Source organism: Psammomys obesus, unplaced genomic scaffold (genome assembly GCF_907164565.1).
Source record: "Psammomys obesus unplaced genomic scaffold, mPsaObe1.curated_primary_1811, whole genome shotgun sequence".
Lineage (NCBI taxonomy): Eukaryota > Metazoa > Chordata > Mammalia > Rodentia > Muridae > Psammomys > Psammomys obesus.
In genome coordinates, this window is record NW_026595981.1 from 11,778,338 (window position 1) to 11,849,723 (window position 71,386).

The 71,386-nt window shown below is 48.7% G+C and overlaps 1 protein-coding gene across 2 annotated transcripts; it reads right to left on the reverse strand.

The window, feature by feature from the left end:
* Nucleotides 1-18,839: 18,839 nt before the first annotated feature.
* On the reverse strand, nt 18,840-55,981 carry Ypel2 (yippee like 2). 2 transcript variants are annotated; one of them, XM_055620183.1, is made up of 4 exons: nt 55,706-55,981; nt 28,636-28,679; nt 27,419-27,527; nt 18,840-23,203 (listed from the first exon to the last, which is right to left on the reverse strand). In XM_055620183.1, the coding sequence occupies exons 1-4, from the start codon at nt 55,820-55,822 to the stop codon at nt 23,114-23,116; spliced, it is 360 nt and encodes a 119-aa protein (XP_055476158.1). In that variant the 5' UTR covers nt 55,823-55,981; the 3' UTR covers nt 18,840-23,113. The 2 variants fall into 2 exon arrangements, with proteins under 2 accessions (XP_055476158.1, XP_055476157.1); XM_055620182.1 differs by lacking the exon at nt 18,840-23,203 and adding an exon at nt 26,832-27,339 and having other exon boundaries at nt 55,706-55,909.
* Between the last annotated feature and the right edge of the window lie 15,405 nt (nt 55,982-71,386).

Consider the following 71,386-nt stretch of genomic DNA (forward strand, 5'->3'; position numbering starts at 1 on the left):
AGTTAACATTCATCCCCAGCCCCTGTCTTCCGGCAGTGTGTGGGGGTGGGATTTAACTCCGGGATTTCCGGCAGGCCAGTGGCTCTCCCGCCGAGTTACAAGCCCCCTGTGGCTACCTTTTGTTTAGCTGTTGCTGTTTGGTTCAGCAACCAAACAAAAAAAAAAAAAGTTCAGCTGTTGCTGAACTTTGGTTCAGGTTCCCTTACTGGCCTGGAACTTGTAATGCCACAGTAAGGGGGTGCCCGTAGAGGCCAGAAGAGGGCATCCGATCACCCGGAACTGGAATTCCAGGCTGTTGGGAGCTGCCTAACACGGGTGCTGGGAACCAAACCCCAGTCCTGAAGAGAAGCAAAGGCGTTTTAACTTAGAGGCATTTCTCCAGCTGCCGGGGTTGGCTTTTGAGACAGACTTGTTCTAGTCCAGACTGAAAGTCACCAGTTGGATTCTGGTGCCCAGTCCTGGGAGAGCCAGGCTAACAATGGAAATCTAGGGCACAGCAGGTTGAGACAACGTGTTCCCATCCTCGCTTCTCAAACGGAAGGCCATCTTCTCATCCGTCCCCTGCCCTGGTACCACCCAGAGGGCTTCAATGCCACCTTAGCTCTCAATAGTTGGCAGTGAGTTTTGTGATAAACAGCTACCACAATCGATCGAAACCACTTCCTCCAAAAGAGCTGCCTGGGGGGGGTTCCTCAGCTGCCTACCTGCACTCTACTTCTTTTTCTTGCCTCCTACAGAACCATCTACCGGAAGAATCTGAAACTGGAACTATTTCATCTAGATGAGCAGTTCTGGGTGTGCACTGGATGTTTGGGAAACGCTTCAGTTGCTGAGTGAAGGACGCCATGGCAGTACCAAGTGCTGGTGGTGCGTGCTGGGAATCCCAGCAGCTGGGAGGTGGAGACAGGAGGATGCAGAGGCTGAGGACCACTTCCAGAGTTCCAGTCAGTGTTGACGTATATTGGTAACAACAACAATAATATTCTAATTCTTTTTTTTTTTTTTTTTTTTTTTCCCTGAGACAGAGTTCCTCTGTGTAGCCTTGGCTGTCCTGAACTCACTTTGTAGACCAGGCTGGCCTCAAACTCAGAGATCCACCTGCCTCTGCCTCCTGGGGTGCAAGTTACAGTCATGCGCCACCGTGCCCGGCTTTCCAAAATAAATTTTAGCAGATGAAGGAATTGTTGCATTGTTCATAATGAGCAAGAGCGGGGGCTTTCCTGCTGACTCATAACCCCTTCCTTATTTTATCGGAAAAGCCTCAGGGGCAGCCTTGGGTAACAAACAGGGCTACAGGGAAAGCAACGGAAGCCCAATCACGCCCCAGAAGAGAAGAGTAGGGAGGTGCCAGCCGTGATGGGCCCATTTTCACCTTTGCTGGTTTATTTATTTCATGAACAAGATGCCCTCTGGGAGGCCGAACTGGCCTCTCACCCACTCCCATGGCAGACAGGAAACAAGGATGTTCGGTTAGCGCCTCATGCTCTCTGCCAACTGGAGACGTGGCAGGAGCTGGTCCTTCTCTGGCCCTCTTGTGGCACCAACACAGAAGGCTGTCGGCCTCCATCCTCTGAAGAACTAAGTGGATTTGGATTTCGGAGACCTTCGTCATTCAGAGTAAAACGCTTGCTCTCTGCAGCTCCCGACCTTGTGAGAGAAGCAACAACGGAGAAGGTGCTTGACTATGCAAAAGGGAGTGAGGGTCATGGCCTGAGCTCCGGGAACCTCAGAGTGCACGGGGGAGGGGGGTCAGCTGTGGGCCTGCCTTTCCCCTCGTGATTCTGCATCTTTAAATCATCCCCAGCACAGTGGCTGTCATGGGCCTGGTGTTTACGGCAGAGATAATGGAGCCATGGCGATGTGTCTGTGTTTGTACACTGACCCCATGGTCCAGGAATCATCACCTGAACTGAGGGTAAACTCTGTCCCATTTTAATCTGCACAAAATTCCAGGACCTGTCTCTGCCTCAAAGAGGTTGACCCTGTTGTCAGCTACAGGACACTGGCGGGGGTGGGAGGGGAGGAAGATTGCCGACTCAGGACATGTGGCCAGGGTTGCTGTTTACACCCCGAACTGTGAGCTGGGTAAAAATAGTGCTAGCGGCCTGGTCCAGCTTCAAACCCCCGCCTTCAAACTGCAGAAAGAGATTATTTTGGGAAGAGAAGATTTTTTTTTTCTCTCCACCCACAGACCTGAAAATGCTCACTTCTCCGGAAGAAGAGAGACAATCCCACACAAAGGTGAAACAGGCCCCTTTGAATGCCTCCCTAGGGGAGCACTCCAAGAACCAGTCTAGCCATGTCCTCCTCTGACAGCCAGCTCCATCCCCAGCACAGACCTGTGGGTGACCTAGTTCCAGGTACAGTGAGAACTAGTTAACTTTGACCACAGTGAGAGAAGGCAGTCGGCTGGGGCCTGATGCATGCCTCAGCTCTCCTGTCCACTGGCACTGTTCTGAGGCCATTTGCCTTTCAAAGCAAAGAGGGGAATCTGCCTTCCATTCCCCTTAGGCTCTTTGAAAGCGTGTTACCAGCTGCGAAGAGATGAACATGCTCCCGGAAGCCAGATCTGCTATCACCTGAGCGCGGTGGGCTGAAGACCCACGTACGTTGCCAGAGTCTGGGGCCTGTGTCCAGGGTCATCTCCTTCAGGCTGGGAAATGGACCCATATGACAGTCAATGGAAGGAAAGCCACACCTTTCTCCACCTGTGCTGGAAACTGTTTTAATTAATTTTATTATTTTTATGTGGATGAGTGTTTCCCTTGCATGCTTGTTTGTGTACCTTGTTTGTGCATGCCTGATTCTCCCCGAAGCCAGAAGGGGGCATCAGATCCTCCCTGGAACTGGACTTACTGGATTTACACGGCAGTGAGCAACAATTTCAGCCATGCTGGGTGCTGAGGATTGAACCAGGGTCCAGTGCTCCTAACCATTGTGCCATCTCCCCAGGCCCCTGGGCTGGGAATTTAACTTAGGTAAAAAAACAAACAAACAAAAAGTTATTCTACAAACACATCTAAGCACACAGTAATGACACCCAAGTGACTCTAGAGAGGCAGATACACATGGATATGTTTGCTTAAGACAGGGCCTCATGTAGCCCAGGCTGACTGTGTATCTGAGGATGACCTTGAACTTCTGACCCCCTGGCTCCCACCTCCCCAGTGCAAGGCTTAATGTGCTGTTGCTACCATGCCAGTAATTTACAAATCTTTCTTATCACAGGAGATCACATTAAGATGTGTTAGGAAACTGCAGAAAAAAAAAAAAAACCAAACACACACACACACATACACCAGACTAGCTGAAGCTGGGGGCAGGCCTGTGATATTAGCCACTGGCGAGGCTGAGATAGGGCGGCAAACCCAAGGCCTGCTTAGGCAACAGTGAGTCAAGGCCAGCCTGAGCAATTTAGGGAGAGTGGGTCAATGAATGAATGGATGGATGAATGAATGAATGAATGGGCAAGCAAGCAGAAAGAAAGCTGGGGATTTGCTTGGTGGCAGAGCACTCGCTGAACATGCACACAAATACTGCAAACGAATACCCACCACCAGACCAAAAGCATCATTAAATTGATCTATAAGCTGTAAGTCCCCAGGTTACCCAGAGCTGGAGTCCAGCGAATATTTATTTCATCAATATTTTAGGGAACAGGAAAAGACATTTTCCATGTCTCCATCTCCATTTTCCTTCAGTGACCCAGTTTTAGAAAACATACCTAGGGGCTGGAGAGATGGCTCAGAGGTTAAGAACACTGGCTGCTCTTCCAGAGGTCCTGAGTTCAAGTCCCAGCAACCACACAGTGGCTCATAGAAAACAAACCTAACCATTGAAAAGAGTTTCTTCTAGACATCTAAAGGAGTTCCCATAAAACACACACACACTCACGAAAGGCACGCTTGCACCTACACAGGCATCCATGACCTCAGGGTGAGTGTATACAGTAGCGACCAGTAAGACGGCAGCTGTCTGGGTGGGAGAATTGCCAAAGGCAGGGAGGGGTGTGCCTCAAGGACAGAGGCTGCTGGCTGTAGCCTGGTGTCGCATAGGCTTTGTCACCGAGTCACTTCACCATTGACCTCTCTGGGGAGGGGGTGTTGGTGAAAACATTCGCCGCCGCGCCCCCCCCCCCCCCCCCGAGGCAGCACTCAAGACTGCCAGTTGCGGTCTGAACAGTGACTGGAAAGCGGGAGTCCAGCTCCGAAAGCCGTTTCAAGTCTCCCATGATCCTCTGGGCATGATCTGAGGATCTCTCCCCCTTCCTGGGAGGTGCCGGATGATGTTAACACGGCCAGGACCCAGTGGAAGGGCAGGACGTTACACAAGTTACAAAGGACAACTCGTTCCCACACTTTAAGGTCCCTGGCAGGACCTTACCTTAAGGTCCTTCACCTTTCCACCTCCACCTGTCTCTAACAGCCACATCTCTGATGAGCCTTGTCACCAAGCCAGAAACAGAATCCTTCGGCTCAGATGTCTCGGCCTCTGGGGAGCTCTGGCCGGCTAAGGGGCTGGGTCAGCACTGTCTGCCTGGCCAAAAGAGGCCACAGAAATAGAGCCCGAGTGCCCCTTTCCAAGCCCCATCGACCCATGACACGGAGCGAAGAGTTACTGCTGAGTCACAGCTACGCCAGCTATTTGTGTACAGGGCTCTGAGACTCCCCAGGGAGAGACAACTAAAAGGCCCTTTGTTCGGGACCACTTCAGGTTTTGTATTTCCCAAACTGAGAAATCCAGATAACGCTGATGATTGCCCAGGAGGGAAATGAGCTCAAGTCTGTCCCATCCACTGACCTCTTGCAAAGGATTGTAGGCCAAGGTGGCCCAGCTCTGCTCCGCAGCCTAAGTCAGCTTCCTTCTGAGTCAGCTTTCTTCACCTCCCTATTAATAGCCACTGCTTTGGCTGACTCTACTCACAGTATGATTACAGCTTAATAATACATCTCAAGCAAAGAAGCAGAGCCCTTCCCAAGCTGGGTTGCCAGGGCCCTGCAGAGAACACAAGCTCCAGGCAGGAGGACAGAGGGAGGCTGGGGCTTGGCTCTCCCAGAGGAGGTAGTCTGGTAGTCTCATGAGGGGTTGGGAGACTGAAAGGACAAACCACCATGGCTAGGGAGCTGTTTCTGCCCTGCGAATCTGACCTTGGTTCGGAGAGGGGACAGGCCATATCGGCGGCGCGGCTTCCTCAGCTACCCCATGCCACACTGGAGTCAGTGTCTACCAAGGTCATCCTTCCTCAGCCTCTGCGGTAATAAGGTGACCTCTTGCAGGAGCTCTGATTGTCTGGACGGGATGGGGTGCTTTGATCGTACTGAACGCCACCAAAATATGTTTAATTTTTGTGTCTAACCCCTGTCTGGTTTCTTTGCAGTAAAACCAGATAGGATGAAAGCTGGAGATATGACCCAGTGTTTAAGGACACACACACACTCAGGCATGAGCACTCATGCACAGGCACACACAGAACAGGTAAGCTAAGGGCTTCCATTGATTCCACAACAGAGTGCTTCTCTATTTTCAAGGTTTTCCTTTGAAGAACCAGGTCAACCAGGCCTTGGGGAAACGTTCCTATCAGGAAGGCCAAAAGAGAAACAAACTATTACCACTATACTTTCAACCTAAGACACCCCAAACCCCCGCACCCCAAATCTGATTATTCCGTGACAAATAATGGTCTCTTTCACGCAGTACCGGTTGGCCCTTCTCATCAAACTCCCTCACCTCTGGGGGAGGGGGCCAGGAGCCTGCTTGCTCCAGCTCAGCTCATTTCCTTCTTGCTTGCCAAAAGCTGGCTTATGCTCCAGGGCCAGAGGTCTTGGCAGAGTGAAGTGGGGCAGGCCCCAGCATGACCTTCCCTCAACCCCTACGTGCAGCCTCTGGACTGGCACTGGCTGGGGCAAGTGAGGGAAAGGGGAGAACTGGTTCTGACTTGACTCAGGCTCCTTTCGGGAACAGCAACCCAGGCTGGGTAGGGTGGTCCCACCCTTTAAACCAAGCACTCAGAAGGCAGAGGCAGGCGGGGCTCTTTGAGTGGGAATCGGGCCCGGAGTATAGGACAAATTCTAGGCCAGCCAGGGGAAAGGGGAAGCTCAGAATTTCCCTCTCTACTTCATAGGCAGAAAGGCAGTGCCTGACACCTGTTGGAGAATGGTCCCTATTTCCTTCCTGTTGTCCTTCGTGTTAACTCTGGATCCACCTGCAGGCAAATGGTGAGGGGGAACACAGGCTCTATTTGCAGCCCTTGTAGAAGAACTAGCCACTCAAACTGTCGTTCAGCCATTCTTCTTGTTTGTTTTGTTTTTTCCACATAATTTATTTAATTTTATTTTATGTGCATTATAAGGGTGTGAGATCCCTTGGAACTGGAGTTACAGACAGTTGTGAGCTGCCATGTGGGTGCTGGGAATTGAACCTGGGTCCATCAGGAAGAGCAGACAGTGCTCTTAACCACTGAGCCATCTCTCCAGCACCCTTTAATCATGCTAACAAATCCTATTTTTGTTTTGTCTTGAGGCAGGGTCTCCTTATGTAACCCTGGCTGTCCTGGAACTCTTTGGGTAGATCAGGATGGCTTCAAACTCAAAGGGATCCGCCTGCCTCTGTCTCCTAAGTGCTGGGATTAAAGGCGTGGGTCACTGTGGCCAACACCTGTTCTAAGGTCCTCAACACTTAACACATGATAATGAATGTTAAAAACTAGGTTTGTGCCCTAGACCATGGAGATAATACAGCGACAGGGAGTAAGAGTGGTGGTACCGTGTCTGATTTAGAAGAGAAGGCAAGGGAAGGCCCAAGGGAACTCCTGACAAACGTGTCTAAGACCTTAGGGACTTCAGTAGCGATTGCACGTGAAGGTATCTTTTTACTACACAGTTAAAAGTCCCTGAGCTGAGCCTGTCATTATAGCTTCTCAACAAAAGCTCCATGATGAATGTAAGGGTGCCCCAGTCAAGGGTCCCTAGAAATGCATCTGGGAGATGGGAGAAGGCCAAGACAGCCTTTCTTCCACATCTCTGATGTGAAGCATCATTTATTTCTCTTCCCTTTCAGCCCCGGCATCCTGCTGCCCTCAGTGCCAGGGCCTTTCTAGTATGCTTACCCCGCTTGCCAGCTTCCTCTATTCTGACCCCCAGTATTTTCTTTCCTCTGTGAGGACACTACCTCCTTGGCCTACCCCAGAGAAGCTCTTTACGGTCTCACTATCTTCCAAAACTCCTTCATTCTGGGACCTCACAGTCCTGCCCTTGAGTGTCTAGAAGCCAAATTGCTCTGCGCTTCAGTAGATAAAACTCACCATTCCTGCTGGGCCAGCTAATTAGAGTTACTTTTCTATAACTCTTTATCTTGGGGTTGTTTTTTTAAATTAGCTTTAGCCCACTAATGGATATCAGGCATCTACCCCCTGAGTTAAGGATTTGGAGATTCAGTCTGCCATAAAAACAGTCCCAGCATCAGGACCAAACAGACCTCATCTCCCCTGACCACTGAACCTCCCCTCCCCTCTATCAGCTTTGCGGTCTTGGGCACAGCACATTTTGCATCTTCTTTGAGGATCAGGGTCTTTGCACTCAAGATGAGGAGGAAGATGGTTACCTGCTCTGCAGAGCCTTGTAAGAAGTGGCCGAGAAGCTTGAAAGGTGGACTGGACGGAAAGGCTAGACTGCTACTGGGAGTCTTGGTCATTCCGTCAAGGTGTAAGTGATCTGTGCACAAGCCAGGCACAGTGCCTCGTGTTTATAATCTCAGCATGTGGGAAACTAAAAGCAGGAGAATTGTGAGCTCGAGGACAGCCCGGGCTACGTAGATGTTCTGAGCCAGCCCAGGCTGCACAGAGAGACCCTGTCTCAGTAACAGAACCGTAGCTTTTAACTGCCAGACAGCCTTCATGGGTTACAGGCACCCTCAAGGGAAAAGCCTGTCCAACTTGGGCGCTGCCCTGTGGCTGTAACAGCCCCACAAGGCTGAAGTTGACATCTGACAGGGCAAAACAATAGATGTACAAACTGCTCAAGGAAAGCCCTCAGACGCCCTCAGAGACTGCTGTGACCCAGAAGAATTCACATGGTGTTGTGCAAGTACATTTGCGACTGGCAAAAAAATCTCGAGAATTTCCAAGCCCAAAGGACTTTGGCTCCCAACCTCCCTCCTTAGGTACGGCACCGCTTGGCTGTGAAGGCAGTTGCCTTCTGCATGCATCTTGAGAGGAACAGAAAGGGTGAGGATGCTAAACTCCATCGGATTCAGACAGAGAACTGAATTCACCGATTGGCTCCCTCACTGTGAGACTCTTGACAGTTGGCGGCGCACGCCTTTAGTCCAGACGCTAGGCAGACAGAGAGGCAGGCAGATCTCTGAGTTTGAGGCCAGCCTGGTCTACACTGAGTTCCAGGACCGTCAGAGCTGCAAAGAGAAACACAAATAAATAAATAAATAAATAAATAAATAAATAAATAAATAAATAAATAAATAAATAAATAAGTAAGTAAGTAAGTAAATGGATGACTCTTCCTCTTAGTATTCTCCCTGACCCCAGTTAGGAATGAGAGCATGTAGCCTCTGCCTCAGGAATACAAATTTGTCTCTTGTACTCCAAAAAAAAAAAAAAGGTGTAAACCGATAAAATCACTTCAAATAATAGTAATTTAGAAAAGTAACAAATGGATACTTGCCAGTTGTCAATTTCTTTCTTCTTTCCTTTCTTTCTTTCTTTCTTTCTTTCTTTCTTTCTTTCTTTCTTTCTTTCTTTTCTTTTCTTTCTTTCTTCTTCTTCTTTTTTTTTTTTTTACAGGGTTTCTCTGTGTAATAGCCCTGGCTATCCTGGACTCACTTTGTAGACCAGGCTGGCCTACAAATTCACAGAGATCAAGAGATCAGCCTGCCTCTGCCTCCCAGAGCACTAGGATTCAATCATCAATTTCTACAACCATTTAGCCACAGCTTTTAATTCCTAACGCTGTTAAGAACTAAGGGCTGACATGGTGATACAGGCCTTGAGTCCCAGCACTCAGGAGGCTGAGGCAGGCAGAGCTCTGTGGATTTGAGTTCTGCCCGATCTGCTTCCAGTTCTGGGCCAGGCTACACATGCCATCCCTTGACGGTGCTATTTAATGAGCTGGGACTTGGGGGAGACATCATCTCTGTCCGTCTTTCCCCCTAGGTAATCCGCAGCATTCACAAGTCGTCGGTTCTTGTGTGGCTCCAGCAAAATATCACAGAGGGAACTGTCTTTGGGTCTGTGGGTGAGACAGAGAATCAAGGCGGGGGGATGAGATGGATGAGAGAGACTCGTGATGTGCCTGGGAAGCAGGGACAGGGTGGCTCCAATGTGGCAATTAAGTTCCAGCACGTGAGTTTTTATTCTACACACACATAGAGTTAAGGCCCAGCACGGTGGCACTGGCCCATAACCCCAGCCTGTAAGGCTAACCTGGGCTATGTGAGATCCTGTTTGAAAATAAAATTGAAGGGACAAAGAAAGGCAGGATGGAAGGAGACTGTGTTAGCAGTGGGCCTACCTTCAGGGCCAGCGTGAAGACTAAGGAACAGGTTCTCATGGTGTGTGGCATCGGGCACAGAGCCTTGCACGTACTATTTCCTACAGTTCCATTTGGCCCTGTTGTGTCACCATCATTTTCGGAACCAAAATATCTAGTTCTCAAATGTGGGTGCTTTATTTCATCAGGCTTCACATTTGCTTTCGAGCTGGGTCACCCTAGGGCTTTGGAGAAAATGGACCCAAACAGAATCTGAAACTAGGAGGAGACTCTTGCTTATACGTTTTGATTTATTGCCCAGAAACCCGAGGTAAGCCCCGCCAACCAGTCAGCAGATCACCTGAGCTCTCCAACGCTTCTACCCTTAGGCCTTTGCTGTCCCTTGTTGTCCATTTTGCTTGGCTTGAAAAGAATGACGGGCTATAGCCGCCGCTTCAGAAAACAGCACGCACTTTCGGCTTGAAGGAGGAAAATGGGACAAAGACACTTATCTCGGGGTGGGTCGTGGGGTGCTTTGTCCCTGTGCGTGATGAGGCAGGTTGGGGTGGGTCTTGAATGCAGGGTCTTGAATGTGCTAGACAAGTACTCTATCAATGAACTGTCCCCCTGGGCCTGCTTTGCTATATCTGTTTAACATACTGTCTTACACACAGCTGGACGAAATCTTTAACTCTTTCTCTCCTCTGTCTCCTCTCTCTCTCCTTTTCCAGTTCTCCCTTCCTTCTCTCTTCCATTTTCTCTTTCTCTCTCTTTTGTTTTTGAGACAGGGTCTCTATTATGTATCCCTGGTGTCCTGGAACTCTCTATGTAGACCAGGCTGGCCTCACACTTCCAGAGATTTGCTGGGATGAAAGGCATGTGCCACCCACCCAAGGCTTCTCTCACTCATTCCTCTCTCTCTCCCCATCCCATCCCAGATATCTTTTCCTTCCACTATGAATTCTGGGGATCAAATTCAGGTCATAAGACTTGTTTAGCAAAGGGCTTTTATACTCTGAACCATCTCCCTGGCCCCATTTTCAATAACATAGAAATTCACCATTGAGTTTCCTCTTGGATTTGCACTTCATTTTATCTAGGACTTTTTGTACACTCAACCCAAGGAAGAAAAGCGGCGGTAAAAACCCTAGGTGGGTAGCTCGCACGGCTGTCACAGGGACTGAACTGACAAACGAGCGAGTGGGTGGTCCTCAGTGCTGACAAGGCTGTACAACCAAAAACTCTAATCTGAGGCAGAGTGCAAAAAGACACAATGGCCAGGAGAAAAGTATGGTAGTTCCTTATAAACTTAAACTTCCCCTTACCACAAGGTCCTGCAAGGTCAGATTCACCAAGGAGAACTGAAAACAAAATGTATATAAAAATAAATATATACATATATTTACACAAAAGAATCCACAAATGTTTACACAGCTTTTTCGTAACAATCGAAAACTGGAAGCCGCAGGAATGTCCATTCATGGCAGGCACACCGTGGTATATCCGTACAATGGATATCTGTACAATGTACATACACAGTGTACGGTACGTTCAGCAACAAAAAGGAAGTTATTGGTCCACGGACCTAGCAAGCATTATACTGGGTAAAAGCCAGCTGAGAAGACTACATAAGGAACCAGGGAAGGTGGCTCATGCCTAAGATCTCAGCATTCTGGAGGCTGGAGCAGGGAGATTGCCCGAGTCCAAGGTCAGGATGGGCTACACAGTGAGTTCCAGGCTAGCCTGGATGATAGTGCGGAACTGTGTCTAAAACAAAACAAATAAAGATGGTTACATTTGGGGCTGTGAGTATGGGTCAGTGGGAGAGCTCTGGTCTAGCATGCTTACAAAGCCCTGGGTTCAAACTCCTCTGTTCTGACGGCTTCAGGGGTGGGGTGGTACACGCTGTGTGAGAACACTGAGAACAGAAAACAGGGCTGTCGGGGGTTGGAGAGACCAGCCGAGAAAGAACCAGACAGTCATCCCCCATGCTTGGGGGGAGGCGCATTGTTTTTTATTGGATTCTATTTATTTGATTTTGAGGCAAGATCTTTCAGCAGTCTGGGGCTCAATGAGTCAGCTAAATTGATTGGTCAGAGAGAGCAGGACTCCCTGTATTTCCACGGCTCCTCTGCACTGGGACAGTCAGTGTGTACTCCAAACCGCCATTTTTTTTTCTTTTTTAATGTAGGCGCTAGGAATCAAACTCAGGTGTGCACCGCAAGCACTTCAGCCACTCTACCCAGGCTCAAGAGAACTGTTTTGCTGTTTGTGTGAAACAGGATCTCACGTGGCCCAGGCTGGCCTCCAATTCTAGGTAGCTGAGGATGACCACGAACTTCTGACGATCCTGCCCCCTCCTCCCCAGTGTTGGAATTCCAAGTACACAAAAGCATGTCCAATTTAGGCAGTTTTGGAGATTAAATTCTTGGGGAGGGAAAATCTGTGCTCCTGCTCCCTTCCGAGGGCCATACCAGAGACCTCAGGCAAGAGCGTCAGGGACTCAGTGGAAGAAGAGCTACAGAGCAAGATCCCAGGAAGCCTTTCTTAAAGTGTTCTCACTGTTTTGGGGGAGTGGGCTGAGGTAGAATCCAGGACCTTGCACTTTGGCAAATGCTCTAACAGTGAGTTCCGGCCTCGGCCGGCCTACAACCTATGCTTTCTAGTCCAAACAGTAATTGCTGTGGTAACACTGACCTTTTCTTCACTGGGCACGCATGCCCTCCCCTTGTTAAAGAAACATGTCCACAGGGAACTGAGAAAACTCCCTGAGGGCTGGGTCTTTGACTTCTTATCTTTGGTTGATGGTGGCTACAAACCTGTAATCCCGGCCTTGACAATACGACTACAGGCAAACGGGGCCGCATGAAAGTGTCTCAAGAACAAAAACCAACCAGCCAACCAACCAACCAAACGGACTAAAGAAACAAGGATGATATGAGTACTTGCCCAGAATGTACAAGGCCCTGAGTTCTATGCCCACCCAGTGTTATTGGGGAAACCAAGGTTCTTAGTCCTTATTTTTTTAGATTTATTTATTATATATACAGTGTTCTGCCTGCATGTGTACTGCAGGCCGGAAGACACCAGATCTCATTATAGATGGTTGTGAGCCACCACGTTGTTGCTGGGAATTGAACTCAGGACCTCTGCAAGAGTAGTCAGTGCTCTTAATCTCTGAGCCATCTCTCCAGTCCCCTTAGTCTCTCTTTAAAAAGAAAGAGAGAAATGCAGTATTTGTGTGTGTGTGTGTGTATGTGTGTTTGCTTGAATGAGTTTGTGTGGTTCTGAGCTGGCATAGCGAAGCCATGCGTGGACCAGAACGCAGGTCCTCTGCAGAAGCAATAAGTGTTCTTACCGCTAAGCCACCTCTCCATCCCCAGTTCTTAAATAAAATAAAATTAGAAGTGGACGCAGAAGGAAGCTCGAGGACAATTTTATTAGATTTTAAGAGAAAAATCTAGATTAGGTGAAAATTCCCAGTAACTGCTGTAATGCCAAAGATTAAGCTGTAAGCCCCACCTTCCCAGGAACCAGGCAACTTTCTGGAATGCTGGGAATTGTAGTTCTGGGACATAACAAAGCCTCAAAGGTGAATACGTTAGCCTAAAGATTTGTTTTTGTTTTGTCTGTTTTCCTTTGGTTTTTCAAGATAGGGTTTCTCTGTGTAGCCTTGGCTGTCCAGGACTTGCTTTGTAGAACAGGCAGGCCTCAAACTCACGGAGATCTGCCTGCCTCTGCCTCCCAGAGTGTTCGCATGGCTTATAAACCCCTGCAGCCTGTAGCTGGAAGCCATTCTCAGCTGGAAAATTCCAGGGAGTGTTCCTGACAAGTCCATCTCTTGGTCAGCATTTAATATTTAATAAAGCTTGCTTTGAATTTGGCCCACAATGGTAGCGGAGTTGGTTTTTCTGGCGAAACTCAGGAGTAATGCTACCGTGAGGAGAAAAAGCCTTTGAAGTTAAACACAGAATAGGAATAGAGATATTTACTAAGAAAGGGTAAAACACTGGCCGGCTAGGGGATTGAGGAAGCATCCAAAGCATCAAGCCAGGGTCTGGTCTCTCGTAGCCTCTTGGGTGGGCCTGTTCTTCTCTTTGCTTCCCACTAGATGACGGCAGGGAAAGGATGGGCCTCTAGGCCTCCGAAGACAGGCTTTTGGAACATGACACACTTTTTGTCCAGTTCCTACCCCTGTCACACCAGCCCCACCAAAAGAGAAAAAAATATTGAAGTGACAATCTTGTTTAGGAAGTGATACCTAAAGGGGAGGGGCAGGGAGGAGCGTTCTCCTCCATTCTATTAATGCCCCTCCTCTGCGCAGTTTGCACATTTGTTTCTCGGTTTTAACGAGCGTATAACCAGGCGTGACACTCACCGCTGCCTAAGCAGTCACAGACTATAGGTTTAGGTCCCAGATTTGCCTAGGCACCCGGTGTGCCTCCCTGCCTTGGTCTTCATGACTCTTAGTCAGTTGAACCTCAGGGGGTAACTGGCCCATCCATGCTCAGAACCTAGAAATCTGACTCCTGCCTTTTCACCCACAATAGTCCCAGGGTTCCAGCCCACAGGCAGGAAGGAGCGTCAACACAGCGCAGGTTCTCGACATACCCCTTTTTAAGGCAAGCCTCCCTCAAGCTAAACGTGGATTTCACCCATGCTCCAGACACTGGACTGTGCCAGTCATCTGGGACATAGGTCTTTCCAGGATGACTGCCCAAACCCTTTGTTAAACAGAAACTCCCTCATGGTCCTTCCTAAAAAGTCTCCAGGTCAGTGACCCTTCCTCCCTGAGGTCTTTGCTCTCAGAGGCCTGGCGTTCTCCTCGGTAAACAGTTTCTTTTATAATATCATTGAGATCTAAAACGAAATGAAATTGGAACATTGACTATGCCTCGTCGCCATGGAAACAACGTCAAGCCTGAGTGCCTCCAGGAGATGTGGGTGCTGGGAGCCCTCTCCCAGCTGCTAGGGAAGTGAAGGTTTGGGGACCAGACAAGGCTAAAACAAGGTTTTCTGTTAGATTAGCAGCAGTTTGGGCCGCGCTCACATCATGTTCAGCACAGAGCTCCACCAGCGGAAGTGTAATTCAGAGGATAACTTCAATGTCCGCAGGGGACTGGGTGGGTACAGAACACACCAGGCAAAGAGGAGGGACAGCTCATTCCACATTTGCAAAGTATGTTCTAAACTATCAAGGCCTTTCTATAGAAGCACTTTTTGCTTCTGTGAATGGGAAGCCAACATTTCCCCAAGAAACGGCTTTTATGAAGGCCATAAACAAAGCCCTTCTGATTTCTTAGCCCGGCTGCTTTGCTTGTATAGCTTCGCTCTGGAGAAGTGGCTCAGAAGCTCGGGGAGTCAGACGAGGCTGAGAGAGTTGTTTGACCGAAGACTCTCTTTTTCCAGCGTGGTGGTGCAAGGATAATGAGCCAGTTTCGATTTCCTAAAGACCACCAAAGGTAGTGCCCGTCAAAATCAAGGGTGGATTCAGGGATACCCACCCCCCAACCCCCATCTCTTTAAAAGTCAGCAATGGCCCCAACCCTCCTCTAGAAGCATGACTGGGTAGGTCTGAGCCTCATGCAGGCCCAGGATCCTGAATGATGTAACCTGTGGGTGTTAGCTCCCTGTAGAACTGAGGTTAGAGGAGTGAATGCTGTACCTACCTGCTAGCAGCACCCATCACAGTGAGTTGTAACCATGCCACACAAAGGTGCCGAAGCCTATTTGTGCCCAGTACTAACTACACAGTGTTACTGTGTTCTGTTCCTGACCTCCTTTTCTCCTTGTATCTTTTTCTTTTTCCAAGACAGAGTTTCTCTGTATAACTGCCCTGGCTGTCCTGGAACTTGCTCTGTAGACCAGGCTGGCCTCAAACTACCAGAGATCCACCTGCCTCTGCCTCCCACGTGCTGGGTTCAAAGGTGTGAGCCATCGCTGCCCGGCTTGTATTTGACCTCTTAATAACTTAGGTTGGTGCTGGCATCTGAGTCCGAGAGAGAAATCAGTTTGCACATTGCAGGGACTTTCTCAGAGATCAACATCTATGCAATCGGCAGAGATCTGTGCATGCTCCTCCTAATTCCGGAGCCAATGTTCCTACTTGACTCGGATGGTTTCCTTTGTGTATTTGGGGGTTTTTTGTGTGTTTGTGGCTTTAAATGTAGTCTAGGTTGTAATCCACAAAGCTGTGATGTAGCCCAGAGTGGCCTTTTACTCCCCCACCTGCTAGGATTACAGGCATCCACCACAACCCCCAGTTTAACCGAGTTCATGAACTCCAGATACATCATTAACACTATTTTAACCACCCCCCCAAAATCACTTACCTGTTCTGTCATGGATTAACTTGCTAAGTGCCTTCAGAATATCAGCTTTTCCAGCTGTTCTATTAAAATGATTCTCACATCACTTGGAAATTAGAAATCTCTTCATGTAACATATGACACTTAATTTTTTTTTAAGTAGTTCCCCCCCATACACACACACACAAAAATCTCTCAGTATATAGCCCAGGTTGCCCTTGAACACTCAGGCTTCTTGCCTCGGCCTTTCTCCTGGGATTACAGGGGCACACCTCAAGCCGAACATTTCCCGGGTAGACACAAACATCTACCCCCCACCAGTCCCCAAATACGGTTCCAAAGACAGACCAAAGTAACCACTATGCCAAGATCCAACTTTGGGAAGTAATGAGTTTGCCGGGCTTTCGTGCAGAAGCATGGGTGAGGGGTCACCCACAGGTGACCCCCAAACAGCCACATCACTGAAAAATCTCTCCAAGTGCTGCATAGGTGACATCATTCAGTTACCCTTTCACACTTTATCTCACCTTCCCAGACCTTGAGAACCCTTGTAGAGTTGGGCACAGTGCTGCAGGTCTGTAATCCCAGCAAGGCGGGCAGATTTAAGGCCAGCCTGGTCTACAAAGGCAGTCCAGGACAGCCAAGGCTACACAGAGAAACCCTGTCTCAAAAAAAAAAAAAAAAAAAAACTGAGAGAGAGAATACTGGTAGGTATCATAGATAACTGACAGGATAATTGACAGGATCACAGAATACTGGAAGGGAAGTGTGAAAAGGCATGACCTTCCCGAACCTGCTTCAGTGAGGGACTCCAATAGGCCCGATCCTAGAGGCACCTGCAGGCTACTCTGATAGAATGGACTGTCATTTCTCTCAGGTTCTCAGGCTTAATGGCAAATGCCATTTCACTGGGCCCTCTCTACCATATTCACTTTAAGGACAGGATTCATCATTGAAACTGGTCCTGGCCAGTTCAGACAGACTGGCTGGCCAAAAGGTGGGCCCCCTTTCTTTTTGCTTTTTCGAGCCCTGGCTGTCTAGGAACTCACCTATAGACCAGACTGGCCTGGAATTCAGATATGAACCTGCTTCAGCCATAAGTGGCTTCGTATTTTGAGTGTCTCACACTGCAGTCCAGGCAGGTCTCATCAAAATCCTCCCACTCCAGTCCCCCAGTGCCAAGATTACAGCAAGAGCCATCAGGCCTATCAAAATCGCAGCTTTGCCTTGGGGATTTCTTCTTATGGCCTCAGATCTTTGGTTTCCTCATCATTAAGTGGAAGAATTCTTGTGAAAGCAAAACGGTGAGGAGAGCAAAGAGCAGTCAAGGTGAGCTGACTAGCTTTTGCCACAAGAAGCCACAGCCAGCTTAATACGACTGAAGGGGAGAGGATAAAATTTGGAACCTGAGATGGACCTTTGGTCCCAGCACTAGGAGGGTAGATCCCTGAGATCTAGGCCATCCATGTCTATACAGTGAGACCCTGTCTAACAGGGGCTAGCAAGATGGCTCAATGGTTAAGAGCACTTGTTCTTGCTTGCAAAAGACCCGGGTTCAATTCCCAGTACCCACAGGGTGGCTGACAACCTCTCCCTAAACCCAGTCCCAAGCGTACAAGAGGCACAACTACGTGCACACAAGCACATGTTTATAAAGATTAATACATCTAAATAAAAATCACCAAAACCCACCCTGAGAGAGTAATATAGGGGAAAACCCATGAAATCAGATGTGCTGCTTGTAATTGCATTTCATCACTTGTAATGAAATGAGGACCCTCCCACAGGAGGGTGGGAACTCCTGGCGAATGTGAAAAGCCTTAGCTTAGGCTTGCTGCTCCAGGTTCTGCAAGCAAAACAAGAAGAGTCACGGGGCCGAGTGGCGATGACACCAGCCTATGATCCCAGCACTCCAGGAGGCACAGGCCTGCCTGGTCCAGGGAAGCCAAGGCTACACAGGGAAACCCCGTCTCAAGAAACCAAACAAACAACAAAAACCTGTCAGGTCAGGCAGGGGCCTAGGCGCTCCTTGCTCTCTCCTCCCGGCTTCAGACCCTAGACAGCCACCTTAGGCAGTAAGAGATTAGAACAAGGGCCTGGGATGACTCTCTGTCTGGTGCCCAGAGTCTCAACTCTGTCCAGAAAAGGCAAACACAAGTGAGATGATAACGGGAAAGTCTGCTGAAGCAAACCAGGTCACAGGAAGGAGATAATGTGCTCAATGACAAATAAAAGACAACTGCAGCCGGGCCCAGAAGATAAGTGAAAATGCCTGGGAAGCAAGCAGGGAGATTTGTATATATATATAGTCGTTTTGTTTTGAAAATAAAAAAAAAAAAAAACAACAAAAAAAACAGGGTTTCTCTGTGTAGCCTGAAACCCTTTGTAGACCAGGCTGGCCTCAAACACAAGAGTGCCGGGTGCTGTGCGTCACCATGCCCAGCCCTCTGAAGTAGTTGTGCAGGGTGGAGACCTAGCTCAGCAGAGTCCCTGCCCAGCCCAGAACGCCCTAAGCCTGGGGTTCAAAAATAGAGAAAAAGGGTTCTTTTTCAAAAAGCACCAGTACATATAAATGCACATAATTTTGCGTACAAGCAAATGGCTCTTCAAGAGTGTGTGCTGTGACTCACTACAGTGGCAGAATTGTCAGGGCTTTCCTCTCTAATACTTGAATAAGATTTGCTTTTTTTTCTTCACATATTGCTAACTGGCATTTCTCTCCCACTGTCAGCTCGCCCCCTTCTCACTGCCACCTTAGATCCAAAGACAATGATGTCATCAGCAGAGCTTTCAGACTCCTAGAGGGTGGGTCATGGCATAGATGACTGGGTAAAGGTCATTCTGCGCTCCTGACAGAAAGCCAGGGGAAACGTGCAGACAGAGACCTGAGATCCCTTCATCACTTGGCTTGCTGTGCTGAGGGGACTATGGTGTCAGCTGAAAGGTCTGTGACCAGGGTTAGAGAGCACCCAGCATAGGCTTCAACAGTATAAATGTTAAATGTCAGGATACATACACATTGTGTCAAAGAAAATAGATGTTCTCTCAAGAGTTGGTATTTGAAAACTTTATTTTCTCAAATGAGCACCAACACAGATTGGAAATGACAGAAACAAGCACTTCTTACTAATACTGAATCATTATGTACAAATACCGGAAGGAGGTGAAGACAGATTACTCAAAAAACAATCGCCTTGTTATTGAAGCAAAGTGACCTGGGGGGAAAAAAAACAAAAACAGAATACGACACAAAGACAATCCCAAACCAAACAAATGCAGTTTGTAAACACAGACAGACAAATTCATGGTACAGTTTGCAGGCTAGGAAAAGGGAGCCAACTCCTGCCTTCACCAAACCACTGTGAAATGCTGGGCAAATCTAACCCCACCTCGGCTTTCTCTTTCTCATACATTTCATGACTGTATGGTAATTTTATAAATCAATCACAATTTTAAAAACAATATTTTCCACTCATAGAACTACCATGTGTTTTCCATTGAGGCAGATTTTTTTTTTTAATATAAAAGTTGCGTTCAAGATTTGATTTGCCAGTCTATGCCTGAACCCAAAGCAATCTGACCTTTAAAAAAAAAAAATCTATTTTGTTATTAATGTCCTTTTAACCTGAACCAGTTAACATTTAATATGACAGGGCTTCCAGAACACCCGGAGCCCTGGGGTGTGAGACTGATCTGCTCCACCCCAGAAGAACAGACTTCTCTCAGCATTTTCTCTCCGACTTATCCTCACAGCTTTGCTTCATGGGCTGAGGAGGCTGAGCACACGGAGGAACCGGCCGGAGCTCCACACTCGGGGAGAGAAAATCCTGCTTCCTGCTGTTGGTCGCTCCAACATGGAAACCAGAGAGGGAAAACTATGTGCCCAAGGTATAAGCTGTAGTTCATAGTGTCCTCAGTAGGAAACACACACACACACACACACACACACACACACAGGGCGGGGATTCCAATTTCTTGGAAGTTCTCCCAACTAAGGTAATTACCCTTAAGTTGTTACTACTTGTTTCTCTTCTGGCCAATACTGGGCAAGAAAGTATCAGTTCACAACCTTGCAATTTACTAGTCTGTTCAACTGGGAAAAAAAAAAATGCAAACATAAAAAAAAAAGCAAAAATGTTTTAAAGCCTCAATCCATTTTAAAGTGACAGATCTAAGGAAAAAAAAAGTATATCAGTGATTACTCTTTCCCTTAAAATATACTTCAAGAAACACAGAGGAAGCTATAGAATTGAAAATAAAAGTGCTCTCAGGGGATCTGAGAATACAGCACCAAATATATTATTTAAAAAATTAAATATTATTTACAAAAGTATATTTCACAAACAACTGTGTGTGTGTATATATATGTGTGTATATATATATATATATACACACATATATATACACTGGAAATTTTATCATAAAGGGGATACCTCTTCTGTACACACTGATCCACCAGCAAAGATTTACTTCATCTACATGATCTGACTGCCATAGGAGTTGGGGTGGTTCAGTCGGCCAGGCCCAGCTGAGAGCTTGGCTGCACTTAACTCCTGTCCATTTAACCATCGGCGGCCTGGGAGAAACATGGAGGGCGGGGTAGCAGAGCACGGGTGTACTCTGGGGTAGCCATAGCCCATATCCCATGGCGGCACAGGAGACTTCAGCTAGACTTCAGTTCAGAATGAAGGCAGCTGGTGGCTGAGGTATAACACTGCAGGCCTTTCCCTTTCTCCTCTCCTCCCCTACCCCTGCCCGAGTTCACCAGGTCAGTCTGATTCCCTGAACCTACATGGGGTGAATGGATGAGGTCTTTGGTTATGCTGAGTTGGTAATTTGGTGAGGAAAATAAAGAAGAAACTGACTGAGGCCTCGCGCGTGAGTCTCCATTGCTCAGCTGTGGACCCTCTAATACTGCTATGGCTATGGCGGACAAGCCACGGGTGGAGCTGCGGAGCCGAAGGAGTTTTGGTCCGCCTCCAAACTTGCAGTTATGGGAAAACCAACACTCTCATCTTCTGCACCAAGTACGGTGCCAGGCACCCACTGGGTGTGCAATCCATAGCAGTTCCGGAAAAGCCAGAACCAGGGTCCTACTGGAGCTTGCCATGGTCCAAGATGATCAAGAACCCCACCTTGAGGAGAAATAGTGGCACACTGGTCTCCTTTCTCTGACCATTGAGAATTACAGGGTGTCCAGTTCCTCTATGTCAACAATGTTAGTTTTAAAGAAAAACAAAAAAAGCCCTAAACAACCCCCCATCTGCCTAGCTTCAACCCCTACCCCCTTATTTTTTTTTAAAGGGTATTCCCTGAGCAAAGGGTCTAATCCCATCCTTAACTGAAGGCCACATCCCTCGGGCAGAACTAGGGGGGGCCATGCATGACTTCTGAGCTGGCAAACCAGCTTAGGAATGTGAAAGCGGAAAAATGTGTGTCACTGAGAACTTGGGCCTGGGAGCCATGAGGTGGTTTTTCTGGAACCAAAGCTCAACACTTCTGAGCCTCAGCTGGCCTTGCAGTCCAGGGGGAGGGGATGCTGAGCTATCCAGGACTCAGGACAAGGAGACTTGAGGAACAAAATTCTGTTTCTAGGAACCCCTCTGCATCCCAGAAGAGAGGCAGTCCACTGTCAAACCAAGCTGGCCTGCTTCCTGTCGCCCGGCCACCATCACGGGCTGGGTGGGGCCAGGTCTCAATTCCTCCATTCCCACATCAGCATTTGAGGGACAAAGGACAAAGCCATGTCCACCACAGCTCTCTCCTCATTGGGAATTTGGCTCAGCTAACGAGGTGAACTGCAGTGTCCCCGGTGGGCTGCTTTAACCTTGGTTAACCAATTCTACAGCTTCTTATCTCCAAGGCCTCCCTCTTCTATTAGGCTTTATTCAGAGGTGAGTTTTTCCTGGAGGACCCAGCCTAGTTCAGAGAATCAGTTGTTGGGAATTACCTAATATGCACATATTTTAACATTATTTTCTGCCTAAGAAATGAAATTAATTCAAACAAGTTTCGGCCATGAGCCACACGATGGCTAACTGCTGCAAAATGCCCTTCACAAGTGTTGATTAAATAAGTTCCTTTTCGTTTCATGAGACTTACAGGGATTTTTCTGCCCACCCCAAGGAAGCTTGGGTTTGGTGGTGGTTGAGGGGGCAATATTGAATCTGTGATTCCTCCCCACTGCTGGAGGGCCCTGTCAAAAGATTTCTCCCCACGAGACATTCAGGTCTAAGAACAACAGAGGCATGAGGGATGGAAGCTTGGCTCTTTGCTCCCCAGGTTGTGGTGATGGAACTGGATGGGGAAAAAAATTAAAACCACCAAAACCCAGACACACCACGAACAAAGAACTGCTGATCCCACAGAAGCCACTGCCTAGCCGAGGAGGCCAGCCGGGCCACGCCTGCTGCTCCCCAGAACCTCTCCTCTGCTGCATTACTCCATGGAACTGTTGCCTAGTTCCCAATTTTGACTTTTCCTGCCTGCTTTCAGGAGCTCCAAGGCTGCAACCCCTCATGCTCCCCCGCTTCCTTCCACCACTGATTTTACTGTGTTGCTGGCTGAATGGGGCATTGGCATCTTTCCCTTCGCCTCCAGCAGCTAAGGAGACCAAGATGATGACCGCCCAGAGGGCAGAGTCACTAAAAACCCATTTGAACTTTACCTGTCCCCCAGTCACCCTAGCAGGACGAGCTCCAATTCGGGTCCAGAATGCCCGGGTCTTTCCCTGTCAGCCAGAACCAGGGCCACTTCTAGTGCCGATCAGCTGTCCTGGCACGTTTGATGTTAGGGCAGGAGTTTGTCAGAGAGAGAGCACAGCCATGAGGTATTTTTTCTTCCTCTTTGTCCTTTTGAAAGGGCCAATTATTTCAAGCCTTAAAGTTACCAGGTCTGCAAGAGCGGTACACTTTGTTCCTACATCTACCCTCCTGCCCCACCCCCCCAATTCCAGGACTCTCAGGTACCCCTTTGCTCTTCCTCATGCCCCATGTGCCACTGCTCCAGACAAGAGGCCATTAGGCAGCTCCCACGTGGGCTGGGGGCCCCTTTTCAAGGTGGGCTGCCGCTACGCGGCCGAGGATCTGTTCCATTATTTTGTTTTCAGCCAACACTAGAACAGAGAAGCCAAGATCAACTCACACACAGATACAAAGCAAAGAGACAGAGAGACAGTGATTAGAGGCCAGTCACCAAAAAAGATGGCGTCAGGGTGGGAGGATGCCCCCTGATGGCAAGGCCCCTGAATGGATGGAACCAAGTGTTCACTCTCTCACGCTTGGGTAGAATGTTCAGCTGGATGGCATTCACGCGGATGCTGTCGGGTCAGTCCCAGCCATTGTCCTTGATCATGTGTGCTAGCTCAATGATGTATTTGCCTTCTTTATACTTCTGACTGCTTTCAAAAGCATGCTCCTAGAAGAGAGGAAAAGACACCGAGTGAGCAAAGGCAAAGGTGACGGCTGGGACCTAGAAGCAGGGAGGTTGCTGACCGTAGGCACCAGGACAGCAAAGGTCAGCCGCACGAAACTTTCTAGCACGCAGCCATTCTGAGTTCCTGCAGTTAACAGCAGAGTACACCCAGGCTTCTTTGGTATCACAATAAGAAGTTATTTTGGATGATTCCTCTTTTAAACATTTGCTCAGATGTCACCATCTTGGTTAAGTTCTTTCCCAACTATTGAACCTGAAACCCTAATTCCACCTGAGGTGGCACCCTCTCTTCCCAATTCCTCTCCTTATTTCTATTTGCAGAACTCCCTACTACTGTCCACCCCCCCCACAAATGCCCATTTCTAGTCACTTGCTGCCGCCTGTAATGCAGGCAATACAAACTTTAAGCAGAACAGAGATGTTCATGGTCTGAGCACTGCCATATTCCTAGAAGACTAAGAGCCAGGCCAAAAAACAGGCCTTCAGTAAACAGATGAGCAGCTAGTGTATTTTGAAGGCAACTTGGGAGCACTGGAGGTGAGGACAACTTTGGTTTCATGTAAAGACTATCTTAAACACACACCAAAGCCTAGCAAGGTGGCACACACCTCTGAGACCAGTACTCAGGAGGCAGAGGCAGGTGGATCTCTGGGAATCTGAGGCTAGTCTATACAGCAAGTTCCAGGACAGCCCGAGCTACAGAATTGACAGACCCTGTCTCAAAATCTAAAGAAAGCAGAAAGCCAGCACACACCTTCAACCCCAGCACTCCGGAGGCGGAGGCAGGCAGGTCTCCGTGAGTGCCAGGCCAGCTAAGCCAGTGACCCCTGCCTTAAACTGACAGTCACTCACACATACACGTGAGCTCTCTAGGGAACCAGATTTCTGAACCAGCGCATCTGTATGGCCGGTCTATGCTCCCATGTTCTAGGAACACGGGCAAGCCTGGCTATAATCTTAAGGTGTGCTTGTTATGCCTCGGTAGGCTAGCAAGAGAAACCAGTACTGAGGCCAACCAGGTCTCATTTCCGTTTCTCCATGTTTCCACATCAGGGGAATCAAGTTTTTCTTTCACTGCTGTGCTCCATGCAGGCTGACAGGCGCTGCATACGCCCCAAGCCGTGGCACGTGCCCCACCCCCACTCCACCTACTTGGCAGGCTGCTTCCTAAAAACACCTCTGAGGAGCCTTCTCAGTGAACCTGAAGAAAGCCATCCTGCCCAGGTAAGGGAGAACAGACTCTCATGTGCAGAGACAAAACACAGAAGCATGTATGCATTATGTGAGAACACTGGTCCCCGGCGTCACTTGGGTAGTGATTGAGGCACACAAGAGGACAAATGGCTCCTCTGCATGAGCCTGAGACCAGTAAGAAACCAAATCCCACTGTCAGGTCGGTTCTGACGACTTTTTACTTTGTTTTCCAAGGCAGCATTTTTCGGTGTAGCCCTGGCTGTCCTGGGACTAGCTCTGAGGACCAGGCTGGCCTCAAACTCAAGAGATCCCCGGCTGCTTCTGCCTCCCCAGTTTTGGGATTAAGGCTGTGTGCCAGTACCACCCAGCTGGCACGCCTGGTGAACCGCTTCTATTTCGGAACCCTGGGGCTTTGTGTTTTAGAACAAGAGGTCAGACTTCAGTATCTTGTTGAGCAAGGAGGAAGAGGGGAGCCAGGAACACTGTGGATTCAGCAGGAATTTCCCTGACAATTCATCATTCCCTGGCTGTGTGTGTGTGTGTGTGTGTGTGTGTGTGTGTGTGTGTATGTGTGTATAAAAGCACTATGATCTGGGAATTGTGCTTGTGTTTAGGGCAGAAGTGGAGAACATTAGTGTGAGTTTTCCTCAGAGCCTGGGCTGGGGAAGGGGTAATGCATGTAATCCCAGAACCACTAACAGGCAGGAGGAAGGAGTGCAGCCTAGACGACACAGCAATTTCCCTATTAAGTAGAAGAAAAGAAAAGCAAATCCATCTGCCCACGGGCACCTGTGATGGCAGCAAGAGCGAATAATCTGGCTCATCCTCTAGGAACTGCTCACCTCGTCTGTATAGTATCTATCGCAATGATTCTCAACCTATGGGTTGCGACTCCCTTGGCAAACCTTGGATCTCCAAAAGCAATTACATTACCATTCATAACAGTAGCAAAACTACAGCTATAAAGTAGCAACGAAAATAACTTTATGGTTGGGGGAGGGTCACCACAACATGAGGAACTGTAGTGAAGGGTCGCAGGGTTAGAAAGGTTGAGAACTACAGCTCTGCAGGATTGTTCCTTAGGTCGGTAGAAATACCGATAAGCAAAGGAACAGCAGAGAGGCTGGTGACCAAGGTGATCAATGTGAGCCATCGGGTGCTACCCGTCATCTTGACAGGGAGCGGACTGCATTCTTGCTTCCCTCCCCTCATGCTGGGGCTGGAGCTCCAACTCAGGGCTGCGCACTGCCCGGTGAGGGTCCCACAGCCCGCATTCCCGGTAAGTGCCGAGTCAACAGCTTTTCATACAATTCTGTCGGATCACGGTACCCGAACCTCAAGCAGCAAGTGAAACCTGCCAACTTGGGGTTATCTCTCGCCTCTAATCCAACATCTCAACGAACAAAGCGGCCAAATGGTCACCAAACAGGAAGAGCAGATAATTCCTAGATAGTCAACGGTGACCTCATGGTGGAGTGCACGTGTACTTCCGGCTCATAGGAGGCTGAAGAGAAAGGACCCTAGTTTCAAGGCGGTCTGGTTCTTAGCAAGACCTAACACAGCCACCTCACAGCCCCATTGCTCTTAAACTTATCTCCCTGCAATAAACTTTGTTATTATTATTTTAAGAGTTTTTATTAGTTCTATGGCGAGGTTAGCTGGCTAAGAACCTTCCACCACCACCTCCCAAATACCAAAATTACAGCCTTGTATCGCCATGCGCAGCTGGCGCCATATTTGTTAGCAGTCAAAAAGCTGAGAATGGCATAGAGCCAACTAAGATGGAACTCAGTTTGAACCCCATTCTGCTGCTCAGATGGTGGGACCAGGTATGGTGGTGCACACTCCCTGTAGCACTTGGGAGTCAGAGGCAGGGTCATCACTGTGAGTTTGAGGCCAACTTGGTCTACAGAGGACAGCCAGGGCTACACAGAGAAAACCCTGTTTCAAAAACCAAAAAGGAAAAAACAAAAACAAAAAAACCATTGGCTGGTGACCGTGGAAGCACTGTGTACTTTTGTAGGGACCCAAGAACAGGCAGAACACCCGCTCAGCAGTGTGCTCTGTATTTTGACCCTCCAATTATTTTAGTCTATTAAGACAGGGTCTCATGCAGTCCACCAGATCTATGATCTATCTGCTTCTTTCAACCTCTTGAGGGCAGGGATTGTAAGTGTGTAGTACCATGTTTGAATAGCTAGTGCATTCGTTATCTTTTATTAAATGTACACGCCTGTTTGTGTGTACATGTGTTTTTATTTTTCATTTTCGGGTTTTTTTTTTTTAAACAGGGTTCTTCTGTGTAGCCTTGGCTGTCCTGGACTCGCTTTGTAGACCAGGTTGGACCTTGAATTTAGAGATCCACCTGCCTCTGCCTCCCCAAGTGCTGGGATTACAAGCAGGTGTCTGTGTGTGTGTGTGTGTGTGTGTGTGTGTGTGTGTGTGAGAGAGAGAGAGAGAGAGAGAGAGAAAGAGACAGAGAGCTAGAGAGAGAGAATATTAAGGTGTGTTAGCCATGTGAGCCAGAGATTACTATCAAGTATCTCTAAGTTGCTTTTGTGCACCGGGAGCTCACCAACCAGCTAGACTTGCCTGGCCCCAGGGATTCTCCTGGTCTATGTCTACCTGGCTCTGGGGCTGCAAACATCAGCTGCTGCACCCAGCTTTTTCCATGGGTGCTGCGGACCAGAACTCGAGTCCTTGTGTTTTCAGGCGAGCGCTCTGCTGAGGAGCCATTGTCCCAGCGCTGTTACATAATGTGCACTACACCACACTGCCGGCTGTCGGGAGATTGTATTGAGGTCCTGTTCTGAAGGTCCACGCACACACCCACGGGTGCGTTTCCAGGACAGGTGAAGGAGTGAGCGTGGAGGGGTCAGTTGCTGTCTTGGTCAAAGGCAAGAGTCCACGGGGCTGAGGGAAGGCTGGGGAAGAAACCATCCCTCAGACAGGAGGCCTCTGCTTCCCTCCCAGCCCCTCCCGCCCAGGCCCTCCTGTACTTACATATTTCCAGCCCAGGGTGGTCTTGCAGCTCTCACAGTAAATGTCCGCAACCGCATGGAGTCCTGTCAGCAACACCCGCTCCTCGGCAGGCCCGCAGCCCACATTCACTCTACGCCAGAGACAGGGAGAGCGGGTAGTCAGCCACACCGGTAAACCCCCGTTAGTCACTCAAGCTGAGCTTCTGGCAAAAACAGACTGGACGAGGCTACTCCCAGGGAAGCCAGCTAGGAGGAGGGACTGGCCTAAAACCCAGAGGGGAAAAGCGGCCCCTCAAAGGTAACCACATGGGAATGTCTCCGTGGGAATAAATTCCAGATCTGCAAGACCGAATTCTGTGGGCCCTACCAAAATAGCCCTGGGTGACAGTTTGCTTAGGATTTAAATTTTCTGACACAACTGAAACAGAAACTAAACTAAAAAAAGAAAAATTTCCTATTACATTTACTCGTTGCGGGGGGAGGGGGACACACGTATGCTGTCATGTATGTGTGGAGGCAAAGACAACTTTGGGAATGGGTTCTCTCCTCCTGTGGTAAGGATTTCTAGGGATCCAGCTCATGCTGCCAGGCTGGCAGCACTGCCTTATCTCCTCAGCCCAATCCTGCCAGCACTGAAAGGGACAAGGCGGCAACGACACGGTGAGGTTCACAGCCTTAACGCAGGCCCTCGAAGGTCACAGAGGACTGAATGACGCCTGAGATGGGCGAACGAGACTATGAGTTTTAGTTCTTATCAAGAGGGCACGTAAGCACGTAGCACACGGAACACCTGTTCTGAATGCGGTAGATGCCCTTTCTTGGTTCATCAGATGTCTACGAGCTTCGCCTCCCTAGCCCAGCCAGAGGCCGAGAGTCACGCATCCTCGGTGACGACGGGCTGTGTAGACGTGCTGTGCAGAAGGGATAAGGCTCTTCCGAAGCCTTCCTCCCACTGTGGGTCCATTTCACCCCAATCACAGATCTCAGGCCAGGCTGACCTCCATGCTGAAGGTCTGGGAGAGGCCCCTCCACTCCAGTGCCGGGGACAGTGCCTTACTTTTTAGTTGGAGATGCTGCAAATTTCCCCTAAGGGATCAGTTCATAATGGGAACGCCCCTAGGGATTTTACTGTTACTAACATCACCAAGGCAGAGGTCATGGCTGAGTCACGGAGGAGTGCTTTCCCCTCCCCTCAAGAACTGCACCCAATCAACAGATGCCCCATTCAGAGGTACTCACACGGAATTAAAGAGGTATGCTCGTCCTTGACTTCCCTGGAACGACTGAAATATGAGAAAACAAATCAATAGTTAGACATCCGTGTTACTTATTTGGGAAACGGACCCCAAACCACACAAACCTGACCTTCCACGCAGAAGGGAGCATGCATCCAGCGAGGAGTCTAGATAGCAGGTGGGGGTTGGGTGAAAGACAGAATAACCAGTTCAACAGCAACCAAGCCAGCCCGCAGACTACTTTTTACCAGCTCAGGTGAGATGAGGGACAAGACAGCAGCGAGGCTGGAGGAATGGTGCAGGGTGTAACAATAGCACTTGGAAAGCTACGGCTGCACAACCACAGGGCAACCTGGGATACACTGGGAAACACTATCTTTATTTAACAGCAGAACCCCAGGTAATTAAATACCCGTTCTGACATCGCCGGACAGTGAATCCACTTGAAGGAATTAATCCACACCACCTCTCCTGCCTGAACCTGACGCCGGCTATCTATGGTGGCCACTGCTCCGCACGGTGGCGGGGTGTGGAAAACCGGTGCCAACCACCTCTGCCTTCTCTTTACACAAACCCCAGCACAAGGGTCTGCCCTCATCACTTGCCTTGCTTCTGGTCAGTTCCGCCTCCCACAGCAGTTCCAGTCCTGAGGGGGATTGGAGAAGTCTCATTTCAACCTCTAGATAGGGACAGCATGACCAGGCTGGAGCAGAAAGGAGCCAGCGCTTGCCGTGCGATCTGGCATCTCGCTCAGGCCTTTCCCGTGTTCCCCTCCTCTAGTTTCACTGAGCTGTCTGGATGACATGAGCCAGCCATGCTCTGCATTGCTGCTTGCATTTTTAATGTGGTATGACAACCGTACCCCAATTTAACTTCCTAGCCGGGGGGGGGGGGGGGGGGGGGCTCGGGAAGACAAGGAAATGAGGAACTCTGAGGAAAACTGGGGTGTCCAGTTGACAGACGACCAGAAGGTAAGAGCACCAGATGGGTCTCAGATCACTGTGCCTAAGACAGCCATCTTGTCAGAGGTACAGGTCTTCTGGGTCACTGCCTCTGGCCAGAGAAAGGCAGACTTCCTGTGGAGAGGCTGATAAGGAACAGCTGGATTGCTGGATGCCTTCCTGCCCAGGTGCAGCTCAGGGAGCAAGCAGATGTTCTCCAGCTGCTGCCCGGTTCCTAACCAAGTTTCTTGTAACAGCCCAGGGAGTAAAAGACCTCCCAGGCACAACGAGGCTGCTCTGGGAATCACGGCTTCTACTACAGAACACCAGGGTCCCAATGACAAAGCCCAGAGTTTGCACAAAGTGCCCAGGAGAACAAAAGCTGCCCACCGAGGCGCCGCCTCTCTTGCCGCCTCGCCACCGTGCCCTTTGCTCTAGCCCAAGCCAGCCACACTCCGTAGCTAACTTGTCTAGCTTTGCCCTCCTTATTCCCTGACCTTCCCAGGGAGACACACAACCGACACCATTGTTCTGGGCTCTCCTTGTTCCTTGTTCCCTGTGTTGTCCTTTTTCTTTGCATCTGGATTTAATTTTTTTTTTCTTTTAATCAAACTCCTTCTGTATGCTGTGAGCTGCCGAAGGCATGGCTTACATCTTCAGTCTCCCTCCGCTGCTGCAGGACATAGCTTGTTTTGTTTTTGTAGAGTCTCACTCTGTAGCCCAGACTGGCCTTGAACTCCAAGTAATCCTCCTGCTTCGGCCTTCAGAGCTGATGGGATCACGGGTGTAAGCCATTCCATCCAGCTCCATCAGCATATATAGTACTAATTGTATTTTTTTTTTCTTTAAACACTATGGGGTGCATTGCTAAATGACCTCTGAGACCTGTATGCCAGAGAAGCCATCAGCACAATCAAGATTAAGGACAATTACCCAGGCCGGGTGGCACAGCTTTACACAACACTTCAGAAAACCTGTTGTTTTGTTTTGGGGTAGGATCTCAATATATACCCTAGCTCTGGTTGGCCTGAAACTCACTATGCAGACTGAAATGGCCCCTTGCCTGCCTGGAGTTAAAGGCAAGTAGCACCACCCTAGACTACAATGAAATTTTATGGAAAGTCACTGTTGTTAACTCCCCCATATCACTGCTCCTTTCTTCATGTACCCTAGAAATACAAAGTTCACTGCAGCCCCCTGCTGAATGACAAGCTATCAGATGCAGGCTTACTCTGTGACCTCGGGAATATCATTCAGCATCCATCTGCAAAATAAAAAAGCCTGATTGGGGGCAGGTGGGCATTTTCTACGGAGGAGGAGAGTTCTAAGATTAAAGACACTTGCCACACCACACCTGGCCTGGATCTCCGCTCACCGAGGCCAACCTGGTCTACATAAGTGTTCCAGGCTAGCCAGGGAAACACAGAGAGACAGAACCGAAGGACAACCAACGATCAGATCATGGATTATTCATCACACCCCAAGACTTTAATTTTTTTTTTTTGTTGTTGTCTGTTTGTTTTGATACTGGGCATCTTTGTGTGTCCTTGGATGTTCTGGGATGTGTTCTGTAGGTGAGCCACCACTGCCTGGCTATTTACAGAATCTTAAGATGTATTTTATTTACGTGAATGCATAGAAGTTGGTGCCCAGAGGCCAGAAGTGGGTGTTGGTCTCCTGGTGCTGAGCATTATAGATGGTTCTGAGCCATTCGATGTAGGTGCTGTGAGCTGAACCAAGTCCTTTCTATGAGCAGCAAACGTTCCTAACCACGGAGCCACCTCTCCACCCTCCAGCACAGTCTTAAAAATTATCCATGTTGTTTGAAAAATCAGTTCACTCCTTTGCTTTCTTTTGTGCCAGGGTTTCATGTACATAACCCAGGCTCACCCCAGACTCAGCTGTCCCTCCTCCTGCCTCCAGCTCTCGGGTGCTGGCGTTACAGCAGGCAACACCAGAGCCAGCTCTGTGCTTTGCGTTTAAGAAGGACCAGGGAGCACTTGAGAGGCAGAAAGGGGCTGATCTCTCTGAGTTTGGGGCCAGCCTGGTCTACAGAGTGAGTTCCAGGACAGCCAGGGCTACACAGAGAAAACCTAAAAATGAATGATCAAAGAGGCCAGGCATGGTGGTCTATGCTTCAGTCCGGCAGGTGGATCTTTTTTGATTTTTTTTGGTAGGGTGGTCTGAGGCCAGCCAGAGCTACAAAGCAAGACCCTGTTCTCAGATAATACCTAAACAAAAAGGTCAGAGAAGATAACAGTCATCATATGAATGTATGAAATGGTCAAACAATAAAATCGGCATTTTAACATTAAAAGAAATATAGATCCTATATAATTTTTTAAAGTTCACTTATGTATACGGGTATTTTGTCTGCCTGTATGTCTGCATACCAGAAGGGGGCACTGGGTCATAAGCTGCCATGGGGGTGCTGGGAATTGAACTCAAGACCTCTGATAGGGAGGGCAGCAAGGGCTCTTAACCCCTGAGCCACCTCTCCAGACCACATATAAAATTCTTATGTTCACATGTACACTTTATATAGCAAGCCGTACATTAATGGGATCCGTGAATGTGTACATTAAACTTGTGCCCAAGGACTTTGCTGAAAGGCCACTGCACTGGGGACGCCAATCTGCTTCGGGGCATTGCCTAGGAGTAACTACTCCCAGCCTGACAGATTAGAATTCCTAGAGAGCAGGGGCTGAGGGGAGGATGCGTGGCAAAACAAAAAACAAAAACAAAAACAAAACAAAACAAACAATCTCCTTAGGCTCGAAGGTGGCTCACGGGTATGCCAGGGACAGTTCCTCCAGGTGACAATATGCTGGCAGAAGTCCAGGTCCTACCAAGGGTGCCGGGCCGAGCGGGGCTGTCCTGGTGTGGGGATATTTCCACAAGCACACCCTTCTGCCACCCTCTGTCTCCTCAGCCTGGCACTCATAACCAGCTGCAATTTTTTGAGGCAGAAGTCTGGAAGCTCTTTTACTGTGGCTTCCACCACCCCGGGGACCCTGCCAACTCGACATTTATGATGAGAAAAACAGACACTGAGAACAACAGGCTTCTTTGCAAATAGACATAGACGAGAATAGCCCGCTGGGTCACTGTATCCTGTGGGCCCAGCCTAGCCCAGCCCAGCCCAGCACAACCTGGCACAGCCTGGTGTTCCCTTGGGTGAGGGTGGTGCCGAAGGTGGGGAAACTGAAAGAAAGGGAGCTAAGGAAGCAATTAAAGTGAAGCAAACAGAATTCAGACCAGGAGATGCCAAACAGACTGTCAAGACACATTTGTTTGCTGTCATTACTGCCAGGCAACAAGGCAGTTCTTTTCCGTATTGTGTGTCAACCAAGGCTGGTGTGCAGGCCTTCACGGAAGGTTTTTGTTGTTGTGGTTTTGTTTCATTTTCTTTCAAGCCGTACACAACTCTTCTTCTATCCTTTAACGTACAGTAACAGTTAGTTGCAGGCCCTGCCCCTCCAGCCAGCTCAAAGAAACGAAAAGGGCTCCGAGTTTCCTGTTTAGTAGCCAAAACCACTCATTTCTGGCCCTGTTGGGAATCTGGAAGGCAGCAACTCCTTTTTAAAGTAGGAGAAGTACTGGAGCTGGGCGTGGCGGTGCACAATTGTAACCCAAACACTTGCAAGGCAGCGACAGGAGAAATGTAGGTTCGAGGCCAGCATGGGCTACACAGTCAGAACCCTGTTGTCTCAGAACGGGTAAAATAAACAGGCCTTGGGCTTGGCAGCACACAATTATAACGGGGTTGGAGGGAAAAGAGTGCAGAGACACAGGGAGCAGGTGTAGCCTCTGGGAATGGGCTGTGCCCTTGGCTCATCTATGTGAGGTTTGAGGACCTAGTCACCCCGGAAGACTCAGGTTCTCCCCTGACTAGCCACTTGAGCATCTCACAGCTCTCAATTCCCTTCTCACCTGTGACTGGAACTCATGCTTATTTCACAGTGCAGTTAAGAACGGTCAAGTCCAGAGCAGAAAGTTTCTAGTCTTCGCTGGAGGCTTTTCAGGAGCCCGAGGAAAAGATGAAAAAGTTCACTCAGTTCCTCAGGTCTCTTTTTCTTTGGTGACCTTGATCTTCCTGTCTTTAAGAATAGTTTTGATGTGTCTGAGAGTTTCATATGTGCGCATCACCCGTGTGCTTGGGGCCCAGAGGTCAGAGAGGGTATCAGATCCCCGTGAGCTGAAGTCATGGATGGCTGTGAGACACCGTGTGGGTGCTAGAAATCAAACCAAGTGCTCTCCGGTCCGTCTCTCCAGCCTCTCTCCTACAGGTGATGCTCCCCCTCTTTGCAGCTCAAGTGTCATCATGAAAAAGGACAGCCTGGCTAGAATACAAGATTCTGACTCAAACAAACAAACGAACAAATTTGAGACATAAAAGGGATGGAAATGTGTCTTAAACATAAATTTCAGTGGGTCGGGTATAGCCACAGGTTATACAATCATTACCACCGTCTAATTCCAGAACATTCTCACACTCCAAAAAGAAATCTCATATCACCAGCAATCAATCTTCCTTTCTCTCTCTTGCTTCTGCCTCCAGTAGCGAGTCTCCTGTCCAGCCTATATTGAGCTGCGCAAGGCGCTACACTTGAGATGGTTAATACTTTGAAATACTTTTGAAAGCATCTCACCAGGACGGTAGCGCGTGTTTAGGCAGACACACAAAGGAGGATTAGTAAGATCTTTTCCCTTGGAATTTTGGCTGGCACCACCCCTCACCCAGCAGGAAACAGATGTGCCATGTTATAAGAAAGGGTCAGGCCAGCCTTTTTCCTACTGCTCATTCTTTTCTCTGTCTATCCTTAATATCTATGGGGTTTTCTAGGGCCACAATAAAACATAGGTGTCACTGCAAAGGGCTGGAGGCCAAGCAAAATAGTGCTAGATCCTGCCTGGACTTCATCCTTGATGAAGCATGAGGAAAAGTGAGAGTAGTGCCAATAATGGACAGAATTAGAACACAACTGCAGTGTAAAGAAACTGAATGTTTAGCTAAGAGGAAAGACTACTGCAGGGGATTTCTACCATCTCTACAGCAAGAAGGAAAGGAAACGGACTCCCATGGAAACAGGGGTTAATTATAAAGGAATTTCCTGACTGTGATTTTCACACTGGGACACAGGTCACCAGGAAAGAGTGGGATAAAACAAAGCCATTTGTATATCTTTATGCTTACCAAAACCTTTCCCAGTGGGATCTAGAAACCTCAGGGATAAGCCCGGTGTCATGATGTGCCTGCAATGCCAGCACCCCGGAGGCAGAGGCAGAAGTGCCTACAGGTCCGTGTGCTGAGATCCGGAGGTACACAGGGAATCTGTGTCAAACAGTCAAGAGGAAAGGAGCGTCTGCAGGATGCGGGCCTCTGGGTCTCATTAAGCACACTGGAGGATTCATAATCGACATACTTATTTGCAGAAGATGACCAGGGCCCTGGGTGCCTCAATCCATTGCTGAAAGGCATCGTCTAGGCCTCTTGAGGGTGAGACCTTTCACACACCTAGTCCTGTTCGCCCATGTGACCTGCAGCTTCAAGGCTGGGCCCGAGAACCGGTGGCGGCCCTGCTCACGCAGCTGTGTCCGCCTCGTGTTTGGTAGAGGGGGCTGGCAGCTTTGGTGCCTGGAAAGCCCTGGACCAGCTCTCATTAGCTGCACATCCCTTAGGCAAGTCATCTTTTTGAGCCTCTGGAACCCACATGCAGAAGGGTTTTAAAAACAGTGCCAGGCAAGAAGGATGGTGTGATAATTAGATTCGTGTGTGTATACATAAGGCGTGCAGCCTGCTTCATAAAAAGGTCTTAAGAAGGGCTTCTTTCCCTTCACACAACTATGGCTTTTAGGGAGCTCACATCGGGCCTGGAATGTTCGTGCCAACAGGCCTCCAGAATCCCAGAGCAGAGCGCCTTTGAGCTCAGACCCCACCGGCTCCTCCCCCGGCTGTCCCAGGGCCTCGGATGGACTATGGTTGTTCTTGCCCAACCAAGGGAAGGCTAAGTTTCTGCGTCTGTGGCAGTGGTCTGAGTGGTAGAAGCCAGTATCAACACAACCAGCCAGTGAGAAAGCAGACGTTGCCAGCTCGCAGCGATCCCTACTCCCCCATCCCCCCACCCCCCAGTCCCCGTGGAGAAGTAAGGCCTGGCAAATGCTCACTCTTCGTGGAGATAGAGTAAAGGGTGCCCGGGCTCACACGCCCTGTCCCCCAGGACAAAGGCTGGCGAGTCACCCTCACAAAGGCCTGCCTAGGGAAGCCACTTTTTCGGAACTCGTCAGTGGGGTTGGTAGAATGATGTAATGGCAGCCAGCCACTGGCCCCGTTGCAATTCAAATATAAAACTAAAAACTTTTAAGAGGGTATTCACTTTGGAGCTGAAATTCCTTTCAAAGCCATGGGGCCTTTGAAAAATAATTCAGAGTTGCTATTCTCTGAAGAAAGATAACATGATTACTATGCTTGAAGTATAAATATCAATACATTTTAAATATTTCAGTCAAAATATCTGCTGGCTTATATTTCAGTCTGCACCCCTACTCCCAAAGTCAATGGGCACTTGCACCTGAAATGTCCTTAGAGTACTAAGGCTAACTGTGGAATCAGTGGTTAAAACCAGCAGACTCCTAAACAATAAACCTACAGCATCTTCCAAGGCTAAAGCCACATGCTCCACAGAAAACACAGTTTTCTAAATATTTTTAACAACCTCTGAAGTGAAACTGGAGAGAGTTAATACATGAGATTAAAATGGTTCATTACAAGGACTGACGGAGTGGCAAGACGGCTTGTCGGGTGAAGGCACTCGCCAAGTCTGGAGGCCTGAGTTCACTCCCTAGGACTGGCCATGGTGGACAGAACCAGAGTGAACTAAAATACAGTAAAATCCTAACAGTCATGGCTTACACTGACATGGTACTATGTGCCAGGCATGATTCAAATTGTGAAAATGTCTAGGGTCAAACGACGCGTGCGATTGGCTCTAAAGTCTGGGGGGAGAATGAAGAAGGGGTGACGAGGGCATTGTATACATGACTTCCTAAAAAGAAGGGAATTAGTCTCAAACAAGTGTATTTCGGGCTCCAGGGTGTACAGCACATATCACAAAATCGAGCAGAGCCCAGAGCCTACAGGAACCTCCCAGCTTCACTCAGCTTGCGAAAGTCAAGGTCAGGATGTAAGCCTATGGCTTCTGACTTCAAGTCCCAAGATTTTCCTAGCAGGTGTTCCCTGGGGGAAGGTGTCTCTTTAATGAAGAAGGATGGGTCCAACTGTCAGAACTGATGAAATCTCATAGGCTATTCAAATGCCTCTGCTCTGATGCCATATTTACAACGGTCTAAATTTAATTCTCTCGCTCAAGTGAGTTTACCTTCAAGGAAGATGGCACACAGTCCAAGCCTCCAGGATTAAGCACACCACTGGAAGTTAGTGAATTCGAATTCTAGCTTACCAGTCAGCGGCCTATGAGTTGTGTTACAGGGAACGGCTTCAGAGCTTGCTCGCTCTTGAGTAAACGAGAAAGAAAACAATAGCTTGATTTATGGACCTACACTGTTTAAGGCTGACTGAGGACCACCCAGGGAATGTTCTGCGCCCCAGACTAAAAACAGCTTTCCCAGCTCACTACTGAATGATTATTTCACAACACTTGAAATAAATAATTCAAAGCTAAGAAGTCAGCTTTTAGCTTTTTAGCTCCTTAAAAAAAAAAAAATCCTTTCCTTGGCAAAGAAGGATTAGAGACAGTTTGGGACTTGTATGGAAAATGCTCCAGCAACCATAGTCCCTTGAAAGCCCATGTAGTGGGCTGTGCACTGGAAGCTGTCCAACACATGGGGATTTATCTTGTTTATTCCACAGAGCCACATGGCTCTTGCCCGAATTGCAACCAAATCTCAATGCTTTTTAGAGCAAAGTCACTACCTTCTGAGTCAACCCATTCTACAGCCAACTGATCCTACACTGCCAAATTCCTCAAATAAGCTGAGTGAGCCCTTTCCCCTTAGAGCTGCTCGAATTTTCTGGCCTTCGAGCCTTTGCTATTTTAATTCTTTGTGTTGTCTGTTTGAAGTCCTTGACTGCATCAAGCACCTATGGACTAAACACTCAGCAGTTTGGTGTAATACGAGAAGTACGGCTGGGTTGGCCGGCACATACTTTTAATCCCAGAACCTGGAAGGGTAAAGGCAGACATATCTGAGTTCTAGGCTAGCCTGGTCTACATGGCTAGTTTCAAGCCACCCGCAGCTACATAATAAAACACTGTCGTCGTCGTCTTCTTCTTCTTCTTCTTCTTCTTCTTCTTATTATTATTATTATTCTCCCCAACCATGAAACACTGTCTTAAAGTGTACATAGCAGTTTCCTAAGGGCAGAAGGCCTGGTGACATAACTGACCAGGTTTGTATAAGTACCCTGTGGTATCTGTACAGGGGACAAATTTCTCAGAACACTCTGCTGACATGACAATACTTGGGCAAGCTACGCTTAATTCCTGTTTCTGGCACCTGCTGTGAGCTTCATGTGTGTCTGGCCCCAAGCTCCTCCTCCGTGCGACGGAATGACAATGCCCACTTTCCTTCAACTCCCCTTTCCAGTTTCTATACCTAACTTGGCTTTACATGTCCTCACCCATGCTTTATGCCTCTGTGCCTTATTTTCAGCCCTAAATGCTCAGTACCTCCTTCTCTTCCGGAAACGCTCATCAATGTACAAGGCTTTACTTACAATTAACTGTGCTTCAGGTTAGCCGTACGAAGTGAGGGAAGCTGGTGAATGTTCTTTCCTGCTGTGGCAGATGTCTAGCTTACACTGTATCAGCATATTCCCACCTCTAGCCCCAACACCCACATACTTTCAGGGACTAGGGCTAGGAGAGCTGAATAATACAGTTATATAGCCAGATACAGTACTTTAAAGGTCACAATCAACATTTGGGAGGGGAAGCTGAAGCAGGAGGTGTACAACAAATTTGAAGCTAGCTTGGCATGCAGGGAACTCCAGGCCAGTCTGAACTACAGGAAAAAAAAAAAAAAAAGAAAAAAGAAAAAAGCCTGAGCTCATAAAAGAGCCAGGTGTAGGGTGTACTCGGGGAGGCACAGGCACAGAGTGGATCTGTGGGTTCCAGACCACACGTACATACAGAGTGAGACCATGTCTCAGGGTGGGAAGAGACATTGGTGTGTGTGACAGGACGGGGAGCGTTGTAAGAGGCCCAGCGTGGGCTGCAGAAATCAGGTAGACCACATAAGGTGCTTGCTAATGGGCAAAAGCTACACGCACAATGAAGACTCCTGCTATTCCTGGCTCCCCAGAAATAGAACATAACTGGATCAGAATAACCAGCCTGTCTGCCCCTACCCAGGCCAGAAAAGGCTCCATAACCTGGCCTACAGAGGATGGTGTTCCTAATGCTCTGAACATAGTACAATCTGCGAACTGAGGCAGCCGACGAGGTCCCTTGCAGGGCAAACCTGAGTCCATATTCTCTATCAACAGCCTCCTCGCACGCTGAACATTTCTGGTGTCTGTAAACCTTCTCTTTGTATCTTTGCTGCCCGTTGGGCTGACCTATCTGATGATCTCTTACTTAGGGCCCTCAACGGCGAGATGGGGAAACTGAAATTCCTGCCATCTAAACTGGTGCTCATCTTCCTGGGCCAACACTGTGTAATGGGCTCACTGTGAACTCTCAGGTACCGGAAAAATCATTTCCTCATCAAGAGAAAATGTGCCAGTCTAAAGATGTCTAAACAGTCTAAGGATTCTAAACAGCCAGGGAGGGTATGAGGGGCTCAGAACCCTGTGGTACGGTCACATGAACATCATACTCCTTATTTAAAGCCGCAAGACCTCCTGGCTACCACGGAGGATTTCAGCTAGTTGTCTCTGTCCTGAAGGTGCTTGTTACACTCTGGCCAAGCAGGAGACAGGCCTAAAATACATAAAACAACACAACATTCTAACACACCGTGGCTACTAACGGAGTGGAGAGAAGATGGCTGGCCTGGAGGACAGACAGGAGCACTGTCTGAAACAGTTCACGGGAGAGGGCTTTCCCTGGGAGGAAAAAAGGACTAAGTCTAAGATAAGAAGCCAGGGGGAGCCAGGAACCCACAACCCACCCTGTCCACATGTCATAAAAACTGACGTCAAGACAGTTAAGACAGGATCTCACTGTGACTACGTAGAACGCTGAGCTGGGTGATCTGAGCCACCTGAATGCAAGAGGACAGGTTGGAGCCGAAGTGAAGACCCCTCCCCCTTACAGTTCCCACAATTTCATACCCTTGGGGCACGGTATCAGTAATATTCTACACGTATTCACTTACTTTGTGAGTGTGTGCGCATGTGGAGGTTAGAGGCCAATTTTCAGAAATCAGTTCTTTCCTTCCACTGTCTATCTGGCAGGGACTGAACTAAAAGTGGGCTTGGGGACCAGCAGCCTCGGCTGTAGGCATCTTGAAGGCCCCTAAGCACTCATATACCTCAGAACCATATAGGTAGTTTTATCTGTATAACCTGCATTTTACAAGTGAGCAAAGGTCTGGGGCCTGGGCCACTCACAGACCCCAAAGAGAGGCTCTGGCCCCTTTGAGCCATCTGCATATTGTTCTGTGAGCCTTGTCTATTGTGTACATTTCCAAACACTGGCTGTTCTTATTGCTCCCTCACTCCTCAACTTCCATCACGGATGGGGGCGGAGAGGGCGTGTGATGTCTAACGGAAGGGCAGGAAACCTGAAAGGGAACTTGTTAGTTTTTAAACAAGGACCAGCCAGCTGGACCGAGGAGTGGGTGTTTCCACACAAACTGCAGCACTTTGCTGTTGCGCTATGAGCCAGGACAGTCGGCCCTGGTGTTGTGCAGTCAGTTATGGAGCCTCTGATTAGGTCTAGCAAGGGACTCAATTAGCATCATGGAAACACAGAGCAGATTTCAGAAGAAAGGTCAGCCACAAGCCCTAGCATTTGCTGTCAGCCATCTGCCAGGCAGGAAGTACTCCTCAGATCTATTTTTAATCATCTTCCCTAGGCTCAGGCTCCTGGGAGAAGGCAGAGGCTGGGGTTATTCCGAGACAAACATTTAATTGCCACCTTTCTATACACATTTGAAAACAGTCTCAGGATACTCAAAGACCAACTTAGACATGGAGGTCCTGTTCTTAGATTCTATCATTCTGGCCCAGACCCATGAGGTCATTCTTTGATAGCCGTGGGTGAAGAATTGCTTGTTGAGAAAGTGTCTTGAGCCCGACTGGGTTACTGACTCTATTAGGTAACTTGGTGACCTGTATAACCAGGACCCAGGTACTAGGTAACAGGAGGGAATCTCCGCCTGGGAAGACATGGCTATTCTTCAAAGTAGGCCTGTGCTGCCTCACTGCTGCCATCTTTACACACGCTCATCTCACCAGAAAGGTAAATCAGAACCTGTGCGTCTGGGCAGAAAACACATTCATTTCTTAGTATATGGAAAACCTTTGAGAAAGGGGAGAGGTTTCCTCCATTTCCAAAGGATCTGGGCTACACTGCAGCAGGCCCATCCAAAGGCAGCAACATTATGTCCACCGGCTTCTCCCGCCTGTCTCAGCCTCAAACAGGGCTGTCTTGTCTTTTGACTCAGCCTCCAATTTCCACCCTAAGGTAAAGCCATCAGCATATGCCATCTGCCAGCACAGGCCTGGAGCTAGGTAGCAAGTCAGCAACACCCTACCCAGCACAGCACCAGGGAGCTTCAGGGCACTGCGCCCACTGACGAGGGGGGGTCTCCTGGGAAGGGGCGGGGGAGCTTAGCCAACTCTCCACCCTCCCTCTTCCCTTCTTATGTATCAGTGAGCAGCAAGCAGGAAAGGGAAGCTGAGAAAGCGCGTAGCTGGCCGCAGGGTCTCAGCCCCAGGATGTGAAATAGGAGACGGGGCACTAGGGCAGGACCACAGTGCCAGGGAGGAGGGAATGGATAGGGAGGCCTGTGCTTCACAGAAACACACTCCCTTGGCTGGGTTCTGGAATCCCAACCCCTCAGTGATGGGGAACTCTGCTCCAGTGAGCTAAGCACACAGGTGGGGGCAGGGCGGGGTGGGGGAGCACTCCAAAGGTCACTCTCCTGACCTAGCTGGACCACAGTGAACTAAGGCTCCCAAGCCCTGCTGACTCCGGATTTCCTCTTCTTGTCTGGTTTCAGGGAAGAAGGGAGTTATTCAGTAAACAGTTTGAGAAAAGGTTAATTTCTCTACTCCTGCTGAGGCTCATGGGAGAAACTCGGGCAGTGGCACACGCCTGTTAATCCCAGTACTCCAGGAGGCAGAGGCAGGCGGATCTCTGTGAGTTCGAGGCCAGCCTGGTCTACAAGGTGAGTCCAGGACAGCCAAGGCTACTCAGAGAAATCCTGTCTTGAAAGAGAGAGAGAGAGAGAGAGAGAGAGAGAGAGAGAGAGAGAGGGGAAAGCATAGGGGCAGGTGACATGGTGCTTGACATGAGTCTGATGACCTGAGTTCCAGGACCTACGTGTTAGAAGAGAACCGAGGACTCCACATTGTCTTGTTCTGACCTCCACACATGGGATGCAGCAGGTACAGCCAAATATGAACTTTTCCCCCTCACACAAACAGAAAAATAAATGTTGTATGATAAATAAGACTTGAAAAGCCAAATATGGGCTAAGGAGATGGTTCGGTGGCCAAGTGATTACTGTGCAAACAGGAAGAGTCCTAACGACCAGCATCCTCAGAAAAGCTGGGCCTGGCAGCACACACCTGTAAGCCCTGTGGTGGTGAGTGCCAGGAAGAGTGGGCGGGAGAAGAGGCAAGGTCATGGCTGAGAAATGGGCAGATTCTGGGGACTCACAGCTGCCCAGCCTTGCCAAACTATTGTGCTCTGGGTCACTTTCTACATATTCTTGCACAGACTCACAGTGTGCGCACACACAAATAAATGATTTTTTTTTTTTTTAACAATAATAAAGAAAGCTTCCAAGTGTGGGGCTACAACTGACAGCTTTTAATCACTCAGGCAGCCTTACTCAAGAAGTCAGGGACAATTGTAATAAATAATAATAAAAAAAATATAGTGCAAAAAAAAATTAAAGAAGTCAGGAATATTAGACAGAGTGCCTAGGCCCCAAGAGCCTCCGGGTCACACAGGTCTGCCACGGTCTATAGTTTGCAAATGATTTACCTGACTGCCGTTTGGCTGATGGCGTTGTCAGGGAGAGATGGAGCCTGCTTATTAGTGATAATAAATAGCCAGGCATATTATCAATCCTTTACCAACTGCTGTATATTAGTGGCACTGCTAGTCAACTCAAGGCCTTAGGCCATACAGTTTGTGGAAGCTGAAGGAAGCCGGATTTTCCTGAAACAGGCCATGCCTTACAATGTTCCTGTCCATTTCTAATCAAATCCCTTTAAGCCATTCAGTGCTTCCCTACAGCACACAGAATTGAGTCTAGTGTGGCCTGTTTACCCTGTGACCCACACCCGCTGACCTCCTGCCTCCCTGAAACACACTCTGCCCACCTGGTGTACCTGTGGTCTCCCACGCATGTCTTCCTCTAAGACACACCGTCTCTACTCGGATCTAGAGTGCTCATCTATGCAGTAAACAGGACAATCAGGTATCAGAGCCTGTGTTCCAACCCATCTTCTAACAGCTTAGCTGTTTGTCTTTGGCACTAGCACATAAGCTGTCTTACAGGCATTAATTATATTCTGGACACCTCGAAAGCCTCAGAGCTTCATCCTGCAGTGTTCACTGCATGCTTAGTGGTCAGGGAGGTTAAGAGACTTGTCCAACCTAACACTGGAAATTTAGTACGCAGCCAGGCCTGAAGCAGAACTAATTTAACCCTCCGGTTCTGGATTTTGAAAATGGTGCCACTGACTCTTTACCCAATATGGCTGCACGATGTTTTCCAGTTAGAGTGAGGAGCCGGTTTACACTGTCTGGCTTGGTCACTAGCTTAACCTATGGTGGGAAGGAAATCGAGCCAGTGGAATGGAATTTTCCGTACGGTCGCCTCAATCCCTATACTACCCATGTCATGCCAACTGTCTTGTGGGGCCACTTCCCCCAACACTCACTTCAGAATAGTCATCTCGAACATCTCCTCTGGGGAATTAGCAAGGCCTGGAAGTCCAGGGCCACTTTTTTGCAAACAAAGCTTCGGTGGAGCTCTGCCACTCTGTCTGCTGGTGTTTCTCTCCAGTACCACAGAGGCTGCCCAGTAAGATGATGGGCTCAGCAAAGCTTAACATTTACTCTCTGGTCTTTACAGAAAGTCTTGCAGACCCTTGGCTCTAACCCAAAGAAGAGAGGATCAAGATGCCAGAGAGCCCCTCCTTCCTGGAGACCGCTTCCACACTCTCACCCCCTTTGCAAGCTCGGTTTTTTGAATGAAGTCATTTCTTTTTTTAGCACTGTTTGCGAGCCTGGGATCCACGCGAGCCTGTCAGAGACACACAGGAGCCTGAAATACCTAGCACATGACCAGGCACCTAATGGTTCTCAGTAAATGTTTACTGAATAAACCAAGGCATGGGAAGTCAGCCAGGCTAGCCCTGAACCAAAGTCCATCCCCCTGTCAGTTTCAAGGTGACCAATCACACAGGTGGCTGGCAGCAGCCTGGTGACCTAGATGTGCCAGGGCTTATCTTATCGGCTTTCCTTTTTCCTCATGTACTCACCCAGAACCCTGCCCCGCATCACCCCCACCCCCAGTGCCCAGGGCGGAATGGCCTGTTGTTTTCACAAAGGAGCAGACAGGCAGGGAGGAGCCTTCCTCCCCCACAGATAGAGTTTACAGTTTCTTCTTTCTCCTGGTTTCCTGGGTGAATCTGTCTGGAATAAGCCCCCTGGGTACCATGCCTACCTGCCCTTTGGAGCTTTCAGCATGGAAAGTGAAGAGGAGGCCACTAGGGGTGAAAGTTGGGCCAATTTTAGAAGGTCCAGAGTTGTGAGTAAAGCAGCCAATAGGGACAGGCCTAGCCCTGAGAAAGACAGCCTCCCCAAACAGGAGCGAAAGACAGGCAGAAGGAGCACAGGCGCTGCACGAAGAGCTGTACACCCTGGAACATCTCTGAAGACAATCTGAACTGAGGGCAGTATGGAAGCAATGGCCCGTCAGCACCACAGATAATCTCAGGGACCAGGCTCAGGGTGAGGACTCCCGTTTTGGCTTCCACCCACTCTGCAGCCAAAGGGTCCAGTGGACCAGCTCAGTGAGGCCAAGGCTTTTATCTGTCTGCTACTGCATGCCCTAAGTCTAACAGCCAAGGACGGCTCACAGCAGCAGGTCTCCTGCTGGGCTCTTGTTCCACATCCATGGATGTTTCTTTATCCATCTGTTGGGAAACTGATGCTAAAAAAAGAAAAGAAAAATGTTCTTAATGGGGCCAACTGTAACATGGAGGAAAAGTGCTCCTGGTTCCTCAAAGATGGGCAAATTTCCTTCTGATGGTGATAAGCTGCCCAAGAAGACCCAACAAAAGGGAGAGGAGCCCATAAGGAAAGGGGGACCCACAGCACCTGCTACGACCCTGACATTTCTGTGGTCTAGGGGAGGGCGTTTGCGGACCAGTGGATGATGTTGTTTTTAGCAGCAGCTGGTGGAGCTATCTCCTAACCACCCCCTCCTCTGACTCAGTGCCCAGACAGCAGCCATAGGCCAGGGAGGGGAGCGAACAGAGCTTGGCAGCTCTGACCTCAAAGATAATACTTGGGATCAACAGGTCAAACCCTCCCCTCAGGAGTTTTGCTGAACTTTGGGAACAAAGATATCATTTTGTTTTGTTTTGCTTTGTTTTTTAAGATAAAGAAAATATCTCCTTTCAAGAGAACCCCAACCCCCCCTCCCAACGCCCAGCCTGCAGCCTCACAGAAAGAGGCAAACTGACAAGCAATTCACAGCTGGGGATGCAACACCAGCCTGGAAGTCCCCTCCCTGATGCCAGAGGGGCAGCTGTCATGGTGGACTAGAGTCATGGTGGACTAGAGTCTCGGCGACTGGTCTGGTCGAAATGTGGGTCAAAAGCAAAGCAAAACAAAACCCAAGAGCTGCCTACACTCACTTGACTGATTAGAAGGAAAGGTGGGAGCCCTCTGCTGCCTGGAGGCAAGGCCTCAGAGCTGAGCGCTGCTCCAAGGGCTGCTGCTTAGCTACCTCAGGACAGTAGAGTGAAGAAGAAGACCCTGTGACTGTAAAAACCTCACTGAGGATGACTGATGGCTAGTACGCAACAGCGACGACCTCCGTAAGGAAAGGAAGAAACCTCAGAGTGCCAGCCCCTGGTTAGGTCTGAAGGTCACATCCCATCAAATTTTACTCAGCAAGTCTTGATGGGCCACAACTGCGGCAGCTACAGCCAGCTTGGTCACACTGTACCTTCTGCCAGTCACTCATTTAATTATGTCGTATTACTCTTATTTTGTCACTTAACTTGAACACCGGCAGACTGGCTCGTTGCCTTGCTGCACCTGTGGATCTTCTGTGGCTGCTTCTTGAGACACTCTAGCCTCCTGCACTTATGTAGAAACATGTAGAAAAGAGCCAGAGTGGAGCAGCCCCTGGATGACCCATAGGCTTGACACCTTCGTGTCCCTGGCTGCGGGGGCTGGGCCAGGCACTTACATAGGTGGTGGGCAGAGAGATAGCAAAGAATAAAATCAAAAGGACCCTTCCTTCCTTTTCTTTCTCTGGGGCCTGGTTTCCGGTTCAAAGGGTACTCAGCTCTAAAGTTCTGAGGGCATCTAGAACCTCCTTAGGAAATGAGGCAATTATACATAAAAGTGCATCTACTGGGGGTGCGGCGGTGGGGACCTGTTACCCCAGGACTTAAGAGGCTGAGACGGAGGGTCCAGCATGGCCTGGGCTACACAGTGAGACTCTGGACAGGGTTGGGGCCGGGGGTTAAAAACCCGGCAGTTCTGTAATAATTCAAAGCAGGCCCAAAGCAGGGAGGGAATCTTACAGGCCAGGAAGGGTGCCTATGAAACAACCTCGGCTGGTCTTTGAGAATGGGCAGAGATTTAAAGTAGCAGCAAGGTGCTTGCCTAGCACGGGATGAGGTCCTGGGTTTCATTCCAAGGTCCACACCAACCCCTCCGACGTGTGGAGATTAAGAGGAGAGACAAGGAAGATTCCCCAGCATGGGCTGTCCTGTCAGGAACAGAGGTGGGATCCCCACCACTTCCACACAACCATAGGTCAGCCAGTGCCAAAAGAAGCAGCCAGGGCCACGCAGGCTGTGGCAAAAAGAGCTGGGTGGGTCCAGACCGGCCTATTTGGCTTCTCCATGACCTTGGCCTTAGGCATGCCACTTAACGCCTCCCTAGAAGGGGGGCTGTAAAATCAGGGAGGGAGACACATATCTGCAGCAGTTTCATAAACAACAGATAGCCAAGAGCAGCAATGTGATTTCTTAGTCTGTCTTTAATGGTGCCCAAACCAGTCTCCTCAGGAACATTCTTGTGCCCTCCACGCGCGGCAAGCCTCACTCTCCCACATCTCATACCCTGGCTTCCCCTGCAGGAGCCATGTTGGTTTCATCTCTTCATCCCTAGAATCCACATCAAGTATTTAAAGAAGTATTATTCAGGCTGGGTCTAGCAACCCACCCCTGTAATCTAGCACCAGGCAGGTGAAGGCAGAGGATCCCACGCCAAAGATGACGGCCTTGCGAGACTTTTTGAACGGGGCGGGGGTGGTGGTGGTGGTGCTGAAGAAAAGAAATGAAACGTCGTCATTGAGCAAACTGTACAAGAACAGTGGACCCTGGTCGGGCTCCAAAATCTAGCACCCAAACCAGCAGTGGGACAGTTTTTCTCATCCCTGCAAGGACATAGGAAGAGCCTGGACCAGAACAAAACGACAGAGGGGTCAGTCGTCCAGCTGAGCCTTGTTCCTGAACATGAACACTCCTGAGACAGTTTCTGGTGAGGAAGAGTGATGGCGCCTACCTATGCTCTTAACAGGATGCCAAAGCAGGAGATTAACTGCAAATTGGAGGTATACACTGGATAGAAAGTTCTAGGCCAGCCTGGGCTACGGGGCAAAATTCTGTCTCAAAGCATGTGTGCGCGCACGCGCATGTGTGTGTCCTGTAGATTTTGAGTGGAAACATAAGCTTATGATTGCCTGTGACCTCACTGAGGTGTCAAAAAAATAATGTTAAGCACAATCTTAGGGGTCAAATCTGGCTCGTATTTGGAAGGCGCAGAGCAGGCTTGGAGGACATGTCTCATTTGGTCAAATCAGCATCTCTTTTTGGTATTTAAGGTAACACGGAAGGCATCCCACTTGAGCAGATTCCCTACAGCCTGCAGGAAGACATGGGGCATCAGTCCTGGTCGTCACACTAGTGAGCAACATGATATGTGCCTGGTCCTTCACTTCCCCAGGGAGCAGCTGTGACGAAGAGGCCAGCTTGACTCTCATCTCAAGAGTGAGAAACATACTGACCCCCTTGCTCATGCCTAAAAGGTGCGTGCTTCCAACTGCTGACTGTATGCATCTTTTCTGCCAAGCTGCGGTCCACAGAGGGGTCCTGAATGACCATGCAGTTTCCAGAACATTCCGACCGCAGCAGCAGAGCAGTGAGCGGACATTAGCAAGTTGGCACTTTAGCCCCTCCTCGCTGGCTTGCTCGCCTTCCACACCACAGCAGCACTCCGCAAGCTGGCCACAGCAGGCCTTACCCAGCCTACTGCCAACAGGATGCAGCCCCAACTTCCAGCAATCTGGCTTCAACCTACTCTCCCTTCAATCTGTTCTCACATAGTCATTAACCAGAAGGAATGGCCTCTCCCTGCAGGCTTCCTTCGGGGCCTTTGTTCACGCTCACCCTCCCCATCCATTCTCACATGCTTCTCAGCACAGTGGGCGACGGTCTCCTGACTCAGTTTCCTAAGTGCTCGGATTGCCAGGTGTGTTCTACCACGCTTGGTTCACAGGCACGTCTTTCAAGTATACCCAGAACTGCACCCTCTAGGCAGACAGGGGTTCAGCTGGTTCCTTACTCGTTCAGTCAACAGTTTCAAATACTTGACGGAAGTTACCTTCCTTAGAAATATGCATGTGTATGCAACCACATGCATTAACTTCAGGGATTCCTTTAGTCGGCCCACAGACCCTAGGTTGGGACTCCTAGTGAAAACCTGCCCCGTGGTGCTATAGTCATGGTTTACCAACAGGAAATCTGCCAACTTGAAGAGCTATGACCATCCCAGGCTACTAAGACACAGATGCCATCATCAGTCTGACCTTAAACTATCTTAAGTTTTAAGGCCAGGCACAAACTTTCCGAGGGATGAGCCTATTGTCTCCTTGAGTATCAAAGCTCCTTGATGAAATCACTGGAGACAGGCAATGGCCTATCCGCTGCCCAGGCAGGCAGAGATGTGGTATTTGTGCAAGAGAAGGGAGCAAGTGAAACCCAAGACAAAGTCCAGACCAGCCCCCACTGTCATCACAGCCATCTGTGGCTCACCTCACCCTGAAAACACAATACGCTACAGCTCTCTACCAAGAAGTGCTGAAATCCAACAACACACACACACACACACACACACACACACACACACACACAGGAGTGCCTTCAAGACATTCAGGCTGAGGAGATACAAGGGACACAGGCAAGGGACCCGAGTTTGAACCCACAACCTATGTAAAAAGCTGTGTGTGAAGAACAAAGAAAGTCAGGTGTGGTGGCATGCACTTGTAATTCCAACAACAGGGAGGCAGAGGCAGGGAGAGTCCTGGGGGCCAGCTGGCCAGCCTGTCAGCCAGCCAGGCTCACCCAGGCCTAACCAGTGGATTCTAGGCCAATAAGAGACAAGGCGGACAGCAGCTGAGGAATAACACTGGAGATTGACCTCTGGCCTTCACACAGGCACGTAGACAAAGACACACCTATAGACAGACAGACACACACACACACACACATACAGAGACAGAGAGGGAGAGAGAGAGAGAAAGAGAGAACTTAAAGAAGAAAAAGAAGCAAGGACTCAAGGCACAAAACTATCATCTGGGTCACACAACAATGGTTCAACCTCCTGATTCTGAGAGACCTTTAATTACCTGGACAGAAATCGGAGCCCCAGTATTCTTCAAAACTTTTATGAGTTGGCTATTTTTAGATTTAACTTCGATCCTGTTTTCTCCCCATTGTCAATAGAAATACTAATTTTATTTCAGTGCTTCTTTCCAAAACCAAATAGTGCATACATCCATTGGATTAAAAAAAAAAAAAAAAAAAAAGCTGCAAGGGTCTGAAGAGATGGCTCAGCAATCAGCATCAGTACTCAGTAATCAGTACTTGTTACTCTTGCAAAGGACCAGAGTTCAATTCCCAGCAGCCACATGGCTCAGCTCCACAACTCCAGTCACGGGGGATTCAGAGCCCTCAGGCACCAGATGCATGTGGTACACATATATTCTTTCAGGCACACACCTAAAAGTCAGAGTTCAACATAATGTGTAATCTGGAGACACTAAGGGACTAGTTAGAGCCCTGTTACATGGTCATGTGCCTTTCACGGCATCACCGTAACAACCCAATGTCTACGCTGCCTTCCTTCTACCTAAAGAAAAGGAAATGCAGGCTGTGTGTGTGTGTGTGTGTATGTGTGTGTGTGTGTTTCCTTTTGTAATAGGATTTCATGTAGCTCGGGTCGGCCTCAAACTTGCTCTGTAGCCGAGGGTGACTTTTCAGCTTCCCGAGCCTTCTGTCTCCCTCTCTGGTGCTGGGATTTCAGGCAGACCACCATATTTTCGTGGTTCTGGGGATCTACCTTAGGGCTTCCTACATGCTAGTTGAAGCACTCTACCAACTGCGACACACCTGCTGAGGACCTCGACCTGTCAGTCTGTGGGTTGTGACCCCGTTGGGGGTTGAACAACCCTTTCACAGGGGTCACCTAAGACCATCCTGCACATCAGATATTTGCATTAGGACTCATAACAGCAGCAGAGTTACAGTTATAAGGTAGCAATGAAAATATTTCATGGTTGGGGATCGGTACATCATGAGGAACTGGATTAAAGGGTCTTGGCTTTAGGAAGGTTGAGAACCACTGGTTTAGAATATTTATCAAAAGCACAAAATGGAGAGCAGTAGTAGAAACCAGAAGAACGGTTCTGCCTTCACAGGACAGTCAGCAGGATGGGACAGATCTCAGTAGTGCCGCATCAACGCCCCACCGCCCTACCACCCCACCGTGTCTGCAACCTAATTTAAGCCACTGCACCGAGCAAAGCCTGAACCACAGGTGCCAAACATGAGGGCTCAAAGACACAGGTGAGAAACTGAGAACAGGTTAGCTCTTTGGCAGCCGCTAGATCAGTTCGGCTTCAGCACACCCTGCCCTCCTGACTCTTCTCAAAGCAATGCTGCATCTAATCTCTTGGCAGGAAGAGCGAGTCTAAACGCCACCGCAGCCAGCCCCAGGAGCCCCACAAGGAGCTAAACCTGCCTCCCGAGTTGCCTGCCTCAGGTGGATTGCCGGAAGCCGGAAGGCAAGCCAGCTTAGGGCCCCTCACCTGGGACATGGCCCAGGCTGAGACTGAGATATCTGGTTCAGAGGCAGTGTGACCTAAGGCTGGTCACTGCCTCACCCCGAGACCTGTTTCCTCACCAAAACTAGTCAGTCTGCAGTTCTGGAGCGCCTCTGTCTCCAGAAAATAATCAGACCCAAGGATCTGACCAAACAGTAACAAGTCGGTTGGGTGGTGAGCAAAACATTTCTTCCTTCCACCTGCCCTGGACACCCACCCAACAGCCTCCCACAATGCCCTTCAGATAAAAATCAAGTCTTGGAATGAAGTCACAAGTTCCCAAACGCCCTACTGCTCAGACGAGGGTTGGCAAGAAGACAGCAAGGCCTCCATACAAAAGCTTTGTGAAGCTAGACTTGGTAGCACAAGCCTATAAATCTTAGCTACTTGGGAGGTTGAGGCAGGAGGACTCGCTGATGGGAGGGGGAGCCATTATTATTTTATAACTAAAGTGTATTTTTTATGCCGGGGTTGGCAACACTAAGAAACAATAGTGCGAGCAATTCTTCATGCCAACTCAAAATACCTCTGCAGACAAAACACCCCAGCCTGTAGACCACAACACCCTCTAAGAAAGAGATTGCAAGGCGCCTCAGCACATTCCCTAGATAGTTCTATTATCAATTCAAAGTTCTCCCCTCCCACAGTCCAAAGGCTGGGTTACCTCCTATAGAACTGGGCTATCCACTGTCTCTTCCTTACATCCCATGCCTATGCGCCAGGTCTTGATGGGAAACTCCTGACTCTTAGGCAGAATATCCCCTCCAAACTAGTGTCTGCTTTGCCTTCTGGATGGTAAGGCCAAGAGAAGAAATGGAACAGCTTCATATTACAAAAGAGCTCTGCCATTTACAAACCACCCCGACCTCATCTGAGCTGTGTGGCAACCCAATGAGGTAAGGCTGCTCCCTTCCCAGTGACGTATGCTTTGCTGTGGAGACCGAACATGGAGGCACACGCTAAATGCTAGTTACCTGCCGCTTGACCTGGTCTGAATGTCCGCCCACCCCCCAACCGTATTGAAATAGATGTATTGGGACATGTGGCCTTTAGGAAGCTCTTCAGTCACGAGGGCAGAGCTCTCCTAAGTGAGATTATCGGTATTAAAAAAAAAGGGCCAGCATGAGCCACACACGGCAGCAGTCGCCCTGTATACCTGGGAGACTGTCTTAAAGCACATACGCAAAATACGAGAGAACAAATAAGCCAGAGGAAGATATTTTGCCCCTCCCACACATAAGGCCACACAGCAACAAGAAGCCATGTGTGAACTGGAAAGGAAACCCTGAGACACTGAGTTTGCCAAATTTCCAAATCTGGGGTTTTCCGGCCTCCAGACGTGTGAGAAGAAAACTTGTTTGTTCAGGAGCCACTCTGCTAACGGTCTATTGTTACCCCAGCCCTCACAGACTTCAGACACCACAAACACAGTGAATATCGTTTTGCCCAGTCTATGAGTAAGAGACTTGGAGGTCGGACAGCTGGTTGCTGGCAACTTAGCTCCTGGGTATGTAAAGTGAGCTGGGAAGGAGGCAGGCCCGGCCCAGAGCTTTCCACCACCAGAATCAACACACTCAAGTGTCTGAGACTTTACAGCGCTGAGTTTCCCTGGTGGCTTAGCCAGGCTGATAGGAAGGGAGCCTGACGACCCCTGTTCGTCCTAGACACACACTCAGTCCTCTGGACCTTTTTGTGTCTCTCCAGAATGAAGGCAGACTCCCTTTTTATTTTCTGCCCCCCAAACAGCCATCCAGCTTTCTGACTAAAGACCCTGTTACAAGCACAAAGCCTCATTTAATGGCACTGCTGCGCCCACCCGGGCTATCTGCTGCCTGGCTCTCAACTCCTACTGGGCAGGCTCTGAAACCACACAGGAGATTAAGTCAAGAGGAGAGAACAGGAGGGACATTCTCTCCTTGAACTTTCTTAAATGGAAGGGGGGGATCATGAAAAGAAAGGCCCATTTTTCCAAGGAGGGGGTGGAGGCAATGGTCTTTCCATCAAGCGGACGTGCATAAGAATGTATAGATTATTTAATGCTGGGGGTGGCTGGGGAGCAGAAGAAAGGAATCTTTGTACAATGCCTCGCTCAGTTCCCTCACTCTCTCCCCAGTCAGGCATTTCACCCAACTCCTTAAATCACCCAGCTCTAATGTACCCCATCTGTGCACTGGCCACAGCCAATGAAATCAAAGCCTGTGCTGACTTTGGATTACACTTGTGAGCCTTCCTGCCCCAGAAGGGGTAGGATGGAGGACATGAAGCCAATGAAGCCTTTTCTGCTTGTTCCTTGTCTTCCCCCAAGGCTCAAGCTCCATCTGTCCATTTACTCATCATTTCCTAAGTCAGATTCTGATCAGGGGACTAAGTCAGAAGGACACACAGAAGGTCGTGGCAGGGTTTGTGAGGAGAGATAAAAGGGAGCCTGCTCTCAGCAGAGGCTTGAGGAACCCTTCACCAGCATGCAAACAGAACACAACATGGCTTAGTATCCTGTGGCTAAAACAGAGGACCATCAAAGGCCCTGCACATACAGATACAACCCCCAAAGCTACCACCATCTCTGCAAGTCCAACTTTCCATCTTCCCAGGCCCAGCTCAAAGAATGAGCTCATCAAGAAGTCCTTACTGAACACCCGCAGACAACAATCGCTCTTCTGAACCTCCACATTGAGATCTTGAACAGTATTTGTGAGTCTCAGCTTCCCCACTGGTATAACACATGACTGTCCACTCACCTTAGAGATGCAGGGTTGGTGGAATCGCATTTGTGTGTGTGTGTATATGTGTGTCAGGCAACAGTTTTTAGTACATAGAAGAGGCTAAAATGCATTTTAATTGGAGCCTTGACTTCTTAGACCACAAAACACTTCTTCCTTGGGTTAAAATGGTGCCGTAGATTCCTCCCCTAGATAGAAACACTTATTTTGGAAATGTCTACAAGAAAAGGTTGTGGAAGGGAGATGGTGCCAACTCAAATCCAAGTTTGTAGGCTCATGTTCCATGCCAGGAGACTGGCTAGTTCTCCCACATCCAAATTTCCAGCCAAGGGTTTACCCCAAAACTCAAAGGAAATCTGCAACAAAATAAATGATATGATACAGAGGGAAACTAAAGGCTGGTTTAAGTGTAAATAGCATAAAGTTGAGGACTGCAGAGGAGAGAGTAGGGGCAAGGTGACAGTTCAGCCAGGACCCTGGGGGCTCGAAGTATCAAGCTTAGAGGTTACTAAGCATCCTGGAATACAAAACACAGGTTCTGCTCCAGGGCCTCAGGTCAGAAACTGACCACAACCGGGCATGATGGCACACACCTGTAATCCTAGCACTAAAGGAGACGGAGGCAGGTAGATCTCTCTGAGTTCAAAGCTAGCCCGGTCTACAAAGTGAGTCCAGGACAGCCAAGCGTACAGCACAGAGAAAGCCTGTCTCAGAAACAAAAACAAAAAACCAAAAGAGTCTGTGGCCACAGACTTGGTTGTCTGGGCAGCCTTCATGGACCAGGCAAGTGAGCCAGCTGAGGAGGAATGTTCTGTAACTGCTGGCTGGAGCTGCCACCTATCTCAGGTTGAGACTACTAAACCCAAGGAGAAGGCAAGCGTGCCTTTGCCAGCAGTTCTTATAAATAGTTCAGGACCCTAAATTTTTTTTTTTTTCTTAAACTCCGGGTCTGCAAAAGTATCTGTTTGTCCTCTGATTGTACGAAGGCTAGTTTCTCAGGAAAGACGGTATTAAGGGGAAAATTCTCCCACGATCTTTTTCTCTTTGTCATCTAGCCCTAGTAAAACCTGTTTCTCCTCCTCTGGGAATCTAGGGCCAGGAGGGAGATAGCTCCCCCGAGAATGCTGCTCAAAGTATTCAGTTCCTGTATTACCCAACTGAGATGCCGGGTTTATTTATTGGTAAACCCCAGCCTCGACTTCACAAGCAGCTCTCAAGGCACCTCTGGGGAAACGGGCTCGTTCTTCAGCTATGATCAAATGTCACCCCTACAGGCCAGGGGCTCCGCTTCTACAGGCCACTTTTGTTCCTCCCCAAAGGACAAGTTTTCATAACGCCACAGCCTTGCAACTTTCCTCAGGGTTTGCCAGAGGCTCCTCCATCTCAGCTATGACGGGGTTGGAGTATGGCTCTGTGGTCCTATGAGTTCCTGCCTAATATACAGAGGCACCAATGGACTATAAAAGCAAACACCACCCTCTGCAAGATCCTTGCTTCTTTATCTCTCTCTTAGACTTCACCTCCAAGCAGAAAGCATTTTTTTTTTCATCTAACCAAGCTGAACCAAATAAGCATACATAAGGCTCTAACTATTGTTCCTTATTCCTGCCTTGTCTGGCCTCTGAGCGGCCAGGCCCCAAAGCCTCCAACACGGTTGACACCTAACGTCCAAAATAACACACTGAACCACTACCCTGTCCCCACAATTCAGAGTTGATTTTCAAGCTGAGTGGACAGCCTGTGGGCCAGTCCTTCCTTATAAAAGACAGCATGCAAATATCCCAGACTATGAGAGTACTGTTTATGCCCTCCTTTAGTAGCAGACAAGAAAGGTTTTCCAGGAAACAGGTACCTTGGAAATGAGTTCGTCATGATTGGCCAAGTGAGCTCTGCAGTGAATGCAGCTGTAGGTCCGGTGGCACGAGGGCAGGTATGCCTGAAAAGTCTTGGATCTCGTCATCTTCACCATTGGTGCTGCTGAGCGTGGGGTGAAGTCTGGGGCGGCCCACGAGGCGCTCCCACAGGACGGGTCGCACGGGAAACACCGAAAGACACAGGTAAAGGCCGTGGTTTGGCAGGGGGTGGGTGTGCGGCAGGCTCCACACACTGGCGCCGTCGACAGAGGAAGGACTCTCTAGCAGATGTCTGGAGCTGGTTCTCAACAGCCTGAGGCAAAGGGAAAAGCCATCAGCAGATGGAGCAAAGCTTCCTGAGAGATGAGTACAAGTATAGCCCTGAGAGGGAGCAACAGACCCTGGCCACATAAATGACTGTCTTCTCTCTTCCCTCACACTGTGCCCACTCCAGGTAAACTGCATTGTTAGACAGCTGGAGGCCCAGTATTAGCACAGTTGTTTCAAGAGTTACACAGGCGCCCAGCAAACTGGCATCATCACCATCCCCAAACAAAGGCCAGGACTGGGCTCTGTGCAGCCCCCGGGGAGAAGACCTTCAAGAAATCCTGTCACTCCTGACTCGGTAGCTATTCACCACATCCAACAGCCCGGTCTGTAGCTCGTCCATCTTCAGGAGGTATGCCAGGAGTATGCCAGCACTTGAAGTCACCAGCTGCACAGGACCAAACTGCACAGCAGCCCCACTGTGTAAAGCCCCCAAGGAGGGTGGCCAACTTGTTTGACGAGTGACTCTCTTTGCAACACTTTGCCCAGACAAGATGGCCAAGAGAGTGTGTGTGTGTGTGTGTGTGTGTGTGTGTGTGTGTGTGTGTGTGTCTTATCCATCTATTTGGTTGGTTTTTGTTTGTTTGTTTTTTCTGAAACAGGGTTTCTCTGTGAAGCCTTGGCTGTCCTTGACTCAATCTGCAGACCAGGCTGGCCTCGAACTCAGAAAATCAGCCTGCCTCTTGCCTCCCTGAGTGCTGGGGATTACAGGCAAGTGACACCATGACTGGCTATTTATTGGTTTTATTCAAGACAGGGTTTCTCTGTGTGGCCCTAGCTGTCCTGGACTCACTTTGTAGATAGATCCAGGCCGAACTTGAACTCAGAGATCTGCCTGCCACTGCCTCCCCAAGTGCTGGGATTTGTATATGTATCTTAAAAGGCAAGTAAAAAAAAAAAAAAAAAAAAAAAAATCAAAGGCATAACATTCTTACATTTGAAGAATCATGTTGGCGTACACCTTTAATCCCAGCATATAAGGAGGCAGATCTCCATGAGTTTGAGGTCAGTCTGGTCTACAAAGAGAGTCCCAGGACAGCGAAGACTACACAGAGAAACCATGTCTCAAAAGAGAGAGATAAAGAGGAAAAAAGAAAAGGAAAAGGAAAAATATTAATGACCATGAATTTCACTACAATTTCTTCGCAATTCTCACATCTCCCTCATTACTTCCCGTAGAAGATTCTGCTACCACGTGGTGCCAGCTTTCCTGTTCAACTGGGAACACAGGATGCTAAGATGCGGGAGAGGGAGAGGAGCTGCCAATGGAGCCGTATGAATGAATGACTCTAACGCTTCCCTTACCTGAGGCCCTGGTACCTGTCTATTCCGCAGCCTTCACGGGGAGGCGTTCCCACTTGCCTGCCTTCTCAGGAGAGCAGGAGAGTGTTAATTAACACCCGCATCCTGCTTTGAAGATCAAATTCTTTAGAGACGTGGAGGAGGGAAACAAATAAAATAAGCTCTTCCTCGCTGGCCTGTCTGGGACCCATCTGAACTCAAGAGGAGACCTGCAAATCATAATGTTCTTCCTCTAAATCCACTAGAACCAAGCCTTCCATGGGGGGCTGACCCCACCTGCCAGTCACCCCTCTGGCCGTGGCCATCGCGTCTGGGGCCTCCACCTTTGAGTGGAGAATACCAACGCCCGGCGCTATGTAGACAAGAGCGGCCACCGCCCCTTACGCCTGTCTCTTCAGGGCATCCTTGGGCCAAGTGGGCTTTGTGTCCAACACCCATCTCTCATGCGACCTGTCTGATTTCTGAAGGGACTGCGGTTCAAACCCACAGGGGCCAGGGCACGACGTCTTCCCTGCTCAGCCTCTCATCTGTTCGAGATGAGGAACTGGGTTATATCAACAACAACACAGAAATGCTGGCAGCGGACAGAGGTAGGAAAGGATACCCCGGGCTGCGTCTCGGAGTTGGGCGCAGCCACAACAGGTACAGATGTGTTCCCAAAGGCTAAAAGAGTTACCATCTCCCTGCCCCTCCACTGGGTTACCTGACATATCCTCAATATCCTCAGTATCCCTGTCCTGCTGGGATTAAAGATGTATTGCTCCACTGCCGCTGGGCGTGATGGCTCACACCTGTAATCCCAGCACTCTGAAAGACAGAGGCTCGCTGTGAGTTTGAGGCCAGCCTGGTCTACAAAGTAAATCCAGGACAACGAAAGGCTACACAGAGAAACCCTGTCTCGAAAAACAAACAAACGAAAAGATGTACACCACCATGCTGGGCATGGTTTGTGTTTTTCTTTCTTTCTTTTAACCGCGGCAGGACTGGAACCTCTTGCCCTTACTTCCATACAGCTGGGATTAGAAGCAGGTAGCGCTGTGCCCAGCTGTCTAAGCCAAATGCCTCAAGTCCACGGTCTTGGCTGCCCAGTGGCCAGGATGAGCAGCACTGAACCCAGGGGTCTTACACAAACACCAAGGAATAAAAGGAAAGCAATGGGCCCGGCAAACTCTCTGCTTTATAGAGGCCATACAGTGTGTTTTCGTAAGCAAGCAGACAGCTTCTCAAGTATGCATTTCCCTGGAGCAAGAATTATTTTTTTTCTCACTTCTCCTTTGTAGGAAGCCTAAAAAAAAGAACACAGGCAGAGGTTCCTGGCTATGTCCTGAATCCAAACACCGAATTCACAGCTCCTTCTACAGAGTAAGCATCTTCAGCATCTGTTAAATGTTGGTGAGGTCACAAACATGAACCCATGTGATACACCTCACCATGACTGAGCTATGACGTAAGTAAGCAATGGCCCATGCTGCATGGTACTGGAAAACCCTAGGACGACTGGGCTACTTGGTTTTGAGACAGGGTCTCAGGCTGGCCTTGAACTCACAGAGAGCTAAAGGGCTCTGCTTCCAGAGCACCGGGATTAAAGACGTGCCCCATCACAACTTCCATCATTGCTCTTTAGCAATTTCACAGGCATCCTAAAGAAAGGACTTCTGGGGTGGTGGGGGAGGGAGGAGCAGGTAGGCAGAAAGTATTAGAAACAGTGCCATATTCAACTCATCCAGGACATGCTAGAAAGACCTAGAAGGAACAGGAGGCAAGAGCGGTGGTGAAAGGGGGTGGGGTGGAGAGATGGCTCGGCAGCTAGGGGAAGGCACTGCTCTGGCTGGGTTAGCTCCCAGCACCCACGTCAGACAGCAGCCTGTATGTAACTCCAGCTTCAGAGGGCCCGGATGGCTCCGACATCGGTTTTGCACCTGCACTCAAGTGCACACCACTCTCTCGAAATAAACAATGGTGAAGCAGTGGCAAGAGGTATTCTGGATCTAACCAGAAAGAACACAGGCCAAAGAGAAAACAAAGATAAACAGCAGACTTCGGAAAAAAAAAAAAAAAAGTCACCCAGTGTCCTTCTTCCCATTTGTAGCAGTCAAGGTTCTTTCTAGAGGAACAGAACTGATGATATGGGATTAGAGGGTTACAGACGGTGGTCCGGCTCACCCAGCCATGGCTGGCTACCCAAGAGTCTAGGAGTTGTTCAGAGGCTGGGGGGGTCTCAGCTGGCCTTCTGCATATGTGTGAATCCTGGGGGGTCTCAGCTGGCCTTCTGCATATGTGTGAATCCTGAAGAAGTCTAAGGCCAGTGAAGGAATGGACTTGCCAGTGAGGTAAGCAGGCAAAGAGCAAAATCTTTCTTCTCCCACATTCTGTAGGCTTCCAGCAGGTGTGGGCCCCAAATAAAGGTGGATCTTCCTACCTCAAAGATCCAGATTTCAAATAAATTAAGAAAAATCCCCAGAAGGATGGTGGTAGTACCAGCTTTTAACACCAGCATTTGGGGGGTAGCGGTAGCAAAGGCAGGCTGGAGCTCTTTGAGGCCAGCCTGGTCTACAGAGAAGTTCTAGAATAGCCAAGGCTACGCAACAGAAATCCTGTCTAGATAAACCAACAAAACAAAACACCCTCAACAGATGTACCTAGCCATTTGTGTTTTAATTCCACATTGACAACCAAGAATAGCCATCGCATAATTTAAAGAAGACTTTTTTTTTAATTGCATGAAAAGAAAATAGGTTGATTTTCCTGAAGAGAAATGAACTGCGTGCGTACAGGACTATAGAACCTGGCACACTTTAATTTCTGAACTTTGGTCCCGCTAATAGTGCCACAGTGTGTATGGGATATTAACAGTCCAATTTGTTGGGCATTTTGCAAAGTCCAATTGATTTCCAACAATAATCAAAAGCCTCGGGGCTTGTGTATAATTTAAACAGCACTTTAAGTGAACTAATAATCCACAGTGGAAATTAAAGGGAGGCTTTCTACCACCACCAGCTAGCTCACGCTGATCGCCGTGGGAAGAAAAATGTGAAATATTATGATTAAAAACAAAGACCTCAGATATACTACCACCTCAAGAGCCAAAAAGGCATAGGGAGCACAGGCTGAGCCTGGCAGGGCCTCTGACTGACAGGCCGTTCCCACGGGGAGTCACAGTAGCAACTGAAATTCAAAACTGTACCTCCCGGGTGTCACAGGGAGGGAAGAGTGGCATGTACTCTTTCTGTCGTTAAGCCATACGGAACCTGAGAGAGGTGACCCGGAAGCCAGGCGGCATCACACGACAGCCTCAGAAGTGGCCGGAGGTGGAGCTGCCACAGGAAGGACAGACAGGGCTCTCCCTAGCCTGCGCCTGCACTTGTTTACGTAGTTGGAAGGCTCTAGAACCTCACCAACGAGTCCTGTTCGTTCCTAGCTGGGAACAACTGGCAAGTTTCTCAACCGCTGACCCTCGCTTTCCCTCTCCCTGTTACATGAGATGACCCGGTGCCCCCTTAGGGCTGGCACGCAATCCACCGACTGCAGCTGTTTCTCACGGTCAGTGGAAGCAGAGTGACGCTGCTGTGGATGAGGCAACTTGAACCCTCTGTGGTTCCAACACACCGCACGCACATTCACACCACAGCACTTGTGCTGTGCCAGTCTGGCTCAGCCTTCTCCTGTCCCTTCACCAAGCCACCACCTGACCATTCAGACTCAGCCAGCTGTGGTGGGCATGGCGGTGCGGTAAAACTGGCATTTGGAAGCTGAGGCAGAAAGGTGCCAACTGTTTGGGGACAGTCTGGGCTACATAGCAATAAGTAAGTAAGTAAGGAAGGAAGGAAGGAAGGAAGGAAGGAAGGAAGGAAGGAAGGAAGGAAGGAAGGAAGGAAGGAAGGAAGGAAGGAAGAAATAGAAATTAGAAGAAATTAGGACCTGAAGGCAGGTAAACTTGGATTCAGTCTGGATCCTTCTCAATGCCTTCCTCCTGAAGGTGACTCAAATGAGAAAGAGATCTACAACATCCTTACCAATAAGGGGGAAGGGGCACAGGAGCTACTGTTCCTACCCACCCCACTCCTGTGCCTACGACCAAAGGTAGCAATGTCCCTTTGCCCCCGATTGACTCGTGGTTACCGGTTTCAGGCTGGCTAGGGCTACACAGTGAGACCCTGTCTCAAAAACAAACAACAGGAAAACAAAACACTGTCATGAGTTGGATATGATGGAGCAGGCCAGGAAGACTGCTCCCAGTTTGAGCCAGGCTGGTCTATGCTGCAAGTTTCAGGCCAGTGAGGGTTACACAAGGAGACCCTGCCTCAACTTCCAAAATCCAAAACAAACAAACCAAAACTCACAATGGGGGAGAAATAAGTTATTTCACAGATACTCTTATATAGCCCCGGGCCACAGAGAACTTCAAGGGCACGTGGCAAATAATAGAAGCCAGCTTAGACAGCGAGGAGCCATGCTCCTACAGAAACAAAGCCAACCATCATCTCGGCCCTGGACACAGGCTTCAGTTTTCATTCTAGCGAGGTATCTGTCACATGACAATCTTCCATGATCTCCAGGACTCCTCCTCTCGTTAAAGTTTCTGTTGTTGCCAGGCATGGTGGTGCATGCTTGTAATCCCAGCACTCTGGGAGGCAGGGGCAGGCTGACTGCTGTGAGTTCAAGGTCAGCCTAGTCTACAAAGTGAGTCTAGGACAGCCAAAGCTACTCGGAGAAACCCTGTCTCAAAACAAACAAAAAGAACAAACAAACAAACAGGTTTACATCATCATGATGCCCAGTTTTATTTGATGGTTTTTAAATATATTTATATTTTAGTGTGTTTGAGTGTTGTCTACGTGTGTGTGTCAGCGCACCACTGTGTGCACAGTGCCCTCAGAGGCCAGAAGAGAGCGTGAGAGCCCCTGGAACAGGAGTTATAGCTGGTTGTGAGTCATCCTGGGTGCAGGGAAATCAAACCAAGGTCTTCTGAAAAGGCCACTGTTCTTCACCACTGAGCCATCTCTCCATTAAAGCATTCCAGGTTTTAATGTTTAAGTAGAATCTTGTCCTACAGTAAAGCATCTTCCATGCACCAACCTTCATTTTCTTAAGACTTTCAATTCAGCAAGGTCACAGAACATGCGGGTCTTAGGGTCCACTCAGAAGTGGCTGCTGCGTGGTGCCTCTAGAGCATCCACTGGCAGCACGACATGGCCCTCAGTGCAGCACTTTACCTGGTGAAGCTCACATCTGCCAGCACATCTGTGTGAAGAAAGAAAGGGTTCCCTTGAACACCCTGCAACTCACATGGCATTTACTGGGTCCTGGGCAGAAGGAGTTGCGTCTGCCTATCAAGAAGATCAGACATTACAAGCTGTGTCTACTACTGCAAGAGAAAAATGATGCAAAGAGCTCTCAGGTTTCTGAAGACACTAAGGCCATTCAGCCGAGGTTCAAAGGCTAGCTTTCTTCCCTTATGCAAATCCCAGCTCCAAAATGGATTTAACATAACTTATGGAATGTGTGCACAGCACCCCTTAAATTCCAGCACTCTGGGAGGCAGAGGCAGGGGAATCTTTAAGGTATAGCCTGGTCTACATAGTGAGATCATGTCACAAAATCAAAACAATACAAAACAAAAACCCTGAAGTGTATACACTCTACATGAAGATTCAAAAGAGATTAAGCCAGGTGTGCTGGTGCACGTCTTTAATCCCAGCACTTGGTAGATGGAGGCAGGCAGATTTCTGAGTTTGAGGCCAGCCTAGTCTACAAAGTGAGTTAGTTCCAGGACAGCCAGGGTTAGAGAAATAATCCTGTCTCAAACAAACAAAACAAAAAAAAAAAAAAAAAAAAAAAAGATTTAAAATATTAGATTAGGATCAGGTAGTAAAATTAAGAAAAAGAGAAATTAGTTCTCTCATGTGGAATATAAAATATATATAGGCCATGAAAGTGAAAGGGAGACAGAGAGGAAGAAGAGGTTTGGGTTTTGCTACCTATCTATTGGGTTTTCAAGTCAGGATTTCTCTGTGTTACCCTGGCTGTTATCTATTGGGTTTTCAAGTCAGGGTTTCTCTGTGTTGCCCTGGCTGTCCTGGAACTCTCTGTAGAGCAGGCTGGCCTTGAACCTGGATATCCAACTAGGTTCTGGAGTGCTGGGATTAAAGGCGTGCTAGGGAAGAGAGAGAGGGGCAGAGGAAGAGACCTGGGGTTAGTTCCCAGCACCATGGCTCACACCATCTCTGACTCCTGTTCCAGAGGATCTGATGCCTTCACTCCAGGCACATGTGATACACAGACATACATGAAGGCAAAACACCGACACACATAACAAAACTAGGGCTGTATGGTAGTTTGAATCACAATGGCTCCCAAGGGCTTGTATCTGAATGCTTAGGCACCTGAGAGGAGCACTATTTGAGAAGGATTAGGAGATGTGGTCTTGTTGGAGTAAGTGGGTACTGTAGGTGGGCTTGAGGTCTCAAAAGCCCAGGATAGACCTAGCGTTCCACTCTCTGCCTGTGGATAAGGTCTCAGCTCCTTCTCCAGCACCCTACCTGCCACCATGAAGACAATGGACTAAACCTCTGAAACTGAATCCTTTCTTTTAAGAGTTTCTGTGGTCAAGTTGTCTCTTCACAGCACTAAAACAGCGACTAAGACAGGCTGGACAAATGGCTCGTTAGAGCCCTTCTGCTCTCCTAGAGGACCTAGGTTTCCAGAGCCAAAGTCAGAAGGCTCAACTGCCTAACTCCAGCCCCAGAGAACCCAACCTCTTCTCCCCTCCATGGGCACCAGCACACATGTGGCTAACGTGTGTGCATTCACACACACACACACAATCTTTTAAAATATGCCTGTGTATATACATCACATACGTACAAGAATGATAAGGAGGTCAAGCCCAGCTTGAGATGAGTGCTCTTAAAATTCCTGAAATATTACTAGAGTTCAAGTGCAGATTTGGCTTTGAACTCCTCATAATGCAGGGAAGCAAAAGAAAATGCCGGACTTGCAAGGTTTAGAGTAGCATCCTGGAACTATACATACAGATTTCTGAAAACGCCCTGTGAGGACGGGGAAAACAATGAGAAATCTAACATACAAAATCCTACAAGAAAGCAGGTACTGCAGTCCCAACACTCAGAGGCAGAGGGCAAGGACTAGCCTAACCAACACAGTGAGTTCTAAGGCACCCTGGACTACAGTGAGATCCTGTCTCAGAAACAGAAATCCATTCATCACAAGGGTTCATATCATGGGACCATCTTGCAAATGTGTTCCTTGAAGCATCGCTCTGCGAAAACAGACATAAACAAACTACAGCTTGACAGGGGGGTCAAAGCAGAACAGGCCAAGAACATGGATTTCAGATGGTCTTACTGGATCCTAGGGTCAATGCTGACTCAACCCTGGCTTCTGGCAATGCTTCAAAATTATCATTGATCACAATCAAGACTGAGTTGCAAAAACATGGGCCTCTGAACAAGAGATGGCAAGCATTCGAAAGCTTATCCACCTCTACCACTCTGCAGCTTGCTGAGGCCCTCAGGCCCTTCTCCCTAAGCTCTACTGGGCGCGCTGGTGCAGACCTATAAATCTAGCACTCGGGACAACTGCTAGTTTAAGAAAAGCATAAACGGGCTGGAGAGATTGCTCAGTGGTTAAGAACACTGTCTGCTCTTCTGGAGGTCCTGAATTTGATTACCAGCAACCACATAATGGCTTCCAACCATCTATGCTGGGATCTAATACCTTTTTCTGACCTGCAGGAGTACACGCACATAGAGTACTCATATATGTAAAACATTAAAAAAAAAATGGCATAAACAATAAAGCAAGCCCCAATCTGCCTGAGCTGTACAAGACCCTCTGTCTGGAAAACAAAGCTTCCTAGGCTTCACTTCCTGCCTGAGGCCTACTCTCCATGGATGTCATCCTCTGTGGACGTTCATGGCTGAGCTTCTGTGCCTCTGACCCCTTATCTGAAGGACATGTCTAGTAAATTCCTAAGAAGACACTTCACACTAAGCTTATCCAAAGCTGACGTCACAGGCTGAGACCACAGTGATAGAGCACTCAGCTACCCGTGAGGCCTCAGTACTGTGTTTTAAACACTCCATTACTGTGTGAATGTATGTGTATCCACGGGTGTGTACATGTGCAGGCATCGTGACCCAAACTCGGCTCACCAGGCTTGCACACAAAGAAAGGAACGTCTACCCACTGACTCGCCTCATTAGTCCTTGTAAGTTGTTTGTTTATTTTATTAAGTGTTTTGCCTTTATGTTTATATGTGGGCAAGAGTGCCTGGGGCCTGCAGAGATCAGAGGGCACTGGATCCCCTAGACCTGGAGTTACAGATGGTTGGGAACCATCAGGTAAGTGTTGGGGATAAAACCCAAGTCCCCTAAAAGAGCAACAAGTGCTCTTAACTAAGCCAAATCTTCAGCCTCTTTAAATAAGGTAGCTTATTTAAAGAGCCATCATTACCTCTCCTCTCGGGCTCGCTACTACTATCACCTTCACTCTACTCTTTCTCTCCACCCCTCCATGATGCTGAGGACTGAACACAGAGCCCTGCACACCTTAGGCAGATGGTCTGCCACTCGGGCCCAGCCCACTTCACCTCCTTAAAGATCCCACTGAACAAACACGCAACTCCTTTCTCTCCCCCTTTATACTCCAAGCCCCCTAAACAGCTGACTCAAACCCAGGGCCGAAGACATGCCCAGCAGGCATGCTGCCACTGAGCTACGTATGCCCAGCCCTGGCTGTGCTTCTTCATTCCATCATCCACGGCAGCCCTTGGCAGCGGCGCCACACAAGCCCGCAGCCTTTCACCGGACTGCTGTCCTCGCTTCCTGACTCAGCTCTTCTCTCTCCAGCCCATTCTAGAATCCTATTTCTAAAACACGATTTGACCACACCCCTCTCGTGTTTCAAAACCTCTACAGTTTCCTACCAGACTACAGGGCACAGTCCAAACCACTCTGGTGGTACCAAGAGCCCCAGCCAACTCTATTTTCATCGCCTCCCCACTGCACTCCCCAAACCTAACAGACCAACTTCCTTACTACACTGCTTCAAATCATTTCAGTTACCTGCCACCTTTCACTCTGTCTCCTGTGCCCTCTCATCCCTTAATACAAGCACGAATCAAACCCTAAGCAGACCTGACAGCCCTTCATCCTGGCGCACAAAGAACATCTTTCTCTGAGATGGAATTTATCCCACAAGGCACTGCCTGAAGAGGTCCAGTTTCCCGGCCCATCCTTCACAGTGGTTTCTCCAGGACTCAGCATTCAGCACAGCTAGGGAGTCTTGAAAGATGCCTAACTGGGGAAGAGGAGTGACTATCATCAGCAAAACCATACTGGTAGTCTCAAAGCTTATTCTGTGCTCACCCTGCTCCCCTGTATACTTACACACCCACTCAGCTCTAATTCCTAATTCTGGGTATTACCCCATTAATGGGACTCTCACCATTAACTCCTGGCAATTAACTCTTGGGGTGCCAAGTCACCAACGCTGGGAGACTCAGAACTGTGAGCCTGTGCCGCATGAACCTCTGTTTTGCCTGGATGCTGTGCGACTTTCTCTGTTCTGTCTCCCTGAGCCTTCATACTCCACTGTCCTCCATGAGAGCTTCCCAGGTGACCCTACCCAGGCTGTAAGTACCTTCTGGACCCCAGAGAAGCTCTCAGACTTCCGACCTAGGCATCTTCTTCTCCAAGGGTGGCCCCACAAGGCCCACAGAGATAAGCACTGTTGTCAGGTTTAGGTCAGGCCAAGCATAGGTTCCGCTCAACTTTGCCTCTACTGAACACAGGAGAGGGCCCAATCATTACACACTTGTTTTCCTCCAGGCCAGTTCTACCGCCCTTCAGCGGGGGCCTTTTATATTTGCGCATGCTCACAAATGACAATCCTGGTTGAAACAAAAGACATAACATGCTTCCTATGCTCTGTGGCCCAGAGAGCTATTCCACTCTTCCGCCCTTACACAGGGGCTATACTTGAACTATAACGGCGAACAGCCATGGAGGAGCTCTATTGAGAACACAGCTTCAGAAAATGAACTGAGCTAGGAGTGGTCTTGTCTGGATTCCCAAAACTCAGAGGGAGGCAAGAATGCTGCTGTACGCTTGAGGCTAGCCAAGGCAAGGGCGTTCCAAACCAGCCTCGGCTACACAGGAAGGCCCAGTGTGACCAACTTACCCACTTCCCAGAGGAAACAGCACGGCTTCTCTTCAGAAGCTACGAAGCCCAGAATTCTCCCCTTGTCTGCAAGCTCCGGCCTGGTCCCCTCAGAACTCGGGCTCCCGAAACTTGAGTGAGTATTCGATCACATCTGCACTCCGCAAACTGAACTATCTGCTGAATTAATGAATGTCTTTTGGAGGGTAGCACTGCTGTGACCTTGAATTCTCTCACTGCCAGGTCTCTGGGGCACAGCTGGGGTCCCAATTAACTACAAGCTATCCATCCCAGACCTGCCAATACAATGCTGCTGTTCGGCTGTCAGCATGCCTTCAAGCTTTCTCACTTTTATCCCCGGTTCACATAAATCCCACAGTCTAGCTACAGACTGTCTGTGGCTGAGCTCCCTGACTTTCCACAAACTGCAATCTGGAAATTGAACTTTTAAAATTTAAGAGAAAGGGAAGAGACAGTATTGAAAGGATGTCTGACATACAATGCAATCGCCAGCCTGTAAATGGATAGATTTTTATTTCAGGGGATGGGGGATGGGGAGGAGAGGAAGGGCAGGAAAGGAGAAAGAGGGAGAGGAAAAGGGAGGGAGGGAGGGAGGAAGGAAGAGGAAGAAGCCTGACTCCATGATGAAGTTCTGGGTAGACCTTGATATTCAGAAATAAAATCTTTTTTTTCTTTCAGGCCTGCACGGTGCTTGGAGGATAGATTTACATGCACTTTGCCAATTCAGCCTTTTCATTTAAGCAGCTTCCACACAGCTAGTTCATGGGTCATCCCAAAAGCTGAACATGAAGTACAAACTTGGAAAGTTCAGCTGGACTGGGTGTGGGGCACATGCCTGAAACCCTAGTGCTTGAGGTAGAGGCAAGAGGACGAAAGTTCAAGGCCACCTGATAGAGGGCTGGCCTTAAACTGCCCATGTAGCCAAACGTGACCTTGAATTTCTGAACCTTCTACTTCTACCTCCCTCATAATGGGGTAAGTTCTCCACTGACAAACCAGAAGGTCTGTGGAAATAAATTATTGATCCCTGTGTCCTCCACGCTTAAACAATAGAAGAATCTACAAGCTATGCAGTAAGACAGCATGGCCAAGCCTACTCTAAGAGACTTAGTAAGACACTGACTCAAAACACAACAAAAACAAACAAAAATAAAAAAATTAAAATAAAAATAAGTATAGGGCTAGGGAGGTATAGATATAGAATATAGATAAAGGGTTGGTAGAGTGCTTCAAAACGCAAATGATAGCTTTCAAAGTCTATTCCTTGGACTGGGGACAAGCTTGGTGGCAGATATAGCTTGCCCACCAGACGCAAAGCCTTGTGTTCAATTGCCAGCACCACAAAAATATAGTAAAATAAAGTTTATACACATGCACAAATTATTGGTTGTGTTAGTGTGTGGTGGCGATGGTGGTGGTGGTGGTGTGTGTGCCTCCGTTCATCCAAGACAATCATATAGCTGAGGCTGGCCTACTCAGAATTGAAACAATCCTCCAACCTCTAAGGGCCTGGATTACAGCTAAGCACCACATACCTACAATATGAATTCTGTCCAATTCTCATGCAAATTCTGAATGAGAATGTCAAATTCTCTTGAAACACCATCAGATTCAATACTTTGACATTAAATTGCAGAGATAGAAAGACGGCTAGCGTTTCGATCATTGGCTGCTCTTCCAGAGGACCTGGACTCTATCCCCAGCACCCACACGGTAGCTTTACAACCATCTATGATCTGTCTCAGGGGACCCAACATCCTCTTCTGGCCTCTTCAGGCAACACAGAGAGTATAACATAAATAAAGGAAAACACCCACACACACATAAAATAATACTAATTGCAAAACTGAGGAAAAGCGGGGCATGGGGAGGTGCGGGGGGGGAGGGAGGAAAGGGACTGAATCAGGAGAGATGATGACAGATTAGGCACAACAGCAAACAAAAACTTTTGGTTCTTATTAATGAAGTATTTAATCAAAGGCTATAGTTACATGTGGGGATAACTTTTCCTTAAACCCAGAAGAAACCACAAATCTTTGAACTCCAGCCTTTGGAAGAGAAGACAGGAGATTCAGGAGTTCAAACTCAGGCTGGACCACATGAGATTGGGGGGTGAGGGAGGTTGAGAATGAATAAGAATCTCTACTCAGTTTTCTTCTGAGGACATTTTAATCAGTGCCCATGAGCCCCTGCTCCAAGCTCTTCAACTTCATTCAGTTCTATTGAGAATGGGTGTCACAGTTCATGAAGTTGCCCCTAGACGCAGCAATGGCACCCAAGGAGCAACCCTGCACTCTTTCCCAGGTCAGATGGCTCCTAAGCACCCCTGTACCCTCCCTCTGTCTGAGCCCTTCAGCATATACTGCCCCCCAACTTAGAACCTCTTCATTCGGTCCCACCTCCCAAACCCCACCCTTCTTTCTCCATCTCCATAATGACTAAGCTCTTTCTACCCTGAACCCTGGCTATCCACACATCTACCTTCATCGCTGGTTGCATGACCTGCTTCTAGGGAGCAGGTCCACGTCTTAACTCACCTTTTCCTCTCAAAGGTTTTATTATCTAAGTAATAATTATTACACAGGGAAATAAAAGAACCAAGATTATGTATTTCAGCCCCAAGTTAGAAGTTCTATCACTGGCACAAACTACTCTTGGCTGGCTGTCATGGCCAATCCTAAACTCCCAAGCCCACGTGTTATATTCCCAAACAGAACTAGAGAAACCAAATACTCCAAATAATTAGGAAAGGTCAGTGTCTTCCAGGACTAAATTTTGATCAGCCCAAACAAAATAATGCTAATCTGACACTGTCTGAGCCCAGTGTTATCCATTTGCCATCTTCTCATCAACCCTTTTATTCCCAGTGAGAAGCATGCAAGAGAACTATAGGCCTGCTTTTCTGTTTTTTGTTTTGTTTTTTTTTTTGTTTGTTTTGCTTTGTTTTTGGAAGACAAGGTTTCTGTGTCACCCTGGATGTCCCAAAACTCAAGAGATCTGCCTGCCTCTGCTGGATTAAAGGCATGCACCCCATAGATAAGCCAGGCCCACTTCTTTCTGAACTGTAGTTCTGGTTTAGACATACCCCATTCTTAAGACCACAAGGAAGGGTTATCCGTGTAGCTGCAGAACAGCCATGTAGCAGAAATGCAGGCAGCAGCACTGCACCACACTGGCAGAGATGCTCCGTCATTGAAAAGGCTCCATCATCCATCTTGGAGGAAGCACTTTTTGCTTAGGGCTGAAGCATTATGGGCAATGTAGGCCTAGGTCAGAACTGGGTGCTCCTAAAATAGAAAGAACCTCTGACCTGAGAAAGAGAAGGTTATGTTCTGTACTTGGGGCCTTTGTTTTTCTCATATCCTAGGCTGACCATGAACTTGCTGATCTTGCTGCCTCCACCTACCCAGTGCTGGGATTACAGGCCACCACGCCTGGCCATGCTTGGTTTATAAATCACTCTTACTGAGCCACATCCCTAGCCCTGTTTGATGCAGTTTCAAGTATCCCAAAAGCTGTAGACTTCAGATTCTTCTGCCTCCAAACCCCTAGTACCCACTGAGCTTTGCTTTCCCTAATTAGGGCTGTGTCTTAAGCGAGTCATTTTACCCACACTTAAGCCTCAGTGTTTATATTTCTTGTTTTTGTTTGTTTGTTTTCCCCAGATAGGGTTTCTCTGTGTAACCTTGGCTGTTCTGGAACTCGCTCTGTAGACCAAGGCTGGCCTTGAACTCACAGAGATCACCTGCCTCTGCCTCCCAAAATACTGGATTACAGACGTGTGCCACCATGCCTGGCTCTGGTATTTATATTACTAAAATGAAATTACCTAACTAGATTTAATTCCC

Excerpts from the sequence above, each read along its gene's own strand:
- Ypel2 (XM_055620183.1), bottom strand. The coding sequence starts at position 55,822 with ATGGTGAAGATGACGAGATCCAAGACTTTTCAGGCATACCTGCCCTCG. Across the intron at positions 27,528-28,635 it reads GCATACCTCTTTAATTCCGT|AGTGAATGTGGGCTGCGGGC; the intron begins GTGAGTACCTCT and ends TCTCTGGCGTAG. Across the intron at positions 23,204-27,418 it reads CCACCCTGGGCTGGAAATAT|GAGCATGCTTTTGAAAGCAG; the intron begins GTAAGTACAGGA and ends CCTCTCTTCTAG.